The sequence below is a fragment of the Lactuca virosa genome, chromosome 5, assembly GCF_052849685.1.
Source record: "Lactuca virosa cultivar CGN04683 chromosome 5, Lactuca_virosa_CGN04683_v6, whole genome shotgun sequence".
In the NCBI taxonomy this organism is placed as follows: Eukaryota; Viridiplantae; Streptophyta; class Magnoliopsida; order Asterales; family Asteraceae; genus Lactuca; species Lactuca virosa.
This window is the reverse complement of record NC_136430.1, coordinates 376,426,532-376,498,620: the sequence shown is the minus strand read 5'-3', so window position 1 is coordinate 376,498,620 and position 72,089 is coordinate 376,426,532. Positions and strand designations below refer to the sequence as shown.

Below are 72,089 nucleotides of genomic sequence, written 5' to 3'. Positions count from 1 at the left end.
TGAAACTAACAACTACTAGTTATCTTGTCACTGTGGCCCTAGCGGCCTTCTGATCTAACTGATCGGTTCCACACGTTGAATCCTGAGGTTACCAACCCACAGCTAAACGCGATTGCTACATGACCAATTGTAGCCTTATGTCATAAATGACCTTAAGCAGTCAACTGCTTCCTTGCTCTCATCTCCGTAGTGACGCTTCTACAATCTTATCACTGGCTTAACCAGGTCTAATCCGTCTGGGAAATTCCGAAATCCAATCCGTGGATTTCCATATCCTTACTGCTATACCCGAAATGGTGGGTGCTACGGTTCTTTTCGTGTCCTAACAACGCACTCACGCTATCTACCAACCTAGTGAAAGCTGCGGCTACACCCACAGACTTACATCACTCTAGCACTATCTGCTAATCTTGTGAATGCTACGGCTACACCCGCAGACTTACAACACTCTATCACTATCTGGCTGCTAGTGAATGCTACGGCTACACCCGCAGACTTACAACACTCTGATACTATTTGACTGCTAGTGAATGCTACGGCTACACCCGCAGACTTACAACACTCTGATACTATCTGGCTGCTAGTGAATGCTACGGCTACACCCGCAGACTTACAACACTCTGATACTATCTGGCTGCTAGTGAATGCTACGGCTACACCCGCAGACTTACAACACTCTGATACTATCTGGCTGCTAGTGAATGCTACGGCTACACCCGCAGACTTACAACACCCCCCTCACTAACTCGCTGCTGGGGAATGTTGCGGCTATCCCGCAGTCCTACTGCACTCTCCATTCTGACTCTACACTGCCTACTAATCTGAAAGCATCCCATGTCGGACATTCACTCAATCTGCATCTTGACTCACTCGAGTCCTGTCGGCGATCCTCCAACCTAGTTTTTCCGAACCAGCTATCGTCTAACGTGATTACTATGGTCATCCCGTAGCCTCGCTACACTTCCCGTACTGTCTACCTGCTGGTGAATGCTACGGCTGTCCCGTAGTCTTACATCCTAACTAATATCACGTCCTGCCGAGAAAATCTTCAACCTGGTTTCCCAAACCAATCATCTACTGATCGCTATTACACGCACTCAATACTGGGGAGTTTCCCAACTCCCATCTCACGCGTTTCTCAATCCGATCAGCCACTCGGACTACTATCCTGCTCAACAAAGTTGCGAACTCATCCTCGCTTCGCACTTTCTTCCGTTCCTGACTATACGAGGGTTTCTCCCCCACTTCGATTCAACTAGCTCCTTACAGTTCACTGTCTGGAAAGGATTCCCGATCCTTCTTACCACCCATGACCAATCTGCTAGAACCACGCTTACCCTTTTTAGTGTTTTCAACACCAACTACTCCAAAAGATCACACAACTTCTAAAAATACGAATAAATCTCCGGTAATAACCCGCTAAACCCAGGAAGCTCCGAATCTCAATTGGAGACCTCAGAAACTCCCACTGTATCACAGACTCTACCTTAGCCGGAACGACTAGAATACCCTTCTGATTGACAAGGTACCCAAGAAATTGCACCTCGCACAACCAGAACTCATATTTGGAGTACCTTGCAAAAAGTCTCTCCCTTCTCAAAGTCTCTAGCACCTCCCTCAGGTGCTCCTCGTGCTGGAATATAACCGATCTATACCCGAACTACACTTTCCCAAAGGTAGTGAGATACTACCGAGTCTTACTCATACTTGCTACAGTTACTGCATCCGTAGTAACCTGCTCTACAGGGGACGACCTCCATCTATCATTCCAAATTCAAGATTTGCAGATGGCATATGACTCACTCGCAAGTAGGTAGTATAATATTCTACTTAATCGGTGCAGTAACATAACAACAACATCATAAATAATAATTGACAGGAAGGTAAAAGATACGTACCTCCAACATCCTGTGCTGCTCGAATCCTTGCTGAAATCAACCAGAATGCTCTGCTCCGAGCCGTGGGCGCCCTTGCCCGACCCTGACGTCTGCTGGCGGTTCTCGAAGTCACAGGGGCAGGAGCTGTCACATGCCCTGCTGAACACAAACTCGGACAGTGGGCCTTCTTGTGGCCCCTCCGACTGCAATGGAAACATATTGGGTCAAGTCCCTGGGCGATGGTAGCAGTACAATCTCTGCTAAAATGACCAGTCCGGCTGCACTTGAAACAGCCAGGATCACCACCTCTATTACTCCTACACGCACCCCCGTGCGTCCTGCCACACTTACCGCATCGGCTGTGACCCTGGAAGTCTCTCGATCTCAAACTCGGCCCTTTGGTTCTTTTACCCGAACCTGTGGGCCACTGAACCTCATCCGGTTTTCTCTTTCTTTCTGACTCCCGGTCAATCTCTCGCTCCTACGTTACCCCATCGTCCCCATCAACCGTCTGAACAACTGTTGTCCGATCCTGGAGCTTCTTCGTCAACATATCAGTGACCCTCTCGACGAGGTCGGGTAGCTCCTCGCGAACGACTCGCGAAACCTCCCCAGCAACCCAATCATGCAGAGAACTCTCCTGGGGACAGGGTGCCCCACTCGCTCTCGACCCCTGATGGCAAGAGCTAAAAATGGGATCCCCCTCCCTGATGGATCCCTAGGATCCATAAGAGTCGGGCTCTAGACGAGCCCCAAACTGCCCTGAAACTATCCCGGCCCTAAAGGCCTCAAGACGACTGTCCAGAAGCTCCACGATGGCCTCCCTAACCGAACCGAAAATCACAGGAGTCTAATCAATGATGTTGCGCATAATCTCTGTGGAAATGACATCTCTCATCTGATCATCAAGCTGTCCGACTCTAGAGCCTGAGCCAGATCCCTCCCTAGCACCTGAACTGCCAACTGGTATCTCGCGCAACGTCACCATGCTGAAAACATATCGCAATAACTGTCAGAATACTCATTGCTGCTGAGGGATCTCACACACTCTACAATTTCCCTGGTTTTGTCTTGGCCCCTCTTGAATCGAGTACGGATCCTCTGCTTTCAGTAGTACGGGCCCATACTACCTTCCACATCTATCCGTACTTTCCTCAAGAGTTACCTTAATTCAACCAAGTCCCTTCTACTGCTACTGATCTCTGCTACTCTCATCCTAGGCTTGCCCTAGGGAAATCTATGACCCTACCCAAACCAATCCTCAGCTGCTGAAGGCCTCCTTGAAATGCCAATTAGCCATCACCTGAATACCATCACATGTGAAGAGGCTCAGATAATCCTTCGAGTAAAAGACTCATCCCTACAACGGTTAGACTCGAACGAGAGTTGCGCAATAGGGCCAAATCCAGCACTCTGAGATTATTCAACCCTTATCACATGTGACGCGACGTATTCACCCAATGGCTAACTCCCATCACTCAGAGTCCCATAAAGCACGAAGCAAGCAACATTTGGACATAGGAAACTACTCAAGCAAATCTATCCTCACAACGAGAAAGTGTACTAGCATACAATGCTAAGCTCATACTATTAGGCATAACCTAAACAGGCTATCCTACTGCTGTCTACTCAATACTCGCATGCAATTCTCATAAAGCTGAAACACATATAGCAGGCACATAAGGCATCCTCCTAGGTCCTTAGTCCTATTCTAGCATGTTGTTCTACTGAAACTGAAACTGATAATCATAACATAAACTTGTATGGGTAATTTGGGAGTACTTACTTGAGCTCGGCTGATTGCATGCACCACACCCTTTTTCTCTTTCCAGAGTTCTTTTCTTTCTAAAAACTCTTTTTGCTTTTCTAAAACTCTTTTCTTTTGAAAACTTTATACCACTTCCTTAGTTTGAGTTCAGACACACTCGGGAGTGCGCCCGAATCCCTCAAACCAAGGCTCTGATACCAACATGTAACGACCCAAAAATCAAGACTAAAAATTTCGTTTTAAAAACATTACTTAAACCACAATATTAAATCATTTCAAACATACTAAAAGAGTTATATAACAAATCAGAGTATCTTTTCAAAACACTTATTCATTTCAACATAGTAAACATCCCAGGCTAAACTTCTTGGTGTGTGCAATGCGATCATCCCGAGCTCTACTCTCCGCTACCGGAAATACCTGAAACCAAAACTGAAAACTGTAAGTACGAAGCTTAGTGAGCTCCCCCAAACTACCACATACCATACAATAACATATAAAGCACATATTGGGCCTTGCCCACTGCATCAGACCGAAGCCCAGACTAACTGGGGCCTTGCCCCCTGCATCGGACCGAAATCCGGACTAACTGGGGCCTTGCCCCCTGCATCGGACCGAAATCCGGACTAACTGGGGCCTTGCCCCCTGCATCGGACCGAAGTCCGGACTAACTGGGGCCTTGCCCCCTGCATCGGACCGAAGTCCGAACTAACTGAACATAGCATAACATAATCATAGCTACTAGCATAAACACATATACTGCATACTGCATCGGACCGAGGTCCGGACTAACAAACACATAAACATGCTTGAATCACAAAGACATCAAGCACACTGAACTACTGTATTGGACCGAAGTCCGGAACTACTGCTAACTAAACGGGCCGGCATTGTGGCCGTAGACCCGTTCCTACTGGAAGGAAACTCACCTGTACTGCTGAACTCTGCTGATAATCCTCTGGCCACTAATCGACTATTCTATGAAGCGCTGCTCTCCTAGCTTACCGAGCTACCAACACCAAATAATAGAACTTAGCCTAAACTGTCCTCCAGAGGTCAACTAAGTCAACTCTGGTCAAGGTCCTGGTCAAAGTCAACCTTCCAGTTGACTCGACTCGCCGAGTTGTTCTACCAACTCGCCGAGTTGTTCTACCAACTCGCCGAGTCCATGCTCTTCAAATCCCAAACAACCTCGACTCCATTCGTCGAGTCTAGTGAGAACTCGACGAGTTCTCCTTTATCTAACGCTTCGGGACTATCTTCAACCGACTCGCCGAGTTGTTCAACAACTCGCCGAGTCCATCTTCATCGGCTAAGGAGATTTCCTTGGACTCGCCGAGTTCCTCCTTGAACTCGTTGAGTACCATGATATTCATGTCCATCACGGACACAGACTGGCCGAATCCTTTACTAACTCCACTCACTGATCTGTATCATAAATAGAAGGGTTTAGGTTTGTGACTCGACTCGTCGAGTCCAAGAACTGACTCGCCGAGTCCATCTTGTGACATCTCTATTTTGTCGATTACAGACCATCCCAACACCTCCAACTCATAGATCTGGACTCCTTATGCTAGCATTGCACGTACAGTTGCTAACTTTACGTGCATGCAAGGTGTTATGGGGCTAAAACACTTAATCCAATGCTTCCAAGAAGACCTATGTCATGAAATGGGACCTTAGCTGAATAAAGCCAACTATTTTGAGCTTCTAGAGCTCAAGAGTGTCCAGATCTGTTGTCCAATCCATCCTCCAAGGCTTATCACCCGGATTCCACGTGGGAATGGTCCAAATGTAACAAAAGATAAGCTAGAAAAGGGATCTAGATGATTAACAGCCAAGGTATAAGCTTTATACCTTCAAATGATCTGGAATGTCACCCAAACTCTGGATCTATACTCCTTTCCTTGCTCCCTTTCTTCTACAATCTTCAAGATGCACACCAAGAGCCTTAATCTTCTCACACAAGCTCAAGAATGAAGTTGGAAGGCTAGGGTTTCGTCTCTGGACAATGGAGGCTATAAATGAAACCCTAGAAATGAGAATGAGATGCTTAAATAGGGTGCCAAGTCCCGAAATTAGGGTTTCTCAACCCAGACCAGACTCGTCGAGTCAGTCTCCCCGACTCGCCGAGTCGGTCACTTAATCCGCGACACGGGTCACGCTCCGACTCGTCGAGTTCCTCCTTGGACTCGACGAGTTGACTCCTTTGACTAAGGGCTTTTCTTTCCTTTCTTGGTCCTTCGGATTCTGGGTGTTACAATAGAAATAAAAAGGTTACATTAAGTTTTATATGAATGTTCCCAACAACACCCAATAATCCTCACAAGCTTTGGAGCGTAAGAGTATGTAAATAAGATTTACACTAAATTCATTCAATGGAAATCAGTTTAGTACTTGTTACCTAGTCCAATTCACAAAACAATTATAGATTTTGCAATTAGATAACTTGAATGATCCAACCTTAATTCAAATGGCCAATAAGAATTACAATTAGAATCAAACATTCGACTAAAACAAAATCGAATTGACCAGGTAGAAATTGAAAGCAAACATCACGTCATATGATTGAAATCACAACTAAAAAGTCAAAAAATAAAGTTGGAGAAACCAGGTTTCTAGCCACACATAACTAGAACAATAAAAAATGTTGAATATATATGCCCAAGAATCATTATTAAGTGATATTGTTAATAATATATGATCCTCTAAGGTTACACATTTATCAAGTTGACACATTTTTATATTTATTATTAATAAATAATATCAATTTTTGTACTTAATTAGGAATAGTTATTGTTTTGTCAAAATAATAATTAAAAGAGACTATAACTAGTTATTATATCATATGGTATAATTTAATAAGTCATGTACACAGTTTTGGACTAGTTGAATCCTTTTGTCTTTTACCTAAAGACAAAGTTTATATTTTACAAACTTTGAGTTTATAAAATTTAAACAATCCTTCAACTTTACTAGTTAGACAATTTTTGTCTTCTTTGAAGGCATGGCCTAAATTATTATTATAAAAAGAGTGGTTTCTTGTCATCTTTCTTCTTATGTCCTCCAAGCTTCTAAAAGGCTACCAATACTTTATGTTATTATAATATAAATGTATGCCTTGCATGGGAGTATAAAAGGAAGACTTTTACATGAGTTTTTGACTAGTTTTTCTAGTCTTTCTCTACTATGGACGAAAATTCCTCTCTTCCTACACCTTTCTCTCTTAAGAAGCTAGTTTGGTGAATTCGAAGCTCCCTTGAGTTATCTCATTTAGTGCTTATTTCAGTTAAATTCTTAAAGGCTTAAGACATTCAAGAATACAAGAAGGAACTAGCATTCCAAGTGCCTTAATCTTGATGGTGGATACTTGTAGAGAAAATCATACTCTTTGATTTTTCTATCTTCATCAACACCCCAAATCCAAGTGGGTTCAAAGGCTTCAAAGGTTTTCATTCTAAAACACTCTTTGGTTTTATTAATATCATTCTAACCTCTATAAATGGATCTTATATGGTTTTTATTTTTGTTATAAACTTAAAAATAAACTTGTTATTTTTTAATGATTCCGTTGACAGGTTTTTACAAAAAAAAACAAACTTATATTTTGTTTTAAACCTCATCACTGGTATCAGAGCCGTGTTTTATATGTTAGAATGATTTTTTAAGTTTGATAATCTCTGGTTTGTGGAAAACAATAACAAATTTCATTTGGTTAAGAAAAAACTATATTTGTCTTCTTTGACAACTTCTTGGTTAAAGTTGTTTATTTTTATATATAACCATTTTTCATGCATTATGGTTATAAAAAAATTGCCTTAGAAAAAACAAAGAGTTGTTTGTTATAATATTTGATATATTGTTATGTATAAACAAACCATTTGGACCTTTGTGTTGCGTTTGATTGATATTTATTTATTCAATAGATATAATAGATAAATATGTATTTTTTTCATTTGTTGATTTGTTGTAATAAATTAGTTAGACTAGTTGTATTTATTTTTAAATGTAACAAGATGAAAAAATAACCTCCTTGAAGACGACTTAACCATTTGAGACCATTATCCCAACCATAAGCTTCTACTTTTGTATTGGGCTTAATTATAGTCTTAATGGTTTAAATGCAACAACTTTTACAACATGATGATTTGAAGTCCTTTTTGCAAGCAAAAGTTGACTTGACAAGTGAGAGCTTGAAGACCTTTTGAAGTGTCCCTTAAGTCATTTAGGAAATACTTAATAATTCTTGTGTTGGCTCACAAAAATTAATAGTCGATATGGTTTGGTTTATACACATTATAATGCATGCATGTGATGTTTATTTTATGTTATTGTATGTTATCTTTTGTGTTTGAAAATGAGTTTACATATCAAACAACATTTTAACATAAGATAATATCACCTGGATCTTGAGTAAAAAATATTTAAAATATAACATAATATGTTTATAAATGGATAATTATAAAAACACTTTTACTGGCTACCGGTTTACCGGTTAAAAATCATTTTTTTGTTAAAAATAGTTTTATTGTAAAACTTATAAATACCCAACTTTAAAATATTTAAAATGTGTTTAAACAATATATAAACTCCATGTCTTTATAATAAATAAGAGGTTTTTATTAAAAAGACTAAAATCGGTTTATAGCGTTATAATGACAAAATAATAAAACTAGTGATTATTTTTGCGTCAAAACTTAATATATGATATTGGTGTTTTAAACATAACGCAACATGTTGATATTATATTTTATGCATGACAAATGAGATTTAAAACATAAGTATCATCACCGAAGTTTTGGTTTATCGAAATATGACTTTTATCATAAGATGCATAAAATTGAGTTTATAAAACAAAATGAGTTTGTTATACAAATTTATGAAGTCATGAGTTTTTGATTGTTAAGAAGTAGATTTAAAATTGTGATTTTAGAGCTCATCCAATACTCCAAGTCATAAGTATAAAATGAAGTTTTATTAAGACTATTGTTGGTTCTTAAAACCGCTCTACAACTACACTTTAAAATATTGGATTTTAGTTTATAATTGATTACGATTAATGGGAAATAAAATGAAGTTTTATTTGACACCTAAAGAATGTCATAACAAATGATATGAATTTTAAAATAGGGTACATGAATTGTCAGATGCATGCAATATTCACGACACCATGTTTTTATAACTATAATTGTAAAACATATATAAAACCTTTTCTTAAAAATGCAAATCATTTCCGTCCTTTTGAAGGACACTCGGTATCATTTGTATGGTCTTAGTGGAATAGGATCACTTGGTCATTAGGATTGTCTTATGATGTGGGGGTAGTTTGTAGTTTCTGGTGTCTAAAGGGTCACCTTGTCACTAGTTAGTTGCAATACAACAAGATGTTCAAGTAGGATGACTTGATCGGAATCTTGTTTGATAAATATCACCTAAGCATGAGAGGTCTAATGCATAAATGAGATAAACATGCCAAGTTAAGCAATAGTTGTTTAGGATCCCATTATCTATGAGTTACATATAATATGCAATTGATGATTGCTACCTACCGAGTTTGATTAAGTTTATGGGATAAAGGTCACCTAACCATTTACTTGTGTCGTTACTTTGATACTAGACTTTAGTAAATTAATTTTTTAGAAACAATAAAGGGTATCAATTTTTAAAGACTTAATATTGAAAATACTAAAGGAAACTTTGTTAAATTATGTATATAACTATTAATACTATTATGTCATGCAAAAACTCTCTCTTGCTGAGTTTCAAGAGATAGTAACATTTGATGGTTATAATTTCTATGATTGGTTTAATACCTCGAGGTTCTTCCTTAAGGATAAATTGAAATTATATATACTGAAGATCCCATACATGAACAAACTTTACAAACCAGTCGGTCTGATCATGATACTTTGGTGGAAGTATTATTGTGATGACATCGATGTGTCTCACATCATACTGGAATAATTAACCTTGACTTGCATAAAGTCTTGGAAAATTATGAAACATGTCAGATGCCTCATCAAGTGAAGCAAATATTTAATCAGAACAGTAAAAAGTGCTTCAAGTCTATTCAAGCATTGAAGAATGGAAGTCTAAGGGATTGTGGACTTAAATAGACTTATAGTTAAGTTAAGGGAAATACACCATAAACCCAGAAATCAAGAAAGGATCTAAATGATTAATGTTGTCTTTTTTGTGGAAGAAACTGGACATTGAAAGATGATTTGTTTCTCTAATCTCATCGAGCTGAAGAAGTCTAACTTGGACACGACTTCAGATATCTATATGATATTATTAGTTATTATTCCATCATTCACATAAGTATGTTATACTTAATGTAACACTAATAATTGATATTTTGTGCTGATGATTGGAAGAAATAATCAACTGATTACAAACGAATGATATTTCGTGTTGGAGATATAACAAGTGTTGTTATAGTCTTTAAACAATAGATGTTTTGTACCTATTCTTATAGGGACATGTAACAGTTGTATATTTATGAATATATCAAGATTACTTATTGTTTAATAGATGTTCACATTCATGATCTAAAATGATGTAATATGTGTTAAAGAATATTTTCTTATAATGTCATTTATAAAGTAAATCTATAATCTATCGTTAAATTGATAGTTCTAATCATAGAACCTAAATAATAAAATGATATTTGATTGAAACTTATCTATGTCATAATCATCATAACTATATAAATAAGAAACACATATACCGACTTCAAAGGGATGGAAATTTCGAAGGCAAATGAGCTTAATTCAATTGATATATGTGACTCCTATTTATATGGGAAGATGATTTGTAAGTGTCTTTATCTATTAGTAGTTAAAGAACAAAAGGATTGAAAAAGAATTATACTTAAGTGATGTACGTAATCTTTTCAATCCATGAATAGATTTGGTGATAGATACTTAAATCAATATCAACGACGACTTTATATTTTATTGTTGAAACCTTTAATCTGCTCAAATTGTTTCATAGTGAAGATTGGAATACAACTTAATGAGACTATCATAAACCTTTCATTGTGATAAAGAAAATGGTTTTTGTAAACACAGTCTTCTTGGAACATCCTAGGAGTTGTGGAATCGATTCACAACTCATTCCGTCAAAAACACTCACTCGTCATTAGTATGTTTCTTGTGGCACATGATCACCTGGTCACTTGGATTTATCCTTTAATGTCTGAGGTAGCCTTCATATTTTCTAGTGGGATAGGGCCATCTGGCTTGTAGTTGAATGCCGATAGTACACGTTTCTGAAGAGGATAAAACATAGACCTTGCAGTCTATTATATGATTTTTAAAAGAACTAACTACTTTATAAAATTTTGAATTTATGCTTACTACAAAAAATATATATTGAATATATATATATATATATATATATATATATATATATATATTCCAAGAAAACAAGTAGATTAAATACTTTCATTAGACTAAGGATGTAATGTTTTATCCTTATCTAAAAGGTATGGAGTTATAGAGCTTATGTTAGACAATAAGCTTAACCACTCTAGCATCTACTAATTGCATTTATGTAGAATATCCTAAATTATTGTTTAAGATGAAGTCTATACTAACCCCACTACTTGTCATTCCAGAGGACAAGTGCTTAGAAAGCTCTTTTTTCTAAGTGGGAGCAATATGGAATATTAAGAGATAAAGAACCATAAGTTAAATGCATCATAGTTTGGAACTAGCAAGTTTTCAACTGTTGTTGAATCTACTCAATAGTTGATCAGAAACTAATAAAACACATAGATATAGGCTTGATTAATCTTCCTCGATATATTACGAATATAAAGAATAAGTGAGTTTTCAAAGGAGAAAACATACATGAATGAAAATCTTCTCTGATTTAATCTAACAACTCAAAGTAAGAATCTTATTTCTTATAAGATAATTACATAGTATGATATGATTATAAATCAAGATGACTCTTGTGTTTTCTATAAATCTAGTGGGAGCGAAGTAACATTCCTAGTTTTATATGTGATTGACATACTAATTCTTGGAATAAGGATCCATATGGATAGATCATGGCAACTTAAAGGATTAAGTAAAATTCCATTAATTGTCAAGGATCTTAAAGAGCTTAAGATAAAGGACTTTGAGAGAGTTATCTTATCAAATACCACATGGCATGATTTTGAGGACTCCTCAAAATCCAAGTACAGTTTAAACAAGATAATATGATTGTATTCCATATGTTGCTGCAATTGGATTAATCATATATGTCATGATTATGCATGAAGGCCAAATATTTCGTATGCTTAGAGCATGTCGATTGATACAAGTATAATCTGAGAACAAGTCATGGTGTGACTTATAGGAACATTATAAAGTACTTGCGAGAACTAAAGAAATATTCCTAATATGCGTAGTATTTGAAAGAAATCTATGTTTAAAGGTGTTACACATGTGTCAAACTTTCAAATAGATTGAGATGACTCTCAGTCACAATCAAGCGTGTCCTCATTATGAATGGAGAGAAATTTACATGGATGGTGGTTCCATGTAGATTTTATTTACAGTTACACATCAGAGTTAGAGTACATTGTGGTTTGGAGAACCACATACAAAAATGCTTAATGTATAGTTCATTATGACTATGAGTAATCCCATTACGCAAGTATTGGTATCTAATTCATATTTAAGCGTCTAATACATTCTCAATAGTTTTCTCTATATATGATATATATGTGTGTATGTATGTATATATATATATATATATATATATATATATATAGTTGAAAATGTTTGTATTCACAAAGTTTATACAAATCAAGTTTGTCAAATCAACTAAACAAAGATCCTTTATTAGCTAAAACATGAAAGTCAAGATGGTGCTATAGGGCCTTGCTGATATAAGTATATGTATATGGCTGAAATTTAGTATTTGGATATTGGAACAATACAAGCAACATATATTGTAATGAGTTGATATATTAGATATGAGTATCTCATTAAATCATTGTTGTGTTCTATATTAACATGTTTCAATCCTTGAATAACAAGGTTATTCTAAATGTCCATAGTTGTTCATAGCTGTGGGAGCATCTATGAGGTAAGACTAATATGAGTAGATTGGTTGATTCTCATGGAGGTGAGAATAGAAAGAGCTACTACCAACTTAGTAGATACTTAATTAGGAGAATAAGTATCAGACCTAACCCACATCAAAATCACTTTATGGATCGTAGTCATGAGTGATGTTTTGATCAAGGTTGTATCTTTGACTTCTTAAACCTAAGATACATGTGTTAGGACTTGAAGTGTAGGAATTGTTGCTTATGACATGAACTACATTGATGGGTGTATGTAGTCAAGATGAGATTTGTTCCTCTTATTAGTTTAGAGTTAGACATCTAATGCCTTACTCTAAGTTGAGCACTAAATGAGATTGATCACGATCCATATCTCATGTTCAACATGATGTCTGAAACAAAGGAATAACTGATACCACACCTTTAGTAATAGTTGTAGCTTAGAGATCCTGGAATTAGTTGTTGATAAGATGACACCCTTCATATGTTGTTAGGGGAAGTAGCTTGTTGCTAGACACAACTACTGGCTATGTCATTTTGTAATGAATCTTGTGCAAGTGGGAAATTGTTAAATCTATATGCCCAAGAATCATTATTAAGTGATATTGATAATAATATATGATCCTATAGGGTCACACCTTTATCAAGTTGACACATGTTGTTTATTTATTATTAATATGATTATTAATAAATAATATCAAGTCTTGTATTTAATTAGGTAATAATTATTGTTTTGTGAAAATAATAATTAAAAGAGAGTATAACTAGTTATTATATCATATGATATGATTTAATAAACCATGTACATATTTTTGGAATAGTTGAATCCTTTTGTCTTTTACCTAAAGACAAAGTTTATATTTTATAAACTTTGAGTTTATAAATTTAAACAATCCTTCAACTTTACTAGTTAGGGGCCATTTGATCTGCTTCTGACCGGGTCCAGTCAGAGATTTTGGCTGACTTGGTTCGAGTCAGTATCTTTGATTTGCATGGAGTCGGACGTTGTAGCTGACTCAGTCAACAATTTTCCTCCGACTCGATCCATCTAAAAAATGAAGTTGACTGGAACCATACGTGCTTATTCCCTTTTCCAACCTTGACTATAATCGCCTCCAACATTCGCTTGAAACTTCCATCAGTTCGATCAAGCGAGACCACCATCTCCATTTATCAGCCACTTCGTCGTCCTCCAACCTCTTCCTCTCCAGACTCAGCGTCTTCCTCCGTCCCTCCTCCACAAACGCCGACCTGCAAGTCTAACGGTAAGCATCTTTCCTCTGTTTTTTTTTTCATGAAATTAGATGCAAATATGTATGTATTTTCTGAAATTAGATGTTATTTGTGTATTTATTTTCTGAATTAGATGTTTTTATGAATTTATTTGCAGAAAATTGATGCTATTTGTGTATGACCCAACTACATCTTTTCGTTTTGACCTAAACGTCATGTTTGGACTTGTCTAATACATAAGTTGGAAGCAATGGTTATTTTCTGTTTTTATTCTTATATATTTATATCTCCATCATTCTTATAGCAGATTTGAGGCTTTGCATACATTAATGGAAGGTTTTTTAGAGTGAGAAGAAAACAAATTGAAGTTGATCTGTTGGAGCTCAATGAATCAAAAGAATTGATTAAATTTTGCTTTATTTCTTTGTTTTTGTAATTGCAGATGAGTAGGAAGATAGACTTGTTGTATGGTGGTGGAAGTGTTAGTCTAAAATTGTTTGGTTCCTTTGTTAGATTATGGTTTATGGACATAAATCTGAAAAATACCTTCCAACTCAAAGACCCAGATCATGTGCATATGTGAATACTTTTGCTTTGTCTTTGTGGGTCTCTTATTGTGTATATATTATAAATGGTTGTACTTGTATAATATTTTGTATAACTCTTCATCAATTCTATTCATATAATTTATCAATTATAAACATATACCTTTTATTCAGCACAAAACAAAAAATAAGGGTATATGGGTCATTTTTAGCGGTCAGAACAACCAGTTAGATGCGTAATCAAACAACATGGTTTCAGTCTGAACCAGATGCAGTCAAAGCTTTAGACCAAGTCAGGCCTTAGCTGATTCGGTCCGCAACTATCAAACGGCCCCTAAGCCTAATTCCACAACTTTATTTTCTTATAAAGAATACTATTTTTCTAAAATAATTGGCATGTTTAATATCAATAGGAAGATATGTATTGCTTAGGAGATTTCTTGTTTTCTCCCATGTAGTGTCAAAGTATTTGGCATAAAGAGCCCTCAGCGTTAACCTTTGTTTGTCACTTTTTTTTGCGGTGGCAATCACGCAGATACTTTCGAAGAGGGATAAAAAAAGAGCGCTTCTTAAACATTTGTGTCTTTCATATGATAATTCTATTTGCTATTGTCTCAAAAGAGAGGGTTAAAATCACCATTTTTCTTTAGAATAAAATCTAACTAGCCCATACAAAAGGTGTTTCACGGTTGTCGGGTTGCTTAAATGATATTGAGTTTGGAATTTTAAAAGTTACGAACACGGTGGGCATTTGCGACAAACTTAGAATATGCTATTATTGACTTTTTATCACTTACAAGTTTTTGGTCCTTATGGTGAATATGCTTTATATTTTTTATTTCATTGATGGTTTCTTAAAGAACGTCTACAATTATTAACTTATCTTTATAAAATATAATCAGAAATATAAAAATGAGGAGATGAGATAAAATGGAATGCTACAATGTATAATCAAGTGGTTGAAAAATATGTAGTAGTAACAAGATAAGTCATTGGAATGGTATTTAATGATTTTAAATAGTTGATAAATAATACCAAGTCATAAAATTAGGTGTTTATAGACATATTTTCAGTTCCAAACAGATCTTTCTAGGTGAATGGAACGAAAAGACTATTTGATATGCATAAAAAATAGGTCTTTTATGATAATATGTCTGTTTCCAGAAAACTCCAAAATCATATTTTTCTGACTGAATAGACTGTAAAGACAATTGTACCCCAAACACCGTCTCTTTCTTTTTTGGATTATTAATTTTTTTTAAATAGTTTTTTTAAATTTCTTTTTTATTGAATTATTACTTTTTTTATTGGATTATTATATTAATAAATGTTATTTTTAATATATAATATTTATGTATTAATTGATATTATTTTATTTGATTATTAATTTCTTTTAAATAATTTTTTTTTATTTCCTTTTTATGGATTAATTCTTTTTTATTGGATTATTATATATTAATAAGTATTACTTTATTGGATTATTAATTTTTTTAGTTAATTTTTCTATTCATTTTTGTTGGATTAATTTTTTTTTTGGACAACACCACCATCATCCTAATATATTTTAAAAAAAAATATCCATTCCACCATACCGGACATAAACTGTGTCAAAAATCACACGTTGAGTAATAAAAAAACAAAAATGGCTAGAAAGAATAACAACGTAACATCAACTTGAAAAATAATAAACTAAAAACAACTTAATCGGCATTGTATTTGGATTTTTAAATGATTATTGTGTAATTTTGATTTTGAATGATAATGTATATGTTTTATAATTATTCAACAACTCCGTCCATCACAGTATAGAACGTTAGGGTAATATTGTTATTTTTCATCATTCAGCACAGTCAATCAGATATACAATCAAACATCATGGTTTCTTTTTCAGTCAGAAGACTTTCCAATATAACATTTTCCCAGACAACTCTTTCCCGGACAGAAACTATCAAACGGGACTTAAGTCTTAGTAATTTATATGGGCTTGAGACTTGAGATATATGATTTAATAACAAATACAAATTTCTCATATAAGAGATTAAGAGACTATTGATGTGATAAACTTTTGTTTGAAGGAAATTCATATTCCAGTTTCCACATTGAAATTTTTTTGTAATTTACACTAATTTTTTATATAATTTTTCTAAAAGTGGTTTTAGTTTGATTTAATTTTACATATTATATACATACAATAATATATATTTTTTTTAATTATCGCAATAGAAGTCTATCAGTTGAGATACATAATTTGATAAACTGATATCGAATGCAAAATCCCATGCAATTTTCAATCAGACAAATTACGTAGGAATAAAATCAAAAATATATTTCTTTTTCTATTTACCGTTTTTTTCAGCGCAGAGGCTAATATAAAGTCGATTCATTGCACAATTAAACTTGAAACAACTGCCAAACATTTTTTGTCCACAAGTAGCATAGATCGATCAAAATGTATTAAGAGAATATAGTTCAAAAGCTTGAAAATACCACAAAATATTAAACAAAAAAAAATTGCTGCAGGGACTTTGACAGCAACCCATGACCAAATATCATCCCTTGATTAACTCAGCACCAGGAGATCCATTCTTCTCCCCGAACATCACCACCTTCAAGAAAATCATATATAATTAACATATAATAAAATAAAAATTAATAAAAAAACACAAAATGACATTAGAAATAAGAAACAATAACATTCTACAATTGTTCTCCATGAGTTTCCATCTTCTGCAACCGATTTATTACATCTTCATTCGTGACATTGCAAAGTGCTTCTTTTTCTACAACAGGAATCACACAAGTTCTCACAAAATCATCACAAATTTGATTACTCAAATATGACTTCACAGTCTCCTTTGCAGAAACACATCTTTCAACTGTTGGGGTAGCAACAGGCAAAACCAAAGCTAGCTTTAATAACCGATAGACCAAAGGAAACGTAAGATGTTTTCTTGTTTCCACCATCATTTTAGCAAGGTCAGATATACCATTCAAGTTAGCAAATCTTTCATCATGTTGCACATTATCAATGTACAAATCAAGTTGAAGCTTAAGAGCCACCCTTTCCTCACATGTAAAATCATACGGATACATCTCGGCTAATCTCATTAGCTTTGATGTGTCAAAGTCACAAAATGAATCAGATAGATTCAATGCGGAAATACAAGTAAGCAATTCACAACTTGCATCATTGAAAAAATCATGAAGCGCTTGAATTTGCATATCCATAACTATGTTAAAACAATTGAACTCATAATGTTGCCGAAGGGTGATATTCGTCTTTTGTCTTCGGATGACATACTCTTCCTCCATATTCAACATTTCCATATCATGTTTTTCAAAAAAAGAAGATATCTCCTTCAAAAGTAAATCGAACCCATCAACTCTAAACTTTTGAAGTTGTCGAATAGTTGATTTCACCAATGAGATTGTGTTCAAAATATCTTGCTCTTTTCTTTCAAGAGCTTGTGACAATGGATCTATGATCCCCAAAATATTCAACATCAAGTGCAAATAAAACATAAAATCGAACGAGTCGATATATGCTAGAAGACTATATGCTTGATATCGACTATGGTTATTTCTCCCTTCCACTTCAATATATTCAAGCACATCAAAAACATATGAAAACAAATCAACCAAACGCGAAAGTGTTGTGTAATGAGAACCCCCGCATACATCAACAACTTTTACAATAGGAAAATCTTCATCCGACTCACTTTCGATTTCAATTTCTTTATACCCTATTGCTTCATGCAATTTCTCTTTTTGGCTTTCTCTTTCTAAATTTTTTCGACTACAAGAAGCACCAACCACATCCTTCATAATGGGTATCTTGTCAAATAAAACTCCAGAACCATAGTGTTCTTGTGCAACTGCTACAACAACTAACTGAAGTTGGTATGCAAAACAATGAACATAATACACAGAGTCATTTTCTTTCATTATTAAAGTTTTCAAATCTCTAAACACATTACGCATATTGCTTGCTCCATCATAACCTACGCCTCTCACCTTTTTCAAACTCAATCCATATTCGGCAAATAAAGATTCAATGGAGGATTTAAGAAATAAAGCAGATGTCTCCTCCATATGAATAAGACCAATGAATCTTTCTTTTACAATTCCACATGTAACATATCGTAAAACCACAGACATTAGTTTCTCGTTAAACACATCATCACCAATTTCTTCAAGAATGGGTTTGAGTATTTCTTGGGCATAACAAGTAACAATATCTTTTTGCATACTTAGAGTCTCCACTCGATTACTCTCTTCAGGATTTTGCAATGATGCCTCACGAACATTTTCACATGTATCTCGGATAAGTTTTATTGTTTCCAAGAACATTCCACTTTGAAAAGGCATTTCGGACTCATCAGCCACATGAAAAGGTATTTCACATTTCAACAAATATCTAGCAGCTGAAATTGAAACCTTTAATAGAAGTTGAGGATCGTTTTTTAAATCATCAGCATCGGCTAAAGATTGATCTTGACTCATTAGATTTTCACATTCATCGTCATCACTGTCAGATTCGGATATTGATAATTTTCTTTTCAGAAAATTTTCCATTCTTTCTAACAAAATAATAAAACAATTAGCTAGTGAATATTAACCAATGACATTTTAGTACTTTTGTCCAACAAACTATATCTTATTATAAAATCGTTGAAATTAATAAACCCTATCAATTAGAATTTGATTTTCGATAAACCCTAATAAAATATTAACTACGTATAACATTAACAACAACAAATCGATATTCAACTAACATAAACAAAATATTATATATTAACAATAAACAAATCAATTTTCAACTAATAATTAACAATAAATTGATTTTCAAGAACCTGTAACAAGCAACAGGTAACGATAAATAAATCGGATTTTTTTAAAACCACACATTGTAGTCAATAAAAAAAACGGCTACAAATAAACTGAAGGTAGGAAAAGTTATAAACCTTACCCCAGAACTTCTTCGACTGCTTGAAACGAAACCTTTTTCCTTTTCACTGTTTTGACTGCCGTTGACAATGGAGATCTAAGAACGGATATGAGTATATGAAATTGTTTCAAGAATGGTTTTTTTTTTATTCACGAGGGAAAGGTGCTGCCGGCGAGTAGATATGGGTTACGCAGGGCGAAGGAGGGGCGGTGACAGACGAGAGAGAAACGTCGAGTTGATATACGATACTTGGGGGTTGCGGCTGCTATTTATATTTTTCAGTTTTGGTGTTTTGGTTGGAGACACGGGGCACCAAAAACAGGCGTGTAAATGGAAAACGATTGGTTTTCCAAATTAATAAAAAAACAATAGTGGCTCATATTTTCCATCCAATTTAATCATAAACCTTGAAATTGGTTCCAAATTTAATCATAAATCTTTTTTATTTTTATATTTTTTTTTCACTAGGAAACCGATTTTGGAATGTTTGAATCGAAAAAAAAAATCAAATTTTGATGATAGTCGAAAGGTTTAAATACTAAAGATTAGTTGTGATACCCATGTATTATATGAGTTAATTTAAAAAAAAAAAGAGGTAAATATAAAGTTCAAAATATTTGCGAACTTTGAATTTATAAGAAAATAAAAAAAATAGTTAATTATTATAATGAAAATGTTTTTTATCTTTTAATTTTAAACAAATAATTTAAATAAAGAAAAAAAACTAATTAGCTTTAATTTTGGGAATTTTAAAATTAAAAGATAAGTTTATTAATGAAATTATTATCCATTTATTGCTATATTTATTGCAATTATTACATTAAAATATTATGTGTAATTTAATAAAATAAAAAACCTCATAAAATGACATGTGGAAAAAATAATTAATTAAAAATAACCACAATGATATTGACAAATTGAATGAGAGTGTGACAAGTGGTAAAAAAAACTTTCATTTATTAGAGAGGATTCAACGTTTTTAGAAAGATTTAAAAATGTATAATTTTGTGAATATAAAATTTTATTTTTTTAACAAATGCTATTTTGTGAAAAAAAAAATTCTTACATATTATAACATCAAAAGTTCAAAACCATAACAGATGTCCTAGAATACCCCATTGCTCTAGCACCCAAAATACATAATTTTTAATATAAAAATAGTATGTAAATCAAGCTGGAGCGAGAAAGGTGTGAGGCAAGTTTTCCCTCATCTTAAAACACCATACCGAAGGTAAAGAAATATGAGCGTGAGAAAAGATTGAAGGGGGCCTATCCCGCATTCTTTCTCCTCATCAAGTTGGTTAGACTTTTATGTATTTTGTTTTTTTTTTTTGTTTTTTTAATATTTATTAAATTATGTATCTACTAAAAATTTATCAAAATTATATCAAAATTCATGGTTTTTAATTCCCTACAAAATGAGTATAATGTTTGTATAAAATATATATTTTTAAAAAAATAAAATGTAGTGAAAGGTAGTGGAAGATGACAATTTCCTGCTTTTTGATGAGTGAAAGAAAAGTGAGGCAAAACTGACATGACACTCAAATAGTGAAAGATTTTTCTCATACATATCTTACGGTCTTAGAGAGATAGATAGAAAGCAAGAAATAGAGAAAGAGATGCTTGTTATGGTTTGTGAGTCGGGTAATCTCTCTCCATGCCGCTAGGGATGAGCATGGGTCGGTTTTTGGCTAAAACCAAACCAAACCGTAGAAAGTCGGTTTTTCGGTTTTTAAACCCATATGGGTTTGGTTTTTGCATGGTTCGGTTTTCCGGGTTGGGTTTATGAGCTCCTGTTTTTTTCTAGTTTTTTGGTTCAAACTCAGTAAAAATACGTTGCGATAAATAGTATTGTATCTATTTTAAATATACTAAAATAAAGAATACGGATTCTAATATTCTAAAATCATAAAAATGTTCAAAGGATCAAAGTTTAACACCATTAACACTTTTTTAAAAATAAACAAAAATACTACAGGGATAAAGTCTAAAATTTAAAGTACAATAAAAAAAACCAGTTAATTACCTATTCTTAAGTAGATAAATAGATAGATTGGAGTAGATATTAAGTAGATAAGGAGATAGATTGGAGTAGATAACTTCAGTCGGTTGCCTCCAAGATGAAAGATTGAACGAAAAGTGCCAAAAATTTGGGTCAATACGTGAGTGGTGAACGGCCGATGTGACTATGAAGAACGAGAAGGAAAAGAGAACAAGAATTGACTTTTAGGGATTTAACTCAATGCGTGTTATAGTCTATTAGATAATAGATATCGTTATATTGAGTATTGATTATTGGGTCATTAACATTCAATAACCCATTAGGCCATTACGTATTTCATTTTTATTATATATTTTTAAAATTCAATATTTAATATTATGTATAATAAATATTGAAAATATTTAAAACATAATAAATAACAAGTTATACAAACCATTTAATCTAAACCGATTTAACTAAATTAAGGTGTCGTTTGTATTTTCTGAGGCAAAATGTTTGTAGTCTACGGACCAAATCTGCATACATCTGCAGTAGAAGAGGTGGATCAAACGTCTGCAGTCTAAAAGAAATATAATGTTTGTTTTTTAACATCCGCAGACTGCTGAAATAAACTAAAATCTAACTAAACTGATTTAAAAAAAAAAACTTAACAGAGTTTTTTCAATAATTTTATGACTTATATTATAGATAATTAACAAATATAGATAAACTTTTATGTATTATTGTATAAAAAGCGAAAATAAAATGATATAAATTAACGTATATTATATATTTAATAAAAACAACAAACTATGGTCGCAAAGTTATACCTAAACATTACAATTAGGAATAAAAGATTTAACACATAAAATAAATGGAAATAAACTTTTATTTTAAATGAAACTTTTCAAAATTTTCATTTTACTTTTTCAATTAAATCAATTAAAAAATGACCATAAATATTTTTTTCTAAGAAATGAATGATACTGCATTAAATAATGTTTTATAAAATTTGTCACAAAAATATAAAACAATAATAAGATTTTTTTTTTCATATTTATATAAACAACTCTAATGACCTTTATTGTAATTAAATCATTATTTATATATTTGTCACAAATGCCATGATTGTGTAGTTGAACTTTTTTTCTGTAAGTATTGTAACATTTTTTTCCAAATTGTTTAACATAGATAAAATTGAAATAAATCTAAGTTTTTTTTTTAAAAAAAAAAACAAAGATGTATTGTTTTTTTAGGCTAGAAGATGTCTTAAGATGTTTGAAGACTCTGGTCCATATTTACGCCAAGAAGAGGACGTACAAACCTTTTTAGGTCTACATTCTTCATAAAAAACAAATAGTCTGTGAAGCCTAATGTCTGCACGTGGTCTGCACGGCACAGACAGAAGAGGCCAAGAAGATCTGCAGGTAAAAAACAAACAACACCTAAATCATCGACACTTTGTTCTATCAAACTACCCTTACAATTATCATCTCCTTGTATAAATTACATCACATATTATATATATATATATATATATATATATATATATATATATATATATATATTCATTAATACTATAGGTTCGGTTTCTAGTGGTTCAGTTTTACAAAAAACCATAACTGAATCATATGTATCCGCCTATCCGGTTAATCAAAATCAAAATTGCACATTGTTTTTAGTAGTGGTTCTGTTATATTGGTTATATTGGTTTCGGTTTGAATTATTGGTTAATATGCTCACCCTTACATAAAGATAAGGAGTAAGTTCTAATTGCATTTTGGATGATATAGAATTTTTGAACATGTCTAGTTGGATATTAAGAGACAATCAAAAGAGGTGGGGATCTACAAGCATTATAAATTCTAAGATAATCAATTAGTAGCATTTGCTTCTAAAAATTCCCCAACATGTATCAACCATAACTTCATCAACATTAATCGACTTTAGTGTTCTTATCTGATTTAATAGATTATCAGGATCAATCAACTCACACTCCATATCAATGATCCCCAACTGAAATTCATACATAAAAATGTAATCTGATATATGTTTTCATAAATTATTGACAACAAATTGAAACGATTGAAAACTTTGAAGGATTGGAATGGAAATGAAGCAAGTGGTTTTCTTATACCTGTAACTAGGGGTGAGCATGGTGCGGTTTGATGCGGTTTTAAGGCCAAACCAAACCGCAAACCGTATGGTGCGGTTTTTTCATTCTTAAAACCGTTAGGTGCGGTTTTGCAACGGTTCGGTTTTACGGTTTTTAAATGCGGTTTCGGTTTGTATTGGTGCGGTTTTGGTTTTAAATCGTGTCTAGACTTTGGTGCAGTTTTTTATGTTTATTGGAGCGGTTTTCTAAAAGCGTAAGAACTGAAAACCATGTGCATGTAAGCTTGTATTGTGATTTTTTTTTTCATTTTTGAAACCATTCATTTTCAGCCTAAAACAAAAATACATAATCAAAAATTATAAGTAGCTTAAAATAATTAATAATCGAAGGTTGGTTGAATATGACTTAATTTGTTACAAGCTTATTACACATGTCGATTAGTACGTTTGGCTAACAATAGAAATTTTTTTTGCACCCCATATAGTCTTACCCAAACACAAAGTAAACATATAAAAGTATATTATCGTTTATAAGTATTTTACATTATAATATATTAATTGATTTATTACTATACACGCTTGCGGTGCGGTTCGGTTTTGGTGGACCGGTTTTTTGGATAAAAACCGCACCGCACCGTTGACTTTCGGTTTTTGCAAAAATTAAATCCGCACCAATGGTTTTTGCATCGGTTTCGGTTTTTCGGTTGCGGTTTATTGCGGTTTTGTCGGTTTTTCTTTTGTCGGATCGATTTTTGCTCACCCCTACCTGTAACATTCATTCTCATTCCAAACAGATAGTCACCACAAGACACCCCTCTCTCAGTTGTGGTATATATCTGTTAAGAAATATGAATTATAAGTGAAATTATTAATTAATATAAACGATTACAAAGGTGGAATAAACTAATTTCTTGAAACCTACGCATGCTGGTCTGAGTTCCGTTTATTTCCGTAAATAGCAATCCCTTGATTTACTCATTTACCTATAAAAAAACAGATTTAAAGTTTGTGAAAGATATTTAAAAAAAACTATCAAATAGCAACTATCAAATACTCTCCTTAGCAATCAAATACAAAGAACAATTAAAATACATTTTTACAGAAAACTTAGTGAATCATAAATCAACTATTTTAAACAATAACTAACCTTTAAGTGAAGAAGCAACTAAGAACATAAAAGGAGTATTGAGAGAAACTTTTCAACTATAAAATCCATCCAATTAATCATAAAGAACACGAGTAACCATTTTCTTTCCAGTAAAATTAGGTTGCTACTTTTCAGCAGTATAGTAGGCGTTTTTTTTACAGTGTACTCAACATTTTAATTTTGAAGTTTTAATCTTAAAAAAAAAAGAATCCAAATCAAAATGTATATTTATGTGAATTAAAAAAGAAAGGCTCCTGTTTCTACACCATTTGTTCAAATGAAAGTAAGCTGCAAATCTAATCCTAACCTTCCAATCAATTTTTTTTCATTAAATTCTAGTTAGCTATCACCAAAGTTTTTTTCACAAGTAGATTGCTAGTCTTCCGACTTTAAAAGTGAAGCTTAGATTCTGGAATCACTTAAAGGGCATGAAAGTAATTGTGAAACTAAGCACGTTGACCATAATATCTATAAATATAAAGCAAGAAGTTATCAAATTAACAAATAAATAATTTATGAAATAAAAAATGACTTACTTAAATTCGCAAGTAAAGGCTTTTCCTTCAAGACTACACGTAGCTTTCAATATTGCACACCAAATATCTCCTGTTCCAGTTGGGAACTGTTGCTTCAAAATATGAGGAACATATAGTCATGGGCCAAGGTTGATTCCTAACTATTAGCCAAATGGGACAAGTACAACTTATTTAAAACGGATGATTAAACAAACATAATCAAGTAAAGAATCATGTACAATAAGCTGAAATGAGCACCTTAATTGGGTCAGGCATTTCATCAAATACCTTATAGGCAGGTTTTTCACAGAAAAGCAATAACCTTGTTGAGACTTCCCATTTGGAAGATATAATGAAATCGATCAGAATAATGAAATTGAGTAAATGTTTAGACAAGTAGATAAACAAACAGTTAAATATGGAAATAAGAGAACACGATCTTGGAGTTAGAGCTGAAGATTTCAAAACCCAATAGTGACGCGGAAATATAAATTGCGTTTATTGAAGATGTTAAAGCAATTCTAATTAAGAGCACATATGAAATACCTACCTTGAAGAATAGAAGGAGCGGCTGAGAGAGTATACGACGGAGGTTAGAAGAAGCATCGGCCATGGCAGAAATCGAACAATAAAAACGGAGCAAAAAACCGCATCGTTCTCGAATTTGTAAGACCCATGAAGATGGTGTAGTCTCCGAATTGTAGTCGGTCTTTGAAGCAGAACACCGTCTTCGCTCTGTCGGTTCTTGGGAGACGAAGATGCCGACCTCACCGGAGGAGGACTGGAATTCCAGTTCCGCCGGAGACGACGACCGGTCGAGAAGCAGCGGAGGAGGCATGTGGTATCAGAGAAAGTAGAAGAATGTAACATCTGGGTTTTTTTTGTTGAAGAAGAGGACGTAAGTGAATGGCGGTGACGCTTTGATTGGCTATAGAAGGCGGTGTCATAGGGACGAAAAAAGAAAGTGTAAAACTTTGGTGGTACCAAATACTTATGTGGCAGAATTTCAAATCACAAAAGGTTGCTGTTCACCAACCTCTATATATATATATATATGGGTCGGTTTGGTTTTTATGGACGGTTTTATACGTCACAATCAAACCAAACCGTCGGTTATTGCTTTGGTTTCGGTTATGTCGATTTTTTTTTTGTTTTTCGGTTTTCGGTTCGGTTTTTGGTCATCCCTACATGCCACATAGGTTTGATAGCAGTGACGGACACAAGAATGTACAGTAGTGGCATCAACTTTTTTTCCAAGCAAATATAATAACAAAAAAAAAGTACTGAATGTATTAAAAATAATAAACTAATAGTTTTAGAACTTATATTTTAAATTTGACATCTATATGTATCCATATTTTGAAAGTGATACATTACATCTTTGATCTTCATTTTTCATAACCGCTTCTTTTTCAATATAACAAACTAATCATCACCAATTTTGTTATGCAAGTCCATCTTCAAAAGCTTAATCGTTGAAAAACATCTATCGTTTGTTACGGTCATGACGAGTAAAAGCAAAACCAACTTTAACAACCTATAAACCATATGATAAAACCAATGTTTCCTAGTTGTGGTCGTGACGGGCAGTGGCGGATCTAATTTTTTTTTTGTTGGGGGCACCATCAATAATGGACTATATGTATGAATCGGGTCAAATGGTCAAAATAATCAGGTTGGATGAAACTAGTGACAAATTTAGAATAGTAAACCATGTGGTTTCTTAACGGGGTTCAACAAAGCCGATTAAAAAAACCAAATTCAACCGAACCGGTTTAAGAAAAAATCGGGTTCAACCAGACCGGTTCAATAGACATATAATTGGTTCACAATGCATAAAAACTATATTTTGTATTTATGATCATCTCGTATTAGAATGAAACACATTATGTTTGTAGTCACTGTTGTCACATTATAAAATGAAACACCTGATGTTCCATGTTTGCTACGTCTTGAGCCAACTACAAGTATTGATCACGAAATAACATTAACATTAGGACCTTAATTGGTTTATAAATACTAAATAAAGTAAAATCATCGTCAAACCATTGTTCCAATTAATAGGTTTAATTAAAATTATTACTTTTCTAGATTGATAATTATCAGAAATCCTAATCTACCTCTCTAATAAATGAAACCTAAATTACCACATGTCCTCTTTTTAGATCCATGCTTTGCCACATGGCATTTTTCTAACCTATAAGTTAATTGTTTTCCCGCCCATCTTATACCCTCTCCTGACTCGGAAATTTGAATCTCATCCTATATACTTTTGAATTGAAAATTTGAAATTAAGGTTTAATCAATCACATAAAATCAGCTAAAAATCTTTGACCATTATCCCAGTCAAATATAATCCATATTTGAATGTTAAGTCCTATAATTATCACGCATAGGAATCTCTCACCACCACTGCTACACTTCCACCATTGTTATGTCATCATCACCACCATCCACTGCAACCACCACCAACGAACAATCTCCATGACTTACTTAAGAAAAAATGGAGGGAGACGACATTGATTTTTAGTTTTAGCACTAAATTGATTTTTATCCCTAAATCTATGTGAAGTATTCTTATGCGATTAGGGTATAGATAATATCATCCCCTCATTTTCTACGCACTAGCAACCAGCTCCTGGAACAAAGTCAGATATGTTTCAGATTCTATCTTTTTGCATCATGTTTTTTCATCTTGTGACATGACTTCATCGAAAAAACTCCTCTGTTTTTTCAACAACTATCTTTTCCTAACTTCACATTCAAATAACTCTTTCATCGTCTGTTTGGTTCTTTACAATTTTGATGACAATAGAAAGTTCAAAGTTAATTATAAACAGACCATTTGTTTTTATTTCGTTTTCTCTATCAATTTTCAGTTATTGGGATATTTTTATTGATGTTAAAAGTTATGCAACATGTACTGATCACATATGTTGTTTTGATATTTACCAGACCCACCATTTTTTGTATATGCGTATTATTTTGAGCCATAATTTGATTTTTTTCTTAACATTTGAAGTTTTCGTTTTGTTTGAACTTGAAATAAAAGGAATGCTCTTGGATATGACTCCCAATCAGATAAGCACATAAACATGTTTTTAAGGTACATTCAGGTATGAAATAGTCAAGTTCAGTTGCTATCTTATATTTCTTAATTGCTGTAATCAAAATCATTTTAATCTTTGGTCATGATGTTTCACAAAATAGGAGACGAGACGAAATAATTTTAAGATGACAGGTTGAACACAAGTGTGATGCCAAGGCACAGTAACATCAAGGTCTTATTTCTTCATTTTTCTCATATTTTGGGCCATTTTCTGTCATAATTAAATAATACCCTTTTAAAATTTGTAACATTCTTTATGATTTGATTTTTTATTATCATACAGGTTGGATTAAGTTTTCTTAATTCAAGAGTGAAGGGAGGGTGTTCTGGATAGGTTTACTTAGAAGCAATTCACAATGGTTTTGGAAATTTGTGGATCTGTATCATGCTAAAGTATAAAATGAAATGCAAGTTTTTCCATATATTATTTTTAATATTTATTTAATAAAATAAAGGACAACTTTATTCTTATTACCATAACCATTATTCTTGCACAACTTCATTTTTTACTTCATTTACTTTAATCAAGCTATGTACAACTTTATTTTTACTTAGTTACTATATTCAAGTTGTTATAAAGTTGAAAAGTTATTTAATTGTTTTTGAATCTGTATTTATTATTATTTTTTAAAAAGAAAAAACTTGTACTTTTTGTTTTATATTGTTTACGAGTCACATGCAGTAAATCAAATTAATGCAAACAAAGTGACATAAAATAACTAAAATATATGTTATCATTACTACCCTTAAAATTATCCGTTCTACCCTTCTGTTTCTCCAACTTGCATTTTTTTCTTACATGTTACTTACTACATAAGAACATGATAATAGCAATGAACTATGATGAAATCAAAGAGTGTTTTTTTTTATTTAAAAAAATGATTTTTCAATAGTAGGTTGCTATGTATAAAACCTTACGAGAACTGAAGTTTTGTTGTAGCCAAAACCTTTGTCGTTAGAGATTACAATTGTCTTGGCAATGACAACTAATAAAACAGATGCCAGCAAAATATCAATGTGGTTAGTGTATGGGCAGTGGAGATAAATCAACATCCCAATGTTTGCAAGAACCAAAGTAGTGAAGACATTTCGTATAAGCATCAATAAACTAAACAAAATTCAATTCTAAGTTTTTTTTTCTTCTTCTTCTTCTTCGTTTTTTTTTTTTTTTTTTTTTTTTTTTTTTTTTTTTTTTGTAAAGATATAAATATAACATACATAAATTACATTTTTGGCCCGTTGATTTTTTCAATTTTGAAAAAATACTGTTGTACATTGGCATTTGTCATAATACTTTGTATGTTCTCTGTAAATGTTTTTTTACGCTTTCTGAAAGTTTTTGTATCTTTTTTTTAATGTACATTTCCTGTAACTTTTTCTTAGTACATTGACATTTTTATAGAAAGTCGACCATTTACACGGAAAATTGCGATACTTTCAATATCACTATTCTGATGACAAGGACCTTTTTTGTAACATCGTTTACAATTTATGTCATTCTGTGAATAAATTTTTTCCCTTATGTAATAATATATTTTTCCATTAAACAACCCACAACGAGATAAAGATTATGTTGAGGAGCATTCTCTAAAGTAACATTATGAATGTCTTCATTATGATCTTGCATGAAAGATAATAACTCAAAGAAAATCTATCTATTAAGAGAGTCACTTGACTCATCATGACCACGAAAATAGTAAACCATTTTTCAATAAAAATTTACACCACCAGATTTAAGCACCTATCCGAAGTTTATAGTTAATATCCTTAATATTGGTTTGATTCGTGAAGGATACGCTAATACATTGTTTTTCTTTCATTAGAGATTCACAAATTTCCCAAATTTACACCACCAGATTTAAGCACCTAACCGAAGTTTATAGTTACTATCCTTAATATTGGTTTGATTCGTGAAGGATACGCTAATACATTGTTTTTCTTTCATTAGAGATTCACAAATTTCTCTTGCTTTGTTGTGAAAACTATCACTACCACCCACATAAGTCTTCAATGCTTTTTTTTATTCCAAGTATCAAAACCTTATGTAACAAATGCATTTCTCCCTCTTTGTTGTCCTACCATCTCTCCACACATATAGAAAAATAAACAATATGTTTTGTTCTTTTTTATGATATACTCTAACCAATCAAAGTCATCAAACTAGTTAACAACAAAACGTCTTTCCTTTTTACCTATTTTATTTGATAGAAATGTATGACCCATTGGTTGACAAGGTCCTTGAAGAAAATATGTCCTTATTTATTATCTTTGATTTGGATTGTAAGTTGTAATCTTTGGTCTATCCCCCAGGTCTTTTGGAAGATCCTTTAAATCAACACTTGTAATTGGAGTAGATGTAGGTTGTGGACTTTATGGATTAACATTAGAGCATGGTCTTTTAGAGGATCCTTCAACACTTGATTCATTGGTGCTCGGCCTTCTAAAAAAGACTCAGTTTTACCCAAACAATTCAATACCAATAAGTAAGCAATGCAAAAACTCAACAACATAGCAAACAATCAATAGAAACAAGTCTAACAAGAAGTCACCAACAAATTTCAAGCAAACCAACTACTAATTTCACCTAACCAATAAGTAATTTCAACAAAAAAAAACAACTAATTTCTTAAACCTAAAATATCAATACTTATTTGTTTCATTGTAGGGTTTGAGGAGAGCCACTCAAACACAAAACAATTTTCTTGGAAGTTTATGCTTACAATTGAAATTATTGGAAGAAAAATTATGACATTTCAATGGCTTGGATCTTGGTTGGAATCGATTGTAGCTTCACGCCTTCACAGCCTGATCGTCGTTCAGCACAACAACAAACATCAATCACTTTTTTTAATAAATGTCGATGGGTTTAAGGATTTCACAAGTCCCGGTCAATATGGGCTTTGTGAGTTTGGACAATTATCTTATTTAGGTGCCGCTTTATGAATTTGCTCTATTATTTTATGAATTTGGGTTTTTTTAGTTTTGGGGTAATATTTGTTGCTATCATGTTATTTTTTTGACCTATAAACTTGCACTTTTTTTTAGTGGTTGCATTTTAATAGAAAAACATTTTTTTTACATTAACGAGCTGATATCGAATAATGGTCCGGGACCCCTAGAAACCACTCAAATCCTCCCCTTCTTGATAGAAGGGGGGATGTTGGTCTGTGGATAATACGACCATCTCATCATAATGTACCATATGTCAGAGGTACGCCACACAACGTAATAGGTGTGAAAAATTAAGGTTAGTTGGTTGTGAAATGTGGAAGAGAAAGAAATTAGTTTTTAATAGACAGTTGAGTTGAGTTTAGTTGCTGATGAGAATAATCTTAGGGATGTGAGAAAAAATCGAAACCAAATAACTATATCAAACCAAATGACGTTTGAGTTATTTAGTTTAGTTTAGTTTATTTGGTTACCGAGTAATTTAGTTTAGTTAACTTAATAAGAAGGATCTTATTTGGTTTGATTTTTGCTAAATTTTTATTATTTTGTTAAACCGAATAAAAATTAATATATCCTATATACTTTCATTTATAAATTAATATTTTAGTGTTATTTTTATAGATTAATTACCAAAGTTTTTTTATTTAACTTGTTATAAATTAACAATTAATATTTGTGTTGTATATAATTATTATATATTTTACAAACATAAACAAATAAAATAATAATGTAAATTCTTAACATGTTGTTAAAATGATTTTTTTTCTAATTTAACCGAATAAACTGAAAGAATAACTTAAAATTAATTATCAAATATTATTTGATTTGATTATATTAAAAAACGAACATTTATATGTAGAGACAATTATACCCTTATTTCAATTATAGTCATTAATCACTAAGTTACAACCCGTACAAAGCATGAGTAAAAATAAAAAACAATATTGATAATTAAAAATGATAATGAAAAATAAAAATCAAAGATTTATAAATACAATCATCTAATTCTAATTTATTATGTTATTCGATACTTGTTGCAAAGTGGTTAAAAAAACTTCGCCTAACCCTATCTTAAAAACAAAGTCATATTTTTTTAACGTATAACATTTTATCATATTTTAAACATAGATTTATTTTCTATATTATTTTTGTTAGTGAACATCTTATAACTAATCAAAAATAACTATTACCAAGTTAATAATAGGTTTTTTTTTATGTAAAGAATACAATATATTTGATATATACAGTTTTAGATTATTCCTTAGTTGGTTGTAGATTTACCATGTTTACAAATTTTATATATTATTTAACAACCATATACTTTTAACAAATTAAAAATCAAATCATATAACTTTAATAATATTGATAAAACGTCAAAATATCAAAAACATTGAAATTCTATTACTTTTGCGAAATAATCTTGTTTATTATAAATAGAAAAATTTTTATATAAGTAAAAGAAAATTAATTCAATATCCACCAATAAATACAACTGCACCAAGGCTTTTAACATTTTCAAATGTTAAACGTTAAGTAAGCTAGGGGTGTTCGTTTGGATGGATCGGTTTGATCCGATCCAATCAAGTGAATTCAAATTGATTTCGGTTTTCAAAAGATGGATCCAAATAATCCAAACTAAATTCAAATCCGATCCGATCCGATCCGATTACAATTCGGTTGGATCAGTTTTTATAATTCGGTTTTCAAAAACCAAAACATTTTAAAAAGACATATAATTATAATATTATCCAACTTTACATAAGAAATGAAAACAAATTATTTAGTTGTGATTTGAAATTTATAAACAACTACTAAGAAGATATATTATAGTTAAATATTTTATAGATAGAAAACTTTTGAGAGAAAATGCATATTAATGTTTTTTTTATCGGGTGAAACATTTTAAACCTATTTGAAAAAATAAATTACAAAATTAATAAATAACTATAGATATATATTATAAATAAATAAATAATAAATATTTATTCGATTTTTTTGGACTATTCAGTTCTTATTTTATAAACCAAAACCAATCCGAAATCCAAAATAATAATTCGGTTTTGTAGAAAACCAATCCAAAAATCTGAATATCCGAACCAAATAGTCCAATCCAAATTGTCCAATTGAACAATTCAGTTTTATCCAAATAATGAACAGCCCTAAAGTAAGCTATTGTATTAGATATTGGAATTTTCTTTTTTGCTTGGTTTTTTTTTGTCTATCAAATTACAAAGAATATTGATATTTCAAAATTCGTAATCATTAAATCATACTTTTTTTTTTGAAAATTTACATGCCAATGTACATGTTTAAGTTGTTAACAATAACATGTGACGATGATAACTTTAATAATCAACAAAATATTTATTATTTTCATTGAAGAGGAGGCTAACAACAATACAAGTTGGACCATTAAATAATAATGACGACTTCATAACTTAATAACAATAAAAAGGAAGTCCAAAATATATTGGTCTTTGCAGCAAAAACAACATATGAGATGTTGATAACTTTATAACTTAACTAGATATGTTGCCCATGCTCTGCATGGGTCGGATGCGTCTGATTTGAGTGTCGTTTTTGTTTATAGATTAATAGACGTCGTTGTTGATTCTTTTAGTTGACTTTGGATTATTTTTATACGGATGTACAGTCGGAGACAGATAGATAGATGGCAGGAAAAAAACAAAAAAGTTAAATATGAGGACCAATATAGAAAAAATATACAAAAAGAAGAAAATGACAGACACAAAAAGTGCAAGGATGAAAACAGTAAAACAAAAATGCGAGTTTCACTATTCTTAACTCATTGTTGACTCTTTTAGCGAAAAAAACTCGGGCTTTGCCCCGGACCATTTTTTGTGTTTTTTATGAAAAAATGTAAAAAGTTTTGACTGTAAAGACTAAAACTGTCATAATGGCTAAAGAATTAAATGAGTTGGAATTAGCAAGTTTTTAGAAAATGGACCAAAGTTTTCAATTCCTTAAAGTTTTGTGGCCAAACTTTGAATATTAAAAGGTTCCAAAAAAATGTAAAAATTTTGATTGTAAGGACCAAAAGTGTCAAAATGGATAAAGAATGAGGGGCAAAGTTGAAAAAAAAATATGATGTAAAAGTTTTTACTGCAAGGACCAAAAGTGTCAAAATGGCTAAAGAATTAATGGGGTTGGAATTAACAAGTTTTTAGAAAAGGGACCAAAGTTGTCAATTCCTTAAAGTTTTGTGGCCAAACTTTGAATATTAAAAGGTTCCAAAAAAATGTTAAAATTTTGATTGTAATGACCAAAAGTGTCAAAATGGCTAAAGAATAAGGGACAAAATTGACAAAAAAATGCTACTTTACTATTCCTAACTTTGAACATCTTTAATATATATTAATTAATAACAACAAAAAGGAAAAAAAATAAAAATAATAAAATAAAAATAATAAAATAAAATAGAAGTGCAACACAACTACACTCCATTGTTGAATTTTTGGCCATGGATGCAACCAACTGAAGAAGAAAAAAGTATAATCAACATATGAAAATGATTACGTTCAAGGGTTTCCGTTGGAATAGTGATCTAACTCCATTCCTTTCCGTCAGTCGGTTGCAAATGATTACGACATCGAATTTTGTTGGAATTCATGAATTTGACATTCCTTCCATAAAGTCCTGGAATTCAATTCCAATTTCCTCCATTTTTTAGGGAAATGACTTATTAGATATCGCTGTATTTCAGCATATATATTGTAACATCCCATTTTTCAAGGCTAAAAATTTCATTTTAATTAAGTAATTTATAAAATAGTTAACCAAAACATCGCCATTGTTACATCAATCCACAAAACCATAATATCGTATCTCAAAACCAAATCACCAAAAGTAATGAAAATCAGAGTACAATCCCACGAGTCTCATAGTGCGGAATCCAATGTGTGTGTGATGTGCTGCTACCGCGCCGGCTCCTTCCCCTTCGCTGAAGAGGTACCTGAAACCAAAACTGTACACCATAAGCACAAAGCTTAGTGAGTTCCTCCCATCATACCACATAATGCCTATCCCTCGGTATCTTTCAACCGGTATCTGTCTGGCATAACTGGGAGCTGGGCCTCCCCTTCGGTATCTTTCAACCGGTAACCGGGAGCTAACCTCTCCTTCGGTATCTTCCAACCGGTAACCGGGGACTATTTCACCCCTACCGCTATCACATAATAACATATCATAAACATGCTGAAAACATATCATGATCACACTGCTAGGCATGCATGGGTACTATCTACCCCTTCGGTATCTTTCAACCGGTAACTAGGGCTAGGTCACCCCTACCACTACAAACACATATGTCATAGCATCCTAGCACTTAAAGCATATCAGATAACCACATCAGATAATTGTCACAAAGACAGTCATCTACAAACAACTCCTACTAGTGGGCCAGCATTGTGGTCGTAGACCCACTCCTACTGGAAGGTAACTCACCTCGATGTCGTGAAGTATCTGTACTGTCCTCGGCACGAAAATCGACTCGTCAGTACTCCCCAATCCCTACACGACAACCTTCTCCGATTACTATTGCATACTCATAACCCTTATACGGGTCATTCCAAATCCAAGTCAAATTCAAGGTCAAACCCTGGTCAAAGTCAACATTTGGTTGACTCGACACGCCGAGTTGGCCCGCCAACTCGTCGAGTCCCCATAACTACCAAATGTATTACTCCCGTCCCTACCCGTCGAGTCTAGCAAGAGCCCGACGAGTTCGCCTTCAACAACACATCAGAGAAATCTTCAACCGACTCGCCGAGTTCGTTCTTGAACTCGCCGAGTTCATCTTCTTCCACAAGAAGATGTTCAGTCTATGACACGCCGAGTTCCCATTGAACTAGCCGAGTCCGTCTTCATAAGTTGGGAGATTGCCTTGGACTCGCCGAGTCTGTTCATCCACTCGTCGAGTCCCATGAGTTCCAGGTCCAAAACAAACCCCTATCAGGCTGAGTGTTCCTTCCACTCAACCAAAACCATTTCCAGGAGACACTTTGGGGGAAAAAGCGTCCCGACTCGCCGAGTCACCCAAGTGACTCGCCGAGTCCCTCTTTGTCCAACATTATACAGTCGGTTATAATGGGTCTTAACGCGTCAAACCATAGATCTGAGCCTCCTAGGGTCCAATTTATACGTAAAGCTTCAAGCTTGATGCACATGCATGGGGCCTTTGGCTCAAAAAGCCATAAAAGGAGGTCTACAAGATGCATGGAGTGTTTATGGCAACAAAGTTGGCACCTTTATGCCATAAGGACCCCCAATAGCCCCAGATCCGAAGTGCAACTCTAAGCACATCCACAAAATTCGATTTTTGCTTCTCTATACTCATTAAAAGGGTAAAAACAACCCCAAAACAAAATCTAAGAGATAGATGGTCAATGTTCCAGCTTTTTACCTCAAATGAGCTGAGAATGGAGTAAAACTTCTGGATCTCCTTGCTTCTACTTGAACTTCCAAACTTCCTTCTCCTTCTCTAACCTCAAACACACAAAAAGATGCACAAAATGGCTTGAGAGAACTCAAACAAAGCTAGGGTTTCGAGTTGGGGTATTCTGGAAGTGAGAGGGACGATGGAGGCTGGTTTGGGGCGAGTTGAGTTGTTTAAATAGGGTGCAAACCCTAAATATTAGGGTTTTATCCAGACAGCTCCTACTCGTCGAGTCAGTCTTCCGACTCGTCGAGTAGGTCACTTAAACCCCCGATCAACAGTCGAGTCTACTCGACGAGTTGGGCCTCCAAGTCGTCGAGTCCCAGAGTAAATTGCAATATTTTCTTGAATTTAAATATGTACCAGGAACCGGGTGCTACAAATCTCCCCCACTTATTTTAGACTTCGTCCTCGAAGTCTGCCGCTGAATCTGGAAAAGGTTCGGGGTAGTGCTCCCTCATCTCATCCTCTGGCTCCCAAGTCCATTCCGATCCCTTGCGGTGCTGCCATTGCACCTTCACCAGCTCCACTCTCTTATTCCTCAGGTCCTTCGAATTCCTGTAGAGGATCGCTACTGGCCGCTCGATGTAATTCAGGCTTGAGAGAACAAGATCTATGCGCAGGGACAAGGTTTGAAAACTCAAACCTTGAGTGAATGCTTGAGATCAATGTCTGCTTGATAATGTATATTCAAGTCGAGACTGGAAAGACCAGTCAAGTCTTAGATGACCAGTTCAACAAATGATCAAGACATTAATAGAGAACAAGTAGATAATGATCAAGGTAAAGTTAATAAATGAAGAACAAGAAGAATGTTTTTAATGTGATAAGAGTAAATGCCAAAAGTGAGTGAAAGATCCGTAGTTGACTTGTATTGAAAGCTCCCATTTAAAGGAGAGAATGTTACAACGAATTAACCCAGATATTTACATAGGATCGGACAAAAGACATAAGTCTGACATTCTAATTGTCCTAAATTAACTTTAGACTAAGTCCTATGAAACGTTACATCACCTACAAGACAAAAGTAATAAATGCACTAAAGACATAAAGACTTCATTCCGGATAAGTATTGTTCCGGAGATGAAGGTTTGATCCGGATCACTTACACATTCTGGACTTCAGGATTTGCTCCGGAATGTGTTCCTCTTCAAAATGCTGATGGGTTTTGAGCATTCTAACACTCCTATGGTGTACATGCAACCCTAGAAACCTTGGATCTATGTTTGACTAAGATACATGCAAATAATTATTTTTCCAAGGTTCTTATCCTAACTAGCATGGCATGGGGTACTTGAATCAAATAAAACTAGTAGAATTACTTACCTTATAGTAGTAGTTGATTGCTTGGAGTTTGAGAGCCTAGCACCAATAATGTGGATGCCTCAAATGGAAGTCACAAATCACCACAAACTTGGAAACTTGAGAGAATAGTCACAAACTTCTTGAAATCGGCCCTCTTAGTTTACACACATCAACTAGTGCAATTTCAAGAACCAAAGCCTCCTTTATATAGTGTGGTGGATTAGGGTTACATCCATGTAAACCCTAATACCCATGTCTTTTCATTTCTATGAGATCCATGGGTTAAAGCTCCATGGAGTATCCATGGACTTTCCATGCAAGCCTAGCCCATTCCAAATAAGCATTAGCCCACACTATATAAATACAACAGCCCATATTTAATTAGTCATACTTTTGATCTCTAAATTAATTCTAAATTAATTATAGATCAACACTAATTAAATAATATGATTTTATATTAATATATTAGAACTTATAATATATTAATAAATCATAACTTATACTATTCTCAAAAGATTATCCGTAAATTGTTCGGGTGAAGTGCAACCCAAATGGACCATGCCGGGTCGGGTCAAGTACATACCAAATATAGTTATGGACTTAGACAATATCTCCAACAAATGCTTCATACTTCTTTTCTCCAGCTCCGGACAGGTTCCGGATTACATCTTCCTTCGGAACCAACATGCTTCGGAATATATACTTAGGATTGCTAGAGGTTCACTTTCAGGTTCCAACAATCTCCCCCTAAGTGAACTTAGCAATCCATCAAGCTTAGTTCATTTCTTCCTTGATGAAGGTGTATGCTCGGAACAACCATTCACACACCGCAATATACCAAGTCAGTTGACTTACAAACTTTACCTTAACCTGTTCCGGAGCATTAGACTTGGATGCCCAGGAAATGAACTTCTGTAGAGCTTTGGTAGGAACAAGGTGTTTGTCGAGGACTCAGAAGAAGTCCTTCTTGTTTGTTCTCCTGGTGGTGTAGACAAACCCTAGAACCGGTTCTTCGATCGGACCATCTGCAAGAATTTCAGCTTCCGGAAGAACAAAGTCTATTTTAGCAACGAATTGTTCGGTTCCGTAGAGGTGAGCAAGTTCGTAATCACAACGGCAGAACTCAGCAACATAGTCTTTGAGAAAGATGAGAGTTGCGTGGTAGGCACCCATACTGATGTCATCCTTTTGATTTACTCTGAAGTAAGCAGCTAGGGTAAGGATGTCGTTCGGATTCATTGAAGGAAAATCCGCATCAGTAACGGTCCGGGGAGTTGGCCTGTTCCGGAGGAGATGGAAACGGAACAGAGGACAGTTCAGCTCAAATTTTACTAAAATTTTTCTTCCAAAGCCATGAACTTTGGTGATCCTCTTTCTTGACCATACTTCCTTGAAGGGTTGAGCATTTTTAGCATAGAAGGTCTTGAGCCTTTCACGCTCTGTCCGGATGATCACTTCCAGATTGTCAGTTGGGTGGAGCGGAGCAAACTTCGTGTAGAATTTGCTAAAAGAAGAGAGAGGAAGATCCAGTTAATCAGTGTCATTTGAGGGAAGGTCATAGTAGAGTGTTGGGATGATTTCCTTTGCTTGAAGGATGCCTTCACGACACAGAGGATAGATTCCACGCATCGGATCGGGATGGTCTTTTAAGGCTTGAATCCGGATGCTGTCCTCTAGTGCCTTGTGAATTTCCTCCTCAGACCATCCATATTTTTGTTTGAGAGGAGGTCCGGAGTGGAAGGCTTGATGTTCGAAAGTCATCCGTTTCTTCCCTTTGTCTTTCTGAAGTGCATCAATGACCATCTTCATATTTTCATCAATGATAAATTCTGGAGTGGGAGTTGGAAGCGGTTCTTCCGGAATTTCATCTGGGGTCCGGAGAGGAGAGCCCTGGTCGATTGGGGCTATTTTTGGTTCCGGAATGGGAGTGGGAGACAACACATAGGGAGTGGCTCGGAAGGCTTGAGCTGTAAGGAATGATTTTGCCTTAGCCATTTTGACGGCCATTTCAAAGGCATCCGGAAGAGAGGATGGCCAGGAGACTGCCGACCAGATCCTCTTTTGTTCCTCTGTTAACACCTTCGGAGTAGTCAGCTTTGGAGCTTGAAGACCAAGAACTCCTTTGGGAGCTTCGTCCAGAATATATATTTCATAATCTTCATCACCTTCGCTTCCTTCAGTGATTCCCAGGATTCCGGAGACAAATTGAACATCTTCTTCTTCGGAATCGAGGTCCTCATCCCTGAGTGTGAATTTGGAGGCTGGTTGCCATCTCCTACTTGGGCCTTCTCCCCTTCTTGCATCGGTGAACCTTGAGACCGGTGCAAGCGTCAAATCTTCCTTGATATCATCAAGTTTGGAGAACACCTTCTGAAGACCTGTGGAGAGTTGAAGAGTAAGAGTGTCATAGGCTTCGGAAGTGGGAGCTTGTTCGGAGAGATGCTTGAATGTGCTGCTGAGGATGGTAATCATCTCATCAAACTTCATGTTCGGAACATCAACAATGTTCCAAGTTGAGCGCAGGAGTTTGATGAGGACTTGTTGAATAATGAGATTCATCTCATCCTTCTTCCGGATCTCCTTCTCCAGTCTTTGAATTTGTTTCGCATGACGAACATGAGTCTGCTTGATTAGGTCGTTGGTGGCAGACACAAGATCGTCATGAACCTTGAGCATTGAGGAGATGGTGTTGAGGTAGTTTTCAACAAGAGCGTCATACTAGGAGTCAAGTTGCTCAACAGTGTGCTTCAGCCGGATGGAAATCAGCTGATCAAGTTGGGCTTCTCTCTCTGCCACTGATGGTCCGAACTGTTGGGAGAGAGACTGAAGAATAGCATCAAGTCCGAAGACTTTTTGATCCAATTTAGAATTCAGCTTTGTTACGGATGCTTCTACAATTGACACTTTATCATAGTGTCTGAAACATTATTGCGGATCTCCAGAAGGGCAAACGGGTCAACGTGGTCACCAGCTGAGGATTCTGAATCTGAATCAGAATCAGAGTGTTGCGGAGGAGGTTGATGAGTGTCCGGATTTGAGGATGGACCCGGTTTGGTAGCATCATCATCTTCTTGAAGGTGTGAGTTGGAGCCGTCGTCCGGAGTGGTAGTGGAGGAGGATCCGAAGTCAAAGGCGGACTTGGATACGAATGCTTTGGATTGATAGTGAATGGAGGTCATGAGATGAGCATCCGGAACGGTTGTTGCTTCTTCTTCCAACATAACTTCTTCAGATATTTCTTCTTCCGGATCAGTATGGAAAATGCTTTGATGAGTGGTGATTGGAGGTAGCTCCGTAGTGAGTTCATTGATGGCATCATCGTCAGTGGGAGGATCATAGGGCAAATTGCTTTGGATGGCCCTGTTCCTCATGGAGATGAGAGTGGACTCCACTTGAGATCGAGAAAGGTCCGGACGTCGAGATGCGGCCCTGTTCACATAATCTTCCCACAAAGGATCATTAGAACCTGGTCGTCCTGTACGCCTTCCGGGTATCAGACCAGTTGTGGCATCAGAAGTTGGAGAGACTGCTCCTCCTTCCGGATGCTTGGGTTCCGGAACAATGGTTCCGAAGTGTGTGCGTGTGGAAGAGATAATGGTTCCGGATGCTTGGGTTCCGGATGCTTGAGACTTCAACTTTATCATCTAAAGATGCCTATACAAATTCCGAGGCATTAACTTCAGTTGTTTCCGGAATGATTTCCTCAATCACACAGTTGTTTACGTGATTACTTTTAGGAACATAGTCTACACAATTTGGAAGACTATAATGATATTCCGTGGTCCGATTCAGGTCCAGGTTTATCAGAGGCGGATGAGGCGTGGAATCAGGATATTTGACAACTATTGGTTGGAACTCAGGAATTAGGGACTCAAAAGGTCTTTTAGCCTCCGGAAGGGGTGACAAGGGAGAAACAGGGGTGTCCGAATGTTTGATGTTCGGAACTTCTCCCATGAATGTCAAATTTTGCAATTCCTTCAGGGGACTAACAATTGGTTTCGGAAACTCGCTTCCGAGACCAGGAGCTTTGGACCATTGATGACGAAAGTTATGAGTCATCCGAATGTCAGCTTCAAGCATGTCTACAGAGTTATGCAAAGCATCTATTTTAGCATTGAGATGTTTGTTATCAGAAATCAAAATATTTCGTTCAGAATAGGTGATTTCACATTTATCTTTCAAAATGATACATTTATCTTTTGACATTACAAGTTCATGCTCTAGAGACTCGATTTTCAATTTCTTATCCTCAAAACGTAATCTAAGACGAGTTAGTTCACAGTCCTTCTTCTCACTGGCTTCTATGGCAGACTCATAGGCTTTATAGATGGTGTTCATATCTGTTTGGATCTGGGTCAGATAAGGTTCACATAAAGTCAAATCAAAGTTATTATCAGAGATCATGGATTTTACCTGCTGAACGATGCTTCGACCTGGTGGATCGTTAGTGGCCATGTAGCAGTAGTGAGGTTCATCAACATCATCTTCATCTTCGGACCCAGAGGACCAATAACCTTCATCATATTCAACCGTTTGTCTTGCCATCAAACACATGTTTCTTCCAGTCACCAAATCTTCATCATCTCCGGATGACCAATATCCTTCGATATCTCTTGAAACCATAGTAACAAATGCCTTCTCACTTTCAGCCATTTCTTGTGCTCTTCGGACATAGTAAGCTGAGTCTTTGACTTTTGGTTTTTGTGGAGCATCAGCCAGACAATCTTTGGCAAAGTGGTTAGCATGACCACATTTATGACACAAGATCTTTGGTTTGTCTGATTTGGAATTTTGAGAAGATTCCAGAGCGCAGTTTGGTTTAGTGAGGTTAGGCTTGTATGCAGGAGGATTTGCGGAGGTTTGTTTTGGTTCCGGAGTGGAATATGGTTGGGGATGGGTTTGGTGAGGAGCATTGAATCTGTTTTGGTATGGCTTGTGAGAGGGATTGAAAGGTCATTTGTATTTCATTGAGAGTAAGGCAAATTCTTGTTGGAAACGGAGTTCAGAATCCAAGGTTTCAGAATCATCGTCAGGATAGATGTATGTGGGTAAGGAGGTTAAGGATGACTGAGTTAATGGAATAGTGGGTTTGTAAGGTTACGGAGTAGGTGTGTTCGGAATGGTTGATTCACAGGAAGTGACGAGAGCAAGTGGTCCTCCAGAAAGTTCCCTTATGGTTTGAGCAACGTTTGATTCATGTCCTTGAAGCTCATCAAAAAGTTGATAGAGTTTCATTATTTTAAGGAACCATTGCTTTGAAGACAGGACTTTACATTTCCCCATCCTTTACCAAGGCTGTTAATGAACTTGAGATTGTACTCGAGAGGAGTTCGAACAATCCCATGAGCAGTCATGTTGTTGACAACGATTCGATATCGGTTGGAGGCTGAGGCTACATATTCACCTGGAGTAGTGGTGAAGGTGTCAAAGTCATTGACAACCGAGGTGAGGCGCTTGTCCTTCATATTTTCGGAACCTTAAATCATATCCTGAAGAGTGTCCCAAATTTCTTTGGCTGATTTGCATAGCTTGATGTGCTCAAAGAGTGATGGAGGAACACCAAACACCATTTCTGAGAAGGCGACTTGATCAGCATGTAGCTTTTCAATATCATCTGCAGTTAGAGGGGCTGAACGAGCTTCATCATCTCGCATGAGCTGAGCAGCTGCATCTCTTACAACTATTCTTACAGGAACATGAGGGCCTTCTTTGACGGATCTCCAGATTTGTTCACCTTTCTCTTTGGCTAGTAAAAACCTTTCCATTCTAACTTTCCAATGATCATATTCTTCCACAACTAGCAATGGGGCATGTGTAGGGCCACCCACGCTATTTGCGATTTGCATTGAAATCATTTGCTGAGGATTTGAAGCAGCCATTGAATTCAAGATATCTTCAAGCTTAAGTGGTATATAGAAGAACTTTTATCATTAACACAGAAATGGTTGAAGTACCAAGGTAAATTCAAACCAACTATAATATGATCTTATGGATTCAAAGGACAACCACTCGAGCTCTGATACCAATTGAGAGAACAAGATCTATGCGCAGGGACAAAGTTTGAAAACTCAAACCTTGAGTGAATGCTTGAGATCAATGTCTGCTTGATAATGGATATTCAAGTCGAGACTGGAAAGACCAGTCAAGTCTTAGATGATCAGTTCAACAAATGATCAAGACATTAATAAAGAACAAGTAGATAATGATCAAGGTAAAGTTAATAAATGTAGAACAAGAAGAATGTTCTTAATGTGATAAGAGTAAATGCCAAAAGTGAGTGAAAGATCCGTAGTTGACTTGTATTGAAAGCTCCCATTTAAATGAGAGAATGTTACAACGAATTAACCCAGATGTTTACATAGGACCGGACAAAAGACATAAGTCTGACATTCTGATTGTCCTAAAGTAACTTTAGACTAAGTCCTATGAAACGTTACATCACATACAAGACAAAAGTAATAAATGCACTAAAGACATAAAGACTTCATTCCGGACAAGTATTGTTCCGGAGATGAAGGTTTGATCCGGATCACTTACACATTCCGGACTTCAGGATTTGCTCCGGAATGTGTTCCTCTTCAAAATGCTTCACTCTTCTTTTCTCCAGCTCCGGACAGGTTCCGGATTACATCTTCCTTCGGAACAAACATGCTTCGGAATATATACTTAGGATTGCTAGAGGTTCACTTTCAGGTTCCAACAAGGCTGTCATCCACCTGAATATCCTCCAAGCGTACAATTGCCGAGTCGTCCACCAGGCACTTCCGTAAGTGGGAGACGTGAAACGTACTGTGAATCTGACTGAGTTCGGCTGGCAGGTCCAGCGTATATGCCACCTTGCCCACCCGGGCTACAACCTGGAAAGGTCCAATGTATCTGGGGCCCAAGTTGCTCCGCTTCTTGAATCGGATGACGCCTTTCCAAGGCGACACCTTCAGGAGGACCATATCCCCGACCTGGAACTCTAGGTCTGATCGGCGCTTGTCGGCGTAACTTTTCTACCGACTCTGAGCAGTCTGAAGCCTGCTCCTAACCTGCTGAATTCTTTTTGTCGTCTTGAGCACCACCTCGGTGCTCCCCATGACCCTCTGTCCGACTTCGCCCAACATATCGGGGTCCTGCACTTCCTCCCGTACAACATCTCGAAGGGAGGACGATCGATACTCGCGTGATAGCTGTTGTTGTAGGAGAGCTCAGCTAATGGAAGGTAGGTATCCCAACTACCACCGAAGTCTAGAACGCAGGCCCGCAGCATATCCTCCAAAGTCTGGATGGTCCGCTCACTCTAACCATCCGTCTGCGGGTGGAACGCTATGCTGAAATGCAGACGAGTACCCAACTCATCGTGAAACTTCTTCCAGAACCTGGAAGTAAACCGCACGTCTCGGTCCGAAATCATGGAGACTGGCACTCCGTGTCGAGCCACAACCTCTCGGATGTAGATATCATCCAACTTCTTGGCCGAGATGCTCTCCTGGATCGGTATGAAATGGGCACTCTTGGTCAACCGATCCACGATAACCCAAATCGAATCCACTCCCCGTGCAGTCTTGGGAAGTTTTGTGATGAAATCCATAGTAATATCTTCCCATTTCCATATGGGAATGTCTAGCGGCTGCATCTTTCCATGTGGCCTCTGGTGCTCGGCCTTGACCTTCCTGCAGGTCAAGCATCGCTCTACGTACCAGGCGACGTCCCGCTTCATGCAGGGCCACCAGTAATCGGGCCGAAGATCCCTGTACATCTTTGTTGCCCCGGGATGAATCGAGAATCGGGATTTGTGCGCTTCCTCCATCAGAACTTAGCGCACACCCCATGATAGGGAACCCACACCCTGCGGTGTAGCGTCAATAACCCACGACTATCATAGTCGAAGGAGGAAACCTGTCCCATAATACGCTCGCTATTCCGATGTTTCTCCTTCATAGCCTCCTGTTAGGCCTCTCGGATCCGCTTCAAAAGAGGAGTCACCACCGTCATCCTCATGCAGATGCCTCTGATCGGCGCTGCCTTGCGGCTAAGCGCATCGGCCACGACATTGGCCTTCCCCGGGTGGTAAAGGATCTCGCAATCGTAATCCTTCACCACATCTAACCACCAACGCTGCCTCATGTTCAGATTCGGTTGATCCATGAGGTACCTCAAACTCTTGTGGTCCATGTAGATGGTACAACGGACCCCATAGAGGTAGTGTCGCCAAATCTTGAGGGCGAAGACGACCGCCCCCAACTCCAAATCATGCGTCGGGTAGTTCGCCTCGTGAGGCTTCAGCTGCCTCGAGGCGTGGCGATGACATGCCCTCTCTGCATCAAGACTGCGCCCAAACCTGAAATGGACGCATCACAGTACACCACAAAATCCTCCATGCCCTTGGGAAGGGCGAGAATCGGCGCCTCGCACAGTCTCTGTCTCAACGTCTCAAATGTTGTCTGCTGCTCAGGCCCCCAGCGAAAAACAACGATTTTATTCGTCAGCCGGGTCAAGGGTACGACTATCTTGGAGAAGTCCTGAATGAATCTCCGATAATAGCCTGCCAGTCCTAGGAAACTCCGAATCTCAGATGGAGACTTCAGAACCTCCCATCTCATCACGGCCTCCACTTTGGCCGGGTCAACCAATATCCCGTTCTGGTTGACAAGGTGTCCAAGAAACTGCATCTCGCGCAACCAGAACTCGCACTTGGAGAACTTGGCATACAAGCTCTCCCTCCTCAGGGTATCTAACACCTCTCGCAGATGCTCCTCATGCTGCTCCTGCGTCTTGGAGTAAACCAAGATGTCATCAATGAAAACTATCACAGACTGATCTAGCATCGGTCTACACACGCGGTTCATGAGGTCCATGAACATGGCAGGAGCATTGGTGAGCCCGAAGGGCATCACCACGAACTCGTAGTGGCCATATCGAGTCCTAAAAGCAGTCTTCTGTACATCCTCCTCTCTGACCCTTATCTGGTGGTATCCTGACCGCAAGTCTATCTTGGAAAACCAAGACGCTCCCTGAAGCTGGTCGAACAAATCATCTATCCTCGGAAGTGGGTAACAGTTCTTCACCGTTACCTTGTTCAGCTCCTGGTAATCTATGCACATACGATACGACCCGTCCTTCTTATTGACAAACAGGATCGGGGCTCCCCAACGCGAACTACTTGGCCTGATAAATCCCTTGTCTAACAGCTCCTGCAGCTGTGTAGACAACTCCTGCATCTCGGGAGGAGCCAACCGATATGGTACCTTGGCTATCGGAGCCACACCAGGGACTAGGTCGATCCTGAACTCCACCTGTCACTTCGGAGGTATCCCAGGCAGCTCCTCTGGGAATACATCTACGTAATCCAGCACCACCGGAACATCACTCACCATCTTCTTACCCGTCTCCCGGGTATCCATAACATAGGCGACATACCCAGCGCAACCCTGCTGAAGATAGCGCCTAGCCCTCACTGCTGAACATAATGCTGGTCCGCGTTGTGGCCTCTCGCCTTGAATGACCAGCTCTCCCCCACTCGGGGTCCTGATCCGAACCAACTGCTGCGCGCAGTCGATCACTGCCCCGTTGGGGCTCAACCGATGCATGCCTATAATCACCTTGTTCCCACACAACGGAATGGGAACCAAGTCTACCAAATAACGCTCCTCGAACAACCTCAGAACACAGTCCCTGAAAACCTCTGACGCTCGCACTGATAGATCATCTGCAATCTCGACCTCTAGAGGGCAATTCAACACGCCCGAAGACTCAGGGAACCTCTTGCTAAGCGCAAGAGAGACAAATGATCGGGTAGCACCCGAATCAAACAACACCTGAACTGGGATACCGTTCACATGGAACGATCCTAAACAAGACATATCATATGGCACATCAATATCATAACCAACATAAAATAAAGGCTAGGGAGAAGAAATCATACCCGTCACCACATCGGGTGCGGCGCGTGCCTCCTCGGTAGTCAACTGGAAGGCTCGGCTCCTCACCACTGGAGCCTCTATCTTGCCCTGCCGGCCATCGGTAATCCGCAGGGTCGCTGGAGCTGGCGCCTTTACTGGCGCTGCTGCTGTCAACTGAAGGCAATTGGCCTTTTATGGCCCTTCTGATTGAAATGAAAGCAAATCAGGTCTGATGTCTGAAAGGTGGGTCCAGGGGTAGTACAATCTCTACCAAAGTGCCCAGTCTTGCCACACTTATAGCAGCCTGATCCCGGCCCAGTACAACAAACCCCCTCGTGCGACCTGCCGCATTTCCCACAGTGGCCCCGGCCCTGTTGGCCCTTCGACCTAGAGTCAAATCCCTTGGGCTTCTTCCCCGAAGCCCCAGTAACCTGTCCCTCCCTCGCCTTCCTCTTCCTGATGTGCTCCAAGTCTATCTCTCTCTCCCTCGCCCTGGAAATCATGGAATCCAGGGTCGAACATGCTGAGAAGCTAACATGCTCCCGAATATCAGCTCTCAACATGTCGTGATAGCGGGTCCTGCGCATATCCTCATCTCCCACATACTGGGGCACCAACAATGCCCTCTCCCGGAACTTGGCGGTAATCTCCGCCACTGTCTCTGTCGTCTGCCTCATATCAAGGAAATCCCTGGCCAACTGCTGAAGCTCCACAACTGGCGCAAACTCAGCCCTGAACCTGGTCACAAAGTCCGACCAAGTCATAGCCTCAATAGTCGAGGCTCCCAACGAGTCACCAACCGACTCCCACCAATTTCTGGCCCTATCTCTCAAACAACCTGCAACATATCGCACCTTCGACCCCTCAGGGCAGAAGCTCGTCAACTGTGCAGACTCAATGTCTGCAATCCATCTCTTGGCTGCGATGGGGTCCTTAGAACCATGGAAATCTGGCGCACTGCTGCCCCTAAAGTCCTTGAAGGACAGTGTGTATGACCCTGACTGGCTGTGTGTCATGTCACTCCTTAACGCCCTGAGGCGATCCTCCATCAACTCAATGATCCCTTCCTTGATCGACCCGGAAATCACCGGGGTCGACTCAAGGATACCTCTGGTGATCTCAGAAGCAATGAACTCACGTAGTCCCTCATCAACTGGCTTGGTACCTGCTCCCGAACCTGATCCTGAACCGGATCCTGACCCTGAACCTCCTCCTCCGTGTCGAGTGATCATCACCATTCTGAAACATAACACATAACTGTCAGAGTCATACATAAACCTCGAGAGGTTTCATACACTCTACAAGTTTCCTGGTTCCATCTCGGCCCTCCTCGATTCGAGTATGGATCCTCTGCTTCCAGTAGTACGGGCCCATACTATCTTCCACATCTATCTGTACTTTCCTCAAGGATTGCTTCGACTTCACCAAGTCCCTCCTATTACTGTTGCACTCTTTTCCAATCTCGTCCTAGGCTTACCCTAGGGTAACTCTCCGATCTACTCTCCGCCATCAGCTGCATAAGGAACCCCTGCTACCTTTAGCTAACTAGCTTGCAAATACCATTACATATTACTAAGACCAGATAATTCTTCGAATGAAAGGTCCTACCCCACAACGGTTGGACTCAAACAAGAACTGCGCAGTAGGGCTAGACCTAACCTTCTGGAATTATTTCGTCCTCGCAATATGTAACTTAACGTATTCGTTTACTAGTTGGCTAAAGATAACTACGACTCCCGAAGCACAAAACAGCAGCATTCGGGCATTGAGTAACCCAATCCAATCGTACTCTATCCAAGCTATCATATAACTGACTAATCAGTAACATCTCGCAGCTCAAAAGTACATATAGCAGGCATATCATGCATCTTCCTAGATCCTTAGCCCTAATCTAGCATGCATTTCTCATACATATACAGTAGGCATATAAGGCATCCTTCCTAGATCCTCTAGCCCTAACCTATCATGCAATTCTCATAATCATATCATATCATAACATAACATGTATAGGTATCTTGGGGAAAACTTACTTGAGCTCAGCCGATCGCGCACATCACACATCTTGTTCTTTTTCAAAGTTCCTTTTTCTCTTTTCAAACTTCTTTTCAAATTCCTTTATATAAAATGATTTTACTTTTGAAAATTTCTATCCCAAGCCCTTAGTTTGAGTCCAGACACACTCGAGAGCGTGCCTGAATCCTTCAAACCAAGGCTTTGATACCAACTTGTAACATCCCAATTTTCAAGGCCAAAAATTTCATTTTAATTAAGTAATTTATAAAATAGTTAACCAAAACATCGCCACTGTTACATCAATCCACAAAACCATAATATCGTATCTCAAAACTAAATCACCAAAAGTAATGAAAATCAGAGTACAATCCCAGGAGTCTCATAGTGCGGAATCCAGTGTGTGTGTGATGTCCTGCTACCGCGCCGGCTCCTTCCCCTTCGCTGAAGAGGTATCTGAAACCAAAATTGTACACCGTAAGCACAAAGCTTAGTGAGTTCCTCCCATCATACCACATAATGCCTATCCTTCGGTATCTTTCAACCGGTATCTGTTTGGCATAACTGGGAGCTGGGCTCCCCTTCGATATCTTTCAACCGGTAACTGGGAACTTACCTCCCCTTCGGTATCTTTCAACCGGTAATCGGGAGCTAACCTCCCATTCGGTATCTTTCAACCGGTAACCGGGAGCTAACCTCCCGTTCGGTATCTTTCAACCGGTAACCGGGAGCTAACCTCCCCTTCGGTATCTTCCAACCGGTATTCGGGGACTATTTCACCCCCTACCGCTATCACATAATAACATATCATAAACATGCTGAAAACATATCATGATCACACTGCTAGGCATGCATGGGTACTATCTACCCCTTCGGTATCTTTCAACCGGTAACTAGGGCTAGGTCACCCCTACCACTACAAACACATATGTCATAGCATCCTAGCACTTAAAGCATATCAGATAACCACATCAGATAATTGTCACAAAGACAGTCATCTACAAACAACTCCTACTAGTGGGCCAGCATTGTGGTCGTAGACCCACTCCTACTGGAAGGTAACTCACCTCGATGTCGTGAAGTATCTGTACTGTCCTCGGCACGAAAATCGACTCGTCACTACTCCCCAATCCCTACACGACAACCTTCTCCGATTACTATTGCATACTCATAACCCTTATACGGGTCATTCCAAATCCAAGTCAAATTCAAGGTCAAACCCTGGTCAAAGTCAACATTTGGTTGACTCGACACGCCGAGTTGGCCCGCCAACTCGTCGAGTCCCCATAACTACCAAATGTATTACTCCCGTCCCTACCCGTCGAGTCTAGCAAGAGCCCGACGAGTTCGCCTTCAACAACACATCAGAGAAATCTTCAACCGACTCGCCGAGTTCGTTCTTGAACTCGCCGAGTTCATCTTCTTCCACAAGAAGATGTTCAGTCTATGACACGCCGAGTTCCCATTGAACTAGCCGAGTCCGTCTTCATAAGTTGGGAGATTGCCTTGGACTCGTCGAGTCTGTTCATCCACTCGTCGAGTCCCATGAGTTCCAGGTCCAAAACAAACCCCTATCAGGCTGAGTGTTCCTTCCACTCAACCAAAACCATTTCAAGGAGACACTTTGGGGGAAAAAGCGTCCCGACTCGCCGAGTCACCCAAGTGACTCGCCGAGTCCCTCTTTGTCCAACATTATACAGTCGGTTATAATGGGTCTTAACGCATCAAAACCATAGATCTGGCCTCCTAGGGTCCAATTTATACGTAAAGCTTCAAGCTTGATGCACATGCATGGGGCCTTTGGCTCAAAAAGCCATAAAAGGAGGTCTACAACATGGCAACAAAGTTGGCACCTTTATGCCACAAGGACCCCCAATAGCCCCAGATCCGAAGTGCAACTCTAAGCACATCCACAAAATTCGATTTTTGCTTCTCTATACTCATTAAAAGGGTAAAAACAACCCCAAAACAAAATCTAAGAGATAAACGGTCAAGGTTCCAGCTTTTTACCTCAAATGAGCTGAGAATGGAGTAAAACTTCTGGATCTCCTTGCTTCTACTTGAACTTCCAAACTTCCTTCTCCTTCTCTAACCTCAAACACACAAAAAGATGCACAAAATGGCTTGAGAGAACTCAAACAAAGCTAGGGTTTCGAGTTGGGGTATTCTGGAAGTGAGAGGGACGATGGAGGCTGGTTTGGGGCGAGTTGAGTTGTTTAAATAGGGTGCAAACCCTAAATATTAGGGTTTTGTCCATACAGCTCCTACTCGTTGAGTCGGTCTTCCGACTCGTCGAGTAGGTCACTTAAACCCCCGATCAACAGTCGAGTCTACTCGACGAGTTGGGCCTCCAAGTCGTCGAGTCCCAGAGTAAATTGCAATATTTTCTTGAATTTAAATACGTACCAGGAACCGGGTGCTACATATATCCTATGGAATCTTTCAAATATTGTAAAGATATTGTAGATTATATTGCCTAATTTGAAGGCACTCTCAAATTGTATTTATTGAGAAGATAATGAAAGGAGAGGCAACGATTCCAAAACCTATTCTGTCGTGGTATCAGAGCTCCAATCTATCCTCTCTTAACCCTGTTTTTTTCTCATTGTCGACAGCCTCTCTCTTCTGATCTCTACCTTCCGCGTCTTCTATCAATGGATCTCCACCCTGCTCTCACTGTTACCAACATTCACAACTTCATTCCCATCAAACTCAAGATGGAAAACAGCTCCTACACCACCTGGTGCGAACTCTTTACGATTCATTGCAGGGCTTTTGAAGTCATCGACTTCATCATCCCCCCTACGCCTCCTACACCTGCTACCTCATCTTCTTAAAAAGATAAAGAGAAAGCACCGAATGATCTTAAACTTCATGCCCGCCTCGATGCCCTAGTACTTTAGTGGATCTATAACACAATCTCCCATGACCTTCTTCACACCATTCTTACTCCTGACTCCACTACTGCCAAAGTCTGGGCAACACTTGGAAACATCTACCAAGACACCAAAGATTCTCGGGTTGTTTATTTGGAACAGAAGTTGACCACCACTCGCCTTGACAACTTCTTTGATGTTACATCCTATTGTCAAGCCATGAAATTACTTGCAGACCAACTTGCTAATGTGGGAGCTCCAGTCTCTAACAAACGCCTTGTCTTACAAATCATTGCATGTCTCTCCGAGCAATATGATGGGATTGCCATGCTGATTCAACAATATGATCCTCTTCCAGATTTCTATGATGTCCGATCCAAGCTTATTATGGAGGAAAACCAAAAATCCAACAAAGCATCCCACACGGCTTTGATCTCCACTACTAACCCGGGAACCCCACCTTCTCCTCAACCTCGATCTGATAGTAGCAGGGGCCGTGGCAACTTCAACAACCGGGGATGTGGACGTGGTGGAGGACGAGGCAACAATGGGCGAGGTCGTGGCTCGCAACACCAATACCAACATCAGGGGTTGTTTTCTCAAACTCGTGGACCTCCTTCTCCTTGGAACAGCTGGCAGCAATAATAATACTTCCAAGGCAATTCTTGGTCGGTCCGATCCTCACAACCACCATATGGACAATGCCCTCAATAGGTTGTTCCACCTTGCCCTCACCCGACGATGCCCCAAACTACACCACCAAGGACATCAACCCCTCAAGCATACAATGGTATTCTTGGTCCTCGTCCCCCTTCTTCTTAAGACAACTACGGTGTTGGTCACACTCCTACGGATATCGAGCAATCCCTACACACCATGTCCCTCAACCCTCCGGACAACAACTAGTACATGGATACCGGTTCTGATGGGTTTTGAGCATTTTAACACTTCCTAAGTGTACATGCAACCCTAATAACCTTGGATCTATGTTTGTCTAATTATCATGCAAAGTTGAATTCCAAGGTTATATTCCTATCTAGCATACATGGGGAACAAATTTTAACTTGCATGAAAGATAGAATAACTTACCTTGTTGTTGCTTATGATCCTTGAAACCTTGTGAGCCTAGCACCCCAAGTGTGACGCCTCAAATGCTTCACACAACACCAAATGCTTTTGGAATGACTTTAGAGAGAATACACACTTCTAAAATCGGCCTAGCCCTCTTGTTTCTTATGTGTAGCCGATTTTGGTGGAGAATGGGTTTCTTATATAGTGTTGGCACATCTAGGGTTACACCATGTAAACCCTAATGTGTCATGACTCTTCATTTCCATGACCCATGGGTTTGTAACTCCCATGGAGCATCCTATGGGTGGAACCCAACTTGATAATCCATGGAGCCTCTTAGCCCACTATATAAGATATGGAAGATTTACATAATCTACCTATATATTTAATTAGTTATCTTTTGATCACTTAATTAATTCTAAATTAATTCTTGATCAAACTAATTAAATAATATTATTAATATATTAGAACTTATAATATATTAATAAACCATAAGTGTTATTTCTCTCATTTTAGTTTATCCAATTGCATGGTGCCATGCAACCCAAATGGACCATGCCGGGTCGGGTCAAGTACATACCAGAAATAGTTATGGACTTAGACACATTATCCAACAGTCTCCCACTTGGATAAGTCTAATAACTATAACTGCAATACTTCAGGAACCGATCGGCAATCGTAGCTCTTTCAAGGTCTCTCGGAACTGAGAAGATGATGATACGCCATTTAAGATAAGTGATCATATAATCCTCTGTTCTAGATATCAGCCAGACAAATACATGGAACAATGTCTTACTTATTGTCCAGCAGTTTGTTTCCCGATTTCCGATTTGTTTGACAAAGAACTTAATTGAACACATCAACTTAGTTCTGACCGGGCCCGGTACATAGGTCAAAACAAAATCATCGAGGGGCCCAGATATCAGCTTCTAATCCAAGAAGGAACAGATAAACTTCGACTCATATGTTTGTTGTACCACTCATTGAATTATACACAAAAGCACGTTTTATAACATCGAGTTACCAATGCGTTAACGTACAATCAATGCATAACCAACTCATAAGTAACAAATCATATCTCTAGGTTTGAAGACTTATATGATATTACCGTCTCACGATCACTCGAGATAAATTCCATGAAGTGATTCCAGTGAGCGTGGGTTGAGTCCAATGCTCAGAACTTATGAGCACTCATGAGTGTTGTAGCCATGTCCAACAACTTAGACCTCTGCAACCAATCATGACAGTCTTGATTCATACCTACTTCCGACATATGACCGACTGTGGAGGTTCGAATAATATGATATACCAAACATAATTATTCTGGAAGTCAAAACATGCAAAAGAAATATAGTAAACGATCGACAAGAGATAGCAACACTTTACTCATAAATAAAACACCTTTTATTCATCATCTAATGTCAATTACACTTTACAAATTTCAAGGTTATCTAACTACTAAATCTAATATCATCCTTATGCTGGAGATGCTTAACCCGAGTCAGTCCCTTCGTGAGGGGATCTGCTGGATTCTCATCCGATGATACCCTCTTTGCCACGAGGAGTCCTTCTTCTATTCGATGTCTGATGAAATGGTATTTTCTGTCGATGTGTCTGGATCTCCCGTGATCCCTTGGTTCCTTGGCTAAGGCAACTGCACTTTCACTATCACAGAAAATTTCCATTGGCTCTTTAATAGCTGGTACAACTCCAAGGTCTCCAATGAAGTTCTTCAGCCATATCGCCTCCTTTGCTGCCTCGCTAGCTGCTATATACTCTGATTCGCAAGTTGAATCAGCCACTGTCTCTTGCTTGGAACTCTTCCAAGAAATTGCTCCTCCATTTAAGGTAAAGACCCAGCCTGACTGAGAGCGGAAATTATCCCTATCAGTCTGAAAGCTAGCATCACTATACCCTACAACTCTCAAGTCTTCACTCCCACCGAGGGTAAGGACCCAGTCCTTAGTCCTCCGTAGGTACTTGAGGATATTCTTTACCGCAGTCCAGTGTGCCTTGCCAGGGTTCCCCTGATACCTGCTAACCATGCTCAAAGCAAAGGCTACATCAGGTCGATTACACGTCATAGCATACATGATCGATCCTACAGCCGAAGCATAAGGTATTCGACTCATTTCTGCTATCTCAGCCTCAGTACTAGGGCTTTGTGTCTTACTCAATCTGGCATTACTCTGGATGGGTAACTCTCCTTTCTTGGAGTCCTGCATGCCGAATCTCTTCAACACCTTATCCAAGTAAGTACTCTGACTAAGTCCAATTAGTCTTTTACTCCGGTCTCTCAAGATCCTTATCCCTAGAATATAGGCAGCTTCTCCTAGGTCCTTCATAGAGAAACACTTCCCAAGCCAGGACTTAACTTCCTGCAGAGTTGGGATGTCATTTCCTATGAGTAGTATGTAATCCACATACAATACCAAAAAGCCAACTATACTCCCACTAGCCTTGACATATACACAAGATTCATCTTCACTCCTAGAAAAGCCAAATTCCTTGACTTTCTCATCAAAGCAAATATTCCATCTGCGAGGTGCTTGCTTTAACCCATAAATGGATTTCTCAAGCTTACACACTCTATTAGGGTACTCTGTGTTGACAAAACCCTCTGGCTGACTCATGTAAACATCCTCAGCCAACTTTCCATTAAGGAAAGCGGTTTTGACATCCATTTGCCATATTTCATAGTCATGAAATGCGGCTATGGCTAACAGAACCCTAATAGACTTAATCTTGGCCACTGGAGAAAAGGTCTCATCATAATCAACTCCCGGAGTTTGTGAGAAACCCTTTGCAACCAGTCGTGCCTTATAAGTGTGTACATTACCATCCATGTCGGTCTTCTTCTTGAAGATCCATTTGCACCCTACAGTCTTACGACCTGGTACATTCTCAACCAAGTTCCAAACTTGATTGTCATACATGGACTGTATCTCGCTGTCCATTGCCTCTTTCCACTTGGCTGACTCAGGGCCTGCCATGGCTTCCGCGTAACTGTTAGGTTCATCCAAACCTATCAGTGTCTCATCACTGATAAGTGTATCACCTTCCGCAGTAATATGGAATCCATAGTAATGCTCAGGTGCATTCCTAACCCTTGTGGAACGCCTCAGAGGTACAGACTTGTCAATTGGCTCAACAGAAGTTTCCTCCTCAAGTTGAGTGCTAGGGTTTGAAGTTCCTTCACCACTTGACTCTTGAATTTCTTCAAGGTCAACTTGCCTCCCACTGTCTCCTTGGCTTATGAACTCTCTCTCTCGAAAGAAAGCCCTCCTAGCTACAAAGACCACATTCTCACTAGGTCTGTAGAAGAGGTAACCAAAGGATTTATGTGGGTAGCCGATGAAAATACACCTCTCACTTCGAGGTTCGAGCTTATCATGAGTCTCGCGTCTCACGAAAGCCTCGCAACCCCAAATCTTAATGTGGTCTAGTTTGGGTACTTTACCAGTCCACATCTCATGAGGAGTTTTGGCAACTTTCTTTGTGGGAACTAGATTAAGGATATGGGCGGCAGTCTCTAAGGCATACCCCCAAAATGAGATTGGTAGCGAAGCTCAACTCATCATGGAACGAACCATATCCAACAAGGTTCGATTACGCCTCTCAGCTACACCATTCAACTGCGGTGTCCTAGGAGGTGTCAATTGTGAGACAATCCCACATTCCCTAATATAGTCGAGGAACTCTGAACTAAGATACTCACCAACTCGATCGGATCGAAGCATCTTAATGTTCCTGCCCAATTGATTCTCGACTTCCTGTTTAAACTCTTTAAACCTCTCAAAAGTCTCTGACTTATGCTTGATTAAGTAGACATATCCATATCTACTGTAATCATCAGTAAAAGTCAAATAATAACGATTAGCATCCCTTGTAGCATGTTTGAAGGGCCCACACACATCCGTGTGTATAAGATCCAACAAACCTTCACCCCTCTCACAAGAACCTGTGAAGGGTGACTTTGTCATTTTTCCAAGTAAGCATGATTCGCAACTATCATCTGACTTTAGGTCAAATGACTCCAATACTCCATCCTTTTGGAGTTGGCCTATGCGTTTCTTGCTTATATGTCCAAGACGACAATTCCATAATGATGCTTTATCCAAGTTATTATCATTAACAGAATCAATACACAATACATTATTTCCTAAGTTATCAACCACAGATACAGTTTCATACACACCATCACAAGGTAATGCTTTAAAATAAAGAACATTATTAAAGAAAGCATTAATCGAACCAACTTCATTATCAAATGAAAAGGTGAAACCTTGTTTATACAATGCATGAAAGGAAATAATATTTCTTGCCATTTCTGGCGAATAACAACATTTATTCAAATCTAAACTAAACCCACTACTTAGCGATAAAGTATAAACTCCAATCTTGGTGACAGGTAAAGCTTTCCTATTCCCCATGATTAAGTTTATTCTTCCATGCTCCACATTCTCACTTCTTCTTAGTCCCTGCAAATCAGAACAGATATGAATACCACAACCGGTATCAAGGACCCAAGAGTTAGAATGGGGTGAGTTATTAGATAAGATAGTGTAAATACCTGCATGGTTGGGTTTAACTTTCCCATCCTTCACATCTTGCTGGTACTTTGGGCAGTTCCGCTTCCAATGTGACTTTTCATGGCAATAGAAGCATTCAGCCTCTTTAGGGTCAGAAGAAGGAGTGACAAAACCTTTCTTGGTTCCACTTGAAGAAGAGCCATCAAGGGTCCTAGCCTTGGTACCCTTCGAAGAGCTCTTCCTCTTCTTCCCTCTACCTTTCCCGATCGCCAAAACCGGGGCGGAGTTTGGAGTAGGAGTGTTAACAACCGACTTACCCTTAAGACCTATTTATGCAGTCTTGAGGAGTCCCTAAAGTTTGCTGAGTGTGACCTCTTCCTTATTCATGTGATATGTCATGCGGAATTGATCATAGCACGATGGTAAGGAGTGCAAAATGATATCTATTGCAAGCTCCTCAGGGAAGTTCACATTAAGCTTCAGCAACCGATCCACATACCTTTGCATTTTCTGCATGTGGCTCGTGACGGATTCCTCGTCCTTCATCATGGTTGTTACGAAATATAAATATTAGGTTTTTAATTGGTTCTTAGAAATTCCTAGATTCTTTTGAGATTCAATGAACTTTTCAAAGGCATGTTTCAATCTCGAGTGTGCCCTCCAAGTTTTGTGACTGGGATACCGAGGATCACAAAACGAGGTGTGAAGTAACCATGCAAATCACTTGGTACCCTCAAGGTTTATCACTCAATCGATATGCCGGTAAACCACACACGCTCCACCGATGCTATGGTAAACCTTAAGTCACCCTTTACCTACCTTGTTAAGTCCAAGTTAGTGTGCCGGTTAACCACACACGCTCCACCAACGACTTAAACAAAGTGTAAAGTGTAATTTCATGGATTAGCACCTTATTCACATTTTCCTAAAGTAACTAAGATTGGGAATTTAATAAAAGCATTTAGTTACTTTATAATATTCATCATACTTTTAATGAGAATTTATAAGTCCTTGTCTTACCCGTTCGGCTAACGACCCTCCACCGATCAAGGAAGCGGTGGGTGAGAGTGGACACCCATTAAGTTGCCATTTTATAGGCAACAACCTTATACCCCCCTTATAGACCGGCTTCGTGAATGAGGCGTACTAGCGGTAAGACGACTTGACGTTATACATATATATATTAGTAACTTCTAATATTATAAAGTATAAGGGTTGAATTTTAACTTTTAAAATTCTAAGGGTTGGAACTAAAGTTTTAATCAAGACTTTACATGTTCCAAAACTTGAGGGCAAGTTTTGTAAACTTCCAAAACTTTTCATTTCTTATAACTTATGAATTAATTGAGTAATAAAAATGAAGACTCTTCATTTTTATAACTCTTGTGTTCTTTTAATGGCTTTAATAAAAGTGAGACTTTTGGTTTTCCATAACTTGAGGACAAGTTATGGACTCCATTAAAACATATTATGATCATGAATTAAACTACCATGAAGGTTACAAACAATTCCTATGATCATCTAATCTTCATAAGTTCAAGAACATGAATATGAACACTTTCAAGAATCAAAAATTACACTTAAAAAAAACTTGTAATTTTAATAATTGTCATTGTAAATGGATTAGCATAAACATTACACCATCTAAAACAAGCTTTAAAACATCAAAACAGTTTAGGGTAATGTTTCTAGTCCATTTCCAGCAACAAATGTGCAAACTTTCATACGAGCAGAAAACAGAAAAACGATTTTTTTCCAAGCTGTTTGCACACAAAAAAAAACACAAAAAAAAAACAACAACAAATGAACCTGGCTCTGATACCACTGATGGGTTTTGAGCATTCTAACACTTCCTAAGTGTACATGCAACCCTAATAACCTTGGATCTATGTTTGTCTAATTATCATGCAAAGTTGAATTCCAAGGTTATATTCCTATCTAGCATACATGGGGAACAAATTTTAACTTGCATGAAAGATAGAATAACTTACCTTGTTGTTGCTTATGATCCTTGAAACCTTGTGAGCCTAGCACCCCAAGTGTGACGCCTCAAATGCTTCACACAACACCAAATGCTTTTGGAATGACTTTAGAGAGAATACACACTTCTAAAATCGGCCTAGCCCTCTTGTTTCTTATGTGTAGCCGATTTTGGTGGAGAATGGGTTTCTTATATAGTGTTGACACATCTAGGGTTACACCATGTAAACCCTAATGTGTCATGACTCTTCATTTCCATGACCCATGGGTTTGTAACTCCCATGGAGCATCCATGGAGCATCCTATGGGTGGAACCCAACTTGATAATCCATGGAGCCTCTTAGCCCACTATATAAGATATGGAAGATTTACATAATCTACCCATATATTTAATTAGTTATCTTTTGATCACTTAATTAATTCTAAATTAATTCTTGATCAAACTAATTAAATAATATTATTAATATATTAGAACTTATAATATATTAATAAACCATAAGTGTTATTTCTCTCATTTTAGTTTATCCAATTGCATGGTGCCATGCAACCCAAATGGACCATGCCGGGTCGGGTCAAGTACATACCAGAAATAGTTATGGACTTAGACACCTTATCCAACAGGTTCCACATCCCACATGACAAACAACTCAGGTACTCTCTCGTCTTATTTTAACAATAATACATTAAATGATATCACGGTTGGTAACAGTTCTAGAATACCCATACACGGATCCGACCTTACCATCTTAACACCCCCTTTTACACTTCTCAAACTTAACAACATTCTTCACTCTCCTCATCTTATCAAAAATTTATTATCAGTTCGTCGATTCACAACCGACAACCAAGTTTCCATTGAATTTGATGCTTTTGGTTTCCAAATTAACTGTAGATCGGTGTGGTTGGAAGTGTTTGGTGAAGAATGCCCCAAGAAATTTTGAATTTGGAGAAGAATTGGCGGAGATATGGTGATTATACGGTTTTTCGGCGAGTTTGGGAATGGTGGTGGCGGGGAGGTTTTGACCGGTGGATACGGGTGGGGGTGGTTGGAATTAGGTGGGGAGTAGAGTGGAGTGGGAGCACCGGACGGAAGAGCAAGGTGGATGGCTGAATCGATTGGTTTCGTTTTTCCGGCGACGAAGGGAAGTGGCAAGAAAAGGGTCGCTGCGTCGGCTGGAGAAGAAGGAAGTCGACGACTGCCGTCAGGAGGTCATGGCGGGTGACGCTGACTGGATGCGGTGGCAGCGGAAGTTCTTCAGATGCGGTTAGCGGGCGGAGGGGGGCTGTGTAAAGGGGGGTTGTGTGTACGTCGGGAGAGATAAGGGGAAAATGGTTGAGGGTGGTGAATCCGATGGGTAAAGGTGTTATAAGGGTGGGTCGGAAATGGGTCGGGTACCGGGTTGGATACAGATCGGGTTATTGTGTGGTGCACGGGTCGGGTATGGGTATTATAGGGTCGATGTTATAAGGTTGGTGGGTCGCGCAAGAGATTATTGTATTTTGTTCTTGGCCGTGCAAGGAGCTGCGAGGGTGGAGTCAGATCGCACGCAACAATCATATGACATCCCATGTGGGGGTAATTTGGAGCTCGGAATTGCGCGGCTGGAGCTGGGTCACGCAACGCTTGCGCGAGTACCAGCGCAAATTGCAGATTTTTGACAATTTTTGCAAACTTTACCAAGATCATTGATAGACTTCAAGATGCTTATTTTTGACCAACTTCAAGCTTAGAAACACCAAAACTTCAAGCGGAGATTATTAATTTACAATGCATTTATTTAACGTCTTTGCCAAGACATAGCCCCGCTTCCGTCAACCTTCGTAAATCGGAGTTTCCAATGTTACGTTATCGAATTCTCCCGTGTCAAAGCGTTCATAAAAATGGTTTCAAGCGGTGCTCATTCACTTTAAATATTTGATTTGTTTCCAAACTCTTAAATTCAACCGCACCGTGATCAAACACTTTTATAACGATAAAAGGTCCGTGCCATCGAGATCGCAACTTTCCCGGGAATAGCTTTAAGCGTGAATGATAAAGAAGAACTTTTTGGCCCCGGAATAAAATGTTTTCGAGTGATGTGCTTGTCGTGAAACGCTTTTGTCTTGTTTTTGTAGATTCTTGCGTTTTCATAAGTCTCGTTCCTCAACTCTTCGATTTCTTGAAGTTGCATCTTTCGGTGCTTCCCGATTTCTTCAATATTGAAATTACACTTTTTAACCGCCCAATATGCCTTGTGTTCCAATTCCACCGGTAAATTACAAGACTTTCCATAGACGAGGCGGAATGGAGACATGCCAATTGGAGTTTTATAGGCGGTCTGATACGCCCACAATGCATCTTCTAACTTCAAGCTCCAATCTTTTCGTGTGGTGTTGACCGTCTTTTCAAGAATTTGTTTGACTTCTCTATTTGACACTTCGGCTTGCTCGTTTGTTTGTGGATGATAGGTGGTCGAAATCCGATGTGTGATATCATATCTCTTCATCATGGCTTCCATCATTTTATTGCAAAAATGAGTGCCCCTATCACTCACCAAGGCTCTCGGTACACCATATTGTGAAAAAATATTTGACTTCAAGAAGTCAATTACAGTTTTAGAATCACCATGCCTTGTAGCCTTTGCTTCCACCCAATTGGAGACGTAGTCAACCACTAAGAGTATATAAGTATAACCGAAAGAGACGGGGAATGGGCTCATGAAATCGATTCCCCATACATCAAAGATCTCACAAATGAGGATATGGATTTGAATCATTTCGTTCTTCATGGATACGGTTCCCATTCTTTGACATCTATCACAACTCTTGAAAAATAGATAGGTATCTCTTGACATTGTTGGCCAATATAGTCCACATTCGAGCACCTTTCACATGGTTTTGTTTTGACCAAAATGTCCTCCGCATGCATACTCATGGCAAAACTTCAAGATTGATTCGACTTCATTTTGATGAACACACCGCCGTATTAATTGATCCGGACAATGTTTCCAAAGATAAGGGTCGTCCCACACATAGTATTTGGAATCACTCTTCAACTTGGCCTTTTGGTACTTGGTAAATGCATGTGGAATTCTTTAGTAACCAAGTAATTGACAATATCCGCATACCAAGGAATGGTGTTTGAAATGTAGAAGAGGTGTTCATCCAAAAATTCATCAAGAATGGAAGAAGAAGAAGAACCATCAATATTCAAACGACTTAAATGATCCGCAACTAGTTTTTCGACACCACTTTTCTCCTTTATCTCAAGATCAAACTCCTGTAAAAGAATAATCCACCGAATTAACCGTGGCTTGGCATCTTTCTTGGTCATTAGATACTTCAAGGCCGCATGGTCGGAGTATAAAATCACTTTTGTCCCGAGAAGGTATTGCCAAAATTTCTCCAAGGCGAAGACAATGGCTAGAAGTTCCTTCTCGGTGGTGGAATAATTGGCTTGAGCATTATCCAATGTTTTGGAGGCATAGTAGATGACATGTGATGCTTTGCCCTCCTTTTGACCTAAAACCACTCCAATGGCAAAATTGCTTGCATCACACATAATTTCAAAAGGAAGCTCCCAATTTGGAGGTTGGATTATTGGAGCGAAGGTGAGCAAGTCTTTAAGTTTGTCAAAGGCCTGTTGACATGCTACATTGAAATCAAAGTCAACATCTTTTTGGAGAAGGAGGCACATCGGTCTCGTGATCTTCGAGAAATCTTTGATAAATCTCCTATAGAATCCTGTATGGCCCAAGAAAGATCTCACTTCTCTAACACATGTTGGGTAAAGAAGGGTTTGTATGACATCAATTTTGGCTTTATCAACTTCAATTCCATTTTTGGAGACGATGTGTCCCAAGATGATGCCTTGATTGACCATGAAGTGGCATTTCTCAAAGTTTAACACCAACTTCTTCTCAATGCACATTTTTAAAATCTTCTTAAGGTTATCCAAGCATTCATTAAACGACTTGCCATACACTGTGAAGTCATCCATGAACGCTTCAATTATATTCTCAACATACTCAGAGAAGATGCTCACCATACATCGTTGGAATGTGGCGGGGGAATTGCATAATCCAAATGGCATCTGCTTGTAGGCAAACGTGCCGAAAGGGCATGTAAAAGTCGTCTTGTCTTGATCTTCGGGGGCAACGGGTATTTGGTGAAAACCCGAGTATCCATCGAGGCAACAATAATGCGATTTGCCAGCCAATCTTTCTAGCATTTGGTCGATGAAAGGAAGAGGAAAATGGTCTTTTCGTGTGCTTGAATTCAACTTTCTATAATCAATGCAGACCCTCCATCCATTTTGAACTCGAGTGGGAACCACGACGCCTTTATTATTCTCAATAACCGTGATTCCCGTTTTCTTAGGAACCACTTGAACCGGACTAACCCATTTGGAGTCGAAAATGGGGTAAATCATGTCCGCATCAAGGAGCTTGATTATCTCTTTCTTGACAACTTCCATCATAGGGGGATTTAATCGTCTTTGAGCTTCCTTCCTAGGCTTACAATCGTCTTCCATGAGGATTTTGTGAGTGCATACATTAGGACTTATCCTCTTGACGTCCGCTATTGTCCACCCCATGGCCTCTTTATGATCTTTCAAAACTTCAACCAATTGATCTTCTTCAAAGTCTTTCAATTGAGAGGATATGATCATCGGGAGAGTTTCGTCTTTACCTAGATAAGCATACTTTAAATGGCCAGGTAAGACTTTCAATTCAAGTGTGGGTGGTTGAATTATGGAAGGGGGCATCTTGTTTGGAGAATGAGATAAGGCAACTTGAGAAACATCCTTATTTGTTGAATTGTTAACTTCTAAAGTCTTCATAATCTCTTCAACTTTGGAGTCCAATGTATAAATATCCAATGTTTTCTTCAAACTCTCACAATCAAGACTCATGTTGAGCACCATTTTCAAAATGTCTCCATGTGATAACTCGAATAGTTCTTGGGTGATTGGCTCAATTACATCAACCCGATACAATGGAGAAATGTTGCTAAGGTATCTCATTGCTTCAAAGATGTTGAAGTGAATGGTCTCTCCATCAAACTCCATGGTGATCTTCCCATCATGGACATCAATAATCGTGTGAGCGGTATTCATGAAGGGTCTTCCAAGAAGGATCATAGATGACTTGGAAGGAGTCTTCTCTTCAAGGTCAATGACATAGAAGTCCGCGGGAAATACTAGTTGATTGACTTGCACTAGTACATCCTCCAACACGCCTCTTGGAAATACACTTGACTTGTCTGCTAATTGAATGATTACTCCGGTTTCTTCCAAAGGTCCAACATTGAGAGATTGAAAAACCGAGTATGACATCACATTGATCGAGGCTCCAAGATCTAGCATGGCACTTTCAACATGCAAATCACCAATAGTGCAAGGGATAGCAAACATTCCCGGGTCCTTGCATTTGATAGGTTTTATACAAACAATCCTATGTGTGCATGCAACCCTAGAATTGGATCTATGTTTTTCTATTAGTTACACAATATTATGAACACATGAAGAACCCTAACATGCTCCTAGTAATTTTTGAAATTTACAAAGGAGAATGGATTACATACCTCTTGTTGTTATGTTGTAATAACAACTTGAATCTTCAACCTTCTTTTCTTTGAAAGCAAGTACCATAAGTGTAGTACCTATAATGGCTCACAAACACCAATAGAAAATGGAGAGGCAAGAGAGAGAGAGAGAGAGAGAGAGAGAGAGGGAAGAGGTAGAAAATCAGCTCTAGGAACTTGTAGGATCAAGTGGCCGATTTTCCTAAGCCAAGCGGTCTTTATATAGGTGTAGGGATTAGAGTTTCAGTCCTTATCCTTATCTGGTTGCTTAGCCACCAAGCAGCCCAAGGATAATTCTAGAACCCTTTACCTTGGACGAATTCTAAGGCCTTATCCCCTTAAATTCGTCCACCCTATCCCTTAGGGCATCCTTTGCCCTACTTTCCAACTATCACATAATTGTAGTTCAGTCCCCCTAGTTCAGTTAATTTCTCTTGATCACAAAATTAATTCTGTAACATCCCAATTTTCAAGGCTAAAAATTTCATTTTTTTAAATAAGTAATCATGTGAAATCATTTATCAAACGTTGCTAATATTATATTAATTCATAAAACCATTACGCCGTGTCTTAAAAACATATCACCGAATAATAGTAATAATCAGAGTACAATCCCAGAAAACTCAATGCGGAAATCATGCGTGAGCGTGATGTGCCGCTACCGCGCCGGCTGCTTCCCCTTCGCTGAAGAGGTACCTGAAACAAAACTGAAATCTGTAAGCACGAAGCTTAGTGAGTTCCCCCATCATACCACATACCACACACACATGATATACATACTACCAGACATAGCTGGGTGCCCGACCTACCCCTTCAGTCCTCTCGATCGGTGACCTTGCCTAGCATATATGGGTGCTGGCCTACCCCTTCGGTCCTCTCGACCGGTGACATTGCCTAGCATATCTGGGTGCTGGCCTACCCCTTCAACCCTCTCGACCGGTCTATCACATACAGTCACGTAATCATAATCTAACATAGCTGGGTACTAAACTACCCCTTCGGCCCTATCGGCCGGTAACTTGGGGACTATCTTCCCCCTACTACTACCATCATCACGTAACATCATATCATGCTAGCACATAAACATAACAGGTAGTAGCAAACCTAGATGAATATCACAAAGACAATCATCTAACATAGAACTCCTACTGGTGGGCCGACATTGTGGCCGTAGACCCACTGCTGCTGGAAGGTAAGTCACCTCGTATGAATGAATGCTGTCAATCCGAGTGAGAAGTCTCTGTCTGTTGCTCCGGCGATTCTCCAGCTATAATTCCCATAAAGACACTTAGTCAGAAGCTGATAACTACTCTTAGGGTATAATGACTATTTTACCCCTAGCCAAAGTCAATATCCTGGTCAAAGTCAACTTCCAATTGACCTGACTCGTCGAGTTGGGCCGCCAACTCGCCGAGCCCCTATTCTTTCATCTAACCCCCTCCCGACTCTACTCGTCGAGTTAGCAAAGACTCGATGAGTTCTCCTTCTATAATATCATCGATTGCACCTTCATCCGACTCGCCTAGTTGTATGAACAACTCGTCGAGTTTGCCTTCATCCTATGAACATGTCCAGTCTGCGACTCACCGAGTTGTATGAACAACTCGTCGAGTCCATCTTCAAAGGGTTGGGAGATTGCCTTGGACTCGCCGAGTCTGTTCATACACTCACCGAGTCCTATGATTCCCAGGTCCATGGCTAAGTCTAATATGTTGAGTCACTCCCCTGGACCCCTATAAGACCCTTCTAACACTCAACTGGGTTCCTTTGAACCTCGACGGACTGGGGACTCAAGCCCTGGACTCGCCGAGTTCCAAGAACAACTCAACGAGTCGGTGTTGTCCAAGTCTTATATCTCGATTTCTGATGTACAACACTCATCCAAAAGACAGATCTGGGCTTCTAAGATCGATCTAGCACGTAAAATTATGAACTTTACGTGCATGCATGGGAGTATAAGCTCAATGGACCCAAAAATGAGGTCTAAAGGTGCATGTGGCTCTCTATGGCTACAAAGTTGGCCACTTTAGGCCATGTAGTCCCCTAAGGACCCTGGATCTGGAGTCTTAACCCCCAACCATGCTTGCACTCATGATTGGTCACCAAAAATGGTTCCTAAAAGCCCTAATTCACTCCAAAAAGGGATCTAGAACATGAATGAACAAGGTATAAGCTTTATACCTCTAAGGAACTGTAGATGCTGCACAAACTCAAAATCTTCTGGTTTCCTCTTGGCTCCTCAAGCTTTTCCTTCTTTCTTGTGATCACAAACCACCAAAATCACCAAAAAGAGCGTTAGATCTCACAAAACGATTAGGGTTTCAGTATGAGGTGTTCTGGGAGCATAAGGGACGATGGAGGCTACATTAAGACGTTTAAATAGGGTGTAATCCCTCAGATTTAGAGTTTTGTCCAAACAACGCCTACTCGTCAAGTCGGTTCGCCGACTCGTCGAGTTGGTCACTAAACTCCCGTGTCCAAAGTCGATTCTACTCGACGAGTTGGACCTTCAACTCGTCGAGTCCCAGGCCAAAATGTTATAATTACTTGAATGAAAATACGTACTAAGAACCGGGTGCTACAAATCTCCCCCACTTATTTTAGACTTCGTCCTCGAAGTCTGCTGCTCGATCCTGAAAAAGCTCTGCGTAATGCTCCATCATCTCGTCGTCCGGCTCCCATGTCCATTCCGAGCCCTTTTGGTGCTGCCATTGCACCTTCACCTGCTCGACCCTCTTGTTCCTCAGATCCTTCGTCTTCCGGTCGAGGATCGCCACAGGTCGCTCAATGTAGTTCAGGCTGTCATCCATCTGAATATCCTCCAGAGGTACCACTGCCGAGTCATCCACCAAGCACTTTCGCAGCTGGGAGACATGGAAAGTGCTATGGATCTGACTGAGTTCCGCTGGCAGATCCAACCTATATGCCACCTTGCCCACCCGGGCTATAACCCTGAAGGGTCCAATATACCTGGGGCCCAGCTTGCCCCGCTTCCTGAATCGGAGGACGCCCTTCCATGGCGACACCTTCAGGAGGACCATATCCCCGACCTCGAACTCCAGGTCCGAGCGGCGCTTGTCGACAAAACTGTTCTGCCGACTCTGAGCAGTCTGAAGCCAGCTCCTGACCTGTTGAATCCTCTCTGACGTCTTGAGCACCACTTCGGTGCTCCCCATGACCCTCTGGCCCACCTCACCCCAACATATCGGGGTCCTGCACTTCTGTTAGGTGCATTTTATGCATTCATTTTGTAGTTTTAATCCATAAAAGTGCATTGCATTTACGTTTAAACTCATGCATTTTGCATATTTTTCGGGATTTTTCATGATGCAATTTCATTCACACACTTTTATGATATTTCAGGGACTTTTGAAGAAAGAATCTTAGTTGAGGTGATGAAGAGGAGATATGGACAAAGTTTCGGGACAATTGGATCATCGAGGAGGAAGTTTTGAAGAAAATGAAGATTTTGGCTTTACAGAAGTTTACACGGCCGTGTAAATGAAAGCCTTGAGTTTACACGGGCCGTGTAAACGTATATTCAACAACAGTGTGCTTCGAAGGCCTGGCAAATTTGAGCATTTTACTGTTGGAGTTTACACGGGCCGTGTAAACGTGTCGCTAGTTTTAAAACAGTTTTATCATTTGTAAAAGAGAGACAACCAGTTCCAGAAGAAGGGAAGTCGTATTTGGAGAGAGGAGAAAGCGATTTTGGGAGATTTTGGAAGTGGATTAACATTTGGAAACACTTTAATTTGCATTTCGTAAGTCAATTTGAAGATTAAACTTGTTGAATTTGTAGTTTAACTTAAACATGTGTGGCTGATTTCTTTATCATTTCTGATTCTGGATTCCTAAGTATTTGTTGTTAGGTTGTAATTTGCACTTGACTTATGTTTAATATCTAGTAATCTTTGATTTGATCTTAATAATCTGTTTGATTGGTTCTCTTTTTCACTTGATCAATGAATTAGGGTTCTTATCAATCTAGTTATTCAAATTGTGAAATTCGTATATGTTTTATGATTTGATGTTAGTAACACACACTTATTTGGTTGTAATTAGATCAAAATTAGTGTAATCAAAGATTAAATGTTTATATTCCCAAGCTTAAGAGGAATGTTAAACATTGTTGGTAATTAGTGCAAGAACTTAATGTCATTTAATGATTTGATGCAAGAACTTATTTGAATTGAATCAATTAAATGAAGTTTTATTTGAAGAACTTGGTTTGAATAAAATACTTTTGTCAATTTAGATATTAGAGTTTATTAATATCTAAATTACCAACCTAGATTGAACATGAGTTATAATCATATTACATCTTTCAACATAATACATGTATAGGAATCAGAATCGGAAATGTACTTCTTTTACTGCGTTTTGTTATCAATCTTGCTTATTTATGAAGTTTAATTCGAGTTCAAACACAATCCCCCATTTTAATTTTTGTTTGTATGATGTGTGAGAATATGGCTAAATGATAAGTCCCGTATTCCTGTGGACCGACCCTGCTTACTCTATACTATCTCTAGTGTATGAAGTAACAGTGACTTGAATTTTATTATTATTATTTTATCCCATTATTTGTTGGTTTGACAACCAAACAATTGGCGCCGTTGCCGGGGATACGGTAGTACTAATTGTTTATGCCAAGATCTTTTCGCACAGGTACACCTTTACCAGTTGATTTGGAGATAGAGAAATCTGCAAAACAAAGAAGGAAGCAAGCCAAACTTTTAAAGAAACAACAATCCGGAGCTTCTTCATCAAATCCATCAACCACATCTTCACCAACATCCAAAAGTATCACCCCACCATCTTCACCTACTCCTACCATGGCAGACAACCATGGAGGAAACCAAAATCCTCCAAACCCACCACCTGAACAAACCTTTAGACAATGGGCCACTCAAGATGTTACCCAACAACCTTTATGCATTAATTACCCTGCAGCAATCAACTTTGAACTCAAGTCTGGACTCATCCATTTGTTACCTTCATTCCATGGTCTTGAAAATGAAGACCCACATAAATTCCTTAAGGAATTTCATGTTGTCTGTGTGGGTATGAAGCCACATGAAGTCACAGAAGATCAAATTAAATTAAGGGCATTCCCCTTTGCTTTACAAGATTCTACCAAGGAGTGGTTATATGACTTACCACCGGGGTCAGTCACAACATGGAATGAACTTGCAAGGATGTTCTTGGATAAGTATTTTCCAGAAATGAGAGCTTCAGCTTTACGCAGAGAAATAATTGGTATCAAGCAACAAAAGAGAGAAGCCTTGCATACTTACTGGGAACGGTTCAAGAAGTTGTGTTCAAGATGTCCAAAACATGGGTTTTCAGAGTATCAATTATTGTAATATTTTTGTGAGGGAATGTCATCTTAGGATAGGAGATTACTCAATGCATCAAGTGGTGGATCAATAGCTGATAAGACTACAACAGAAATCAGAGCTCTTATCAAGAACATGGCAGAAGAATCCAGGCATACAATTCAAGAAGAGGAATGGTATAATGATGCACCAAGAGGAGTGAAAGAAATCTCTACCCCAAAAATTGAGAGTCAACTTTCTGAGTTGACTAAAGTAGTGATGATGCTTGCAAAGGACAAGGGTGTGCCACCACCAGCTGTTAGACCTTGTGGTATTTGTACACAAGTTGGACACCCCACTGATATGTGCCCAATGTTACAAGAAGATGTAAAGCCGGTTCAAGCTATGGAATTTTCAAGTCAACAACAAGGAAAATTTCAGCCAAGTAGCAATCCAAATTGGCATCAACCTAATGCCAATTTTCAGCCAAGGCCACCACCTTATCAACGAAGACCTCCATTTCAAAATCAGATGCATCACCAACAAAATTATCAACCACATTTCCAACCAAATCAACCTCCTCATCAATCTCAATTCCAACCTCAAAATATGCAACAAGGAAGCAGTTCAAGCGGATCGGGAATGTCTTTGGAAGACATTGTCAAGAGTTTAGCCACAGGTACTCAAACATTCCAAAATGAGACCAAGGCGAGTATCAAGACTTTGGAACAACAAATGACTCAACTCGCCACTTCTGTGAGTAAATTGGAGTCACAAGGCAAACTACCTGCACAAACTGAAAAGAATCCAAAGCATAGTGCATGTACCAT

General features: G+C 38.0%; 2 protein-coding genes across 12 annotated transcripts; both read right to left on the bottom strand.

The window, feature by feature from the left end:
* Nucleotides 1–16,865: 16,865 nt before the first annotated feature.
* On the bottom strand, nt 16,866–19,712 carry LOC145116215 (uncharacterized). Of its 4 annotated transcripts, none has more exons than XM_079052580.1 (3): nt 19,460–19,712; nt 17,185–19,070; nt 16,866–17,096 (listed from the first exon to the last, which is right to left on the bottom strand). In XM_079052580.1, exon 2 carries the CDS (start codon nt 19,063–19,065, stop codon nt 17,188–17,190), a length of 1,878 nt encoding a protein of 625 aa, XP_078908706.1. In that variant the 5' UTR covers nt 19,066–19,070; nt 19,460–19,712; the 3' UTR covers nt 16,866–17,096; nt 17,185–17,187. The 4 variants fall into 4 exon arrangements, 3 of the variants coding, with proteins under 3 accessions (XP_078908706.1, XP_078908704.1, XP_078908705.1); XM_079052578.1 differs by having other exon boundaries at nt 17,192–19,070; XM_079052579.1 differs by having other exon boundaries at nt 17,192–19,066.
* Nucleotides 19,713–23,285: 3,573 nt separating this feature from the next.
* LOC145112992 (uncharacterized) lies at nt 23,286–26,195 on the bottom strand. Of its 8 annotated transcripts, none has more exons than XR_013710706.1 (5): nt 25,458–26,193; nt 25,221–25,360; nt 24,460–24,520; nt 24,304–24,373; nt 23,286–23,438 (listed from the first exon to the last, which is right to left on the bottom strand). XR_013710706.1 is itself a non-coding variant. In XM_079049103.1 (4 exons), the coding sequence occupies exons 1-3, from the start codon at nt 26,035–26,037 to the stop codon at nt 24,517–24,519; spliced, it is 384 nt and encodes a 127-aa protein (XP_078905229.1). In that variant the 5' UTR covers nt 26,038–26,195; the 3' UTR covers nt 23,915–24,373; nt 24,460–24,516. The 8 variants fall into 8 exon arrangements, 2 of the variants coding, with proteins under 2 accessions (XP_078905229.1, XP_078905230.1); XR_013710707.1 differs by lacking the exon at nt 23,286–23,438 and adding an exon at nt 23,446–23,559; XR_013710703.1 differs by lacking the exon at nt 23,286–23,438 and having other exon boundaries at nt 23,915–24,373; nt 25,458–25,531; nt 25,750–26,194.
* Between the last annotated feature and the right edge of the window lie 45,894 nt (nt 26,196–72,089).

Bases quoted from the DNA above. Each gene is read 5' to 3' on its own strand.
- LOC145112992 (XM_079049103.1), bottom strand. From the start codon at position 26,037: ATGCCTCCTCCGCTGCTTCTCGACCGGTCGTCGTCTCCGGCGGAACTG. The intron at 25,313-25,749 runs GTAGGTATTTCA...CATATTTTGAAG, and splicing joins CGCTCCTTCTATTCTTCAAG to CAACAGTTCCCAACTGGAAC.
- LOC145116215 (XM_079052578.1), bottom strand. From the start codon at position 19,065: ATGGAAAATTTTCTGAAAAGAAAATTATCAATATCCGAATCTGACAGT.